We start from the raw sequence: 72089 nt of genomic DNA on the forward strand, positions 1-72089 counted from the left end.
GGATTACGGCCGGAAAGGCAATTTTGCTCCTCATCTGGATACCTAGGCCTCCACACATCTGGATCACATGAGTCTTCTCATCATTCGGATTAGCTTTTTTCGCCGACTAAGAGTGACAGGTGAAGATATGCTTGAAGAGACCCCAATGCGGTCGACATCCCAAGAAGTTTTTGCACATAGAAACAAACGCAGCAAGATAGGAGATGGTGTTGGGGGAAAAGTGACGAAGTTGGGCATCGAAGAAATTCAGAAAACCCCAGAAGAGGGGATGGGTGCTACCTCTTGAGCACTGCGTTGGTTTTCCCTTGAAGAGGAAAGGGTGATGTAGTAAAGCAGCATAAGTATTTCCCTCAGTTTTTGAGAACCAAGGTATCAATCCAGTAGGAGATCACGCTCGAGTCCCATGCACCTACACAAACAAATAAGAACCTCGCAACCAACGCGATAAAGGGGTTGTCAATCCCTTCACAGTCACTTACGAGAGTGAGATCTGATAGATATGATAAGATAATATTTTTTTTATTTTTGTGATAAAGAGGAATAAAGATGCAAAGTAAAATAAACGGCAATAGAAATAACTAAGTATTGGAAGATTAATATGATGGAAGATAGACCCAGGGGCCATAGGTTTCACTAGTGGCTTCTCTCAAGAGCATAAGTATTACGGTGGGTAAACGAATTACTGTCGAGCAATTGATAGAATTGAGCATAGTTATGAGAATATCTAGGTATGATCATGTATATAGGCATCACGTCCGGGACAAGTAGACCGAAATGATTCTGCATCTACTACTATTACTCCACACATCGACCGCTATCCAACATGCATCTAGAGTATTAAGTTCATAAGAACAGAGTAACGCCTTGAGCAAGATGACATGATGTAGAGGGATAAACTCATGCAATATGATATAAACCCCATTTTTTTATCCTCGATGGCAACAATACAATACGTGCCTTGCTTCCCTACTGTCACTGGAAAAGGACACCGCAAGATTGAACCCAAAGCTAAGCACTTCTCCCATTGCAAGAAAGATCAATCAAGTAGGCCAAACCAAACCGATAATTCGAAGAGACTTGCAAAGATAAACCAATCATACATAAAAGAATTCAGAGAAGATTCAAATATTGTTCATATATAAACTTGATCATAAACCCACAATTCATCGGATCTCGACAAACACACCGCAAAAGAAGATTACATCGAATGGATCTCCAAGAAGATCAAGGAGAACTTTGTATTGAGATCCAAGGAGAGAGAAGAAGCCATCTAGCTAATAACTATGGACCCGAAGGTTTGAAGTAAACTACTCACACATCACCGGAGAGGCCATGGAGTTGATGTAGAGGCCCTCTGTGATCAATGCCCCCTCCGGCGGAGCTTTGGAAAAGGCCCCAAGATGGGATCTCTTGGGTACAGAAGGTAGCGGCGGTGGAATTAGGTTTTCATGGTGCTCCTAGATGTTTGGGGGTACGTGGACTTATATAGGAGGAAGAAGTAGGTTGGTGGAGCAACGAGGGGCCCACGAGGGTGGAGGGCGCGCCCAGGGGGTGTAGACGCGCCCCTTGCCTCGTGACCTCCTCAATTGTTTCTTGACGCCCACTCCAAGTCTCCTGGATCACGTTTGTTGAGAAAATCACGTTTCCGAAGGTTTCATTCCGTTTGGACTTCGTTTGATATTCCTTTTCTGTGAAACACTAAAATAGGCAAAAAAAACAGCAATTTGGGTTCGGCCTCCGGTTAATAGGTTAGTCCCAAAAAAAATATAAAAGTGTAAAATAAAGCCCATTAACATCCAAAACAGATAATATAATAGCATGGAGCAATCAAAAATTATAGATACGTTGGAGACGTATCAAGCATCCCCAAGCTTAATTCCTGCTCGTCCTCGAGTAGGTAAATGATAAAAACAGAATTTTTGATGTGGAATGCTTCCTAAACTATTTCTCAATGTATTTTTTCTTTATTGTGGCATGAATGTTCAGATCCGAAAGATTCAAGATAAAAGTTTAATATTGACATAAAAATAATAATACTTCAAGCATACTAACTAAGCAATCATGTCTTCTCAAAATAACATGGCCAAAGAAAGTTCATCCCTACAAAATCATATAGTTTGGTCATGCTCCATTTTTGTCACACAAGAATTCTCTCATCATGCACAACCCCGATGACAAGCCAAGCAATTGTTTCACACTTTAGTAATCTCAAACTTTTTTCAACTTTCACGCAATACATGAGCGTGAGCCATGGATATAGCACTATGGGTGGAATAGAACATAATGAAGGGGGTTATGTGGAGAAGACAAAAAGGGAGAAAGTCTCAAATCGACGCGGCTAATCGATGGCCTAGGGAGATGCCCATCAATTGATGTCAATGCAAGGAGTAGGGATTGCCATGCAACGGATGCACTAGAGCTATAAATGTATGAAAGCTCAACAAAAGAAACTAAGTGGGTGTGCATCCAACTTGCTTGCTCACGAAGACCTAGGGCACTTGATGAGGCCCATTGTTGGAATATACAAGCCAAGTTCTATAATGAAAAGTTCCCACTAGTATATGAAAATGACAAAACAAGAGACTCTCTATCATAAAGATCATGGTGCTACTTTGAAGCACAAGTGTGTAAAAAGGATAGTAGCATTGTCCCTTTTTATTCTCTTTTTTGGGGCCTTCTTTTTTTTATTTGGTACAATGCTCTATTAATGATGATCATCACACTTCTATTTATTTACAACTCAATGATTACAACTCGATACTAGAACAAGATATGACTCTATATGAATGCCTCCGGCGGTGTACCGGGATGTGCAATGACTCATGAGTGACATTCATGAAAAAAAATATGAACGGTGGCTTTGCCACAAATACGATGTCAACTTCATGATCATGGAAGGCAATATGACAATGATGATGCATGTCATAATAAACGGAACGGTGGAAAGTTGCATGGCAATATATCTCGGAATGGCTATGGAAATGCCATAATAGGTAGGTATGGTGGCTGTTTTGAGGAAGATATAAGGAGGTTTATGTGTGATAGAGCATATCGTATCACGGGATTTGGATGCACCGGCGAAGTTTGCACCAACTCTCAAGGAGAGAAAGGGCAATGCACGGTACCGAAGTGGCTAGCAATGATGGAAGGGTGAGAGTGCGTATAATCCATGGACTCAACATTAGTCATAAAGAAATCACATACTTATTGCAAAAATCTACAAGTCGTCAAAACCAAGTATTACGCGCATGCTCCTAGGGGGATAGATTGGTAGGAAAAGACCATCGCTCGTCCCCGACCTCCACTCATAAGGACGACAATCAAATAACACCTCATGTTTCAAATTTGTTACACAATGTTTACCATACGTGCATGCTACGGGACTTGCAAACTTCAACACAATTATTTCTCAAATTCACAACTACTCAACTACCACAACTTTGATATCACTATCTCCATATCTCAAAACAATCATCAAGTATCAAACTTCTCTTAGAATTCAATGCACTTATATGAAAGTTTTTATTATGCCTCAAAGCAAATTGCCATGTTGTTCTAAAGGACTCTCAAAAATAATATAAGTGAAGCATGAGAGATCAATTATTTCTATAAAATAAAACCACCAACGTGCTCTAAAAGATATAAGTGAAGCACTAGAGCAAAAACTATATAGCTCAAAAGATATAAGTGAAGCACATAGAGTATTCTAATAAATTTCAAATCATGTGAGTCTCCCTCAAAAGGTGTGTACATCAAGAATGATTGTGGTAAACTAAAAAGCAAAGACTCAAATCATACAATACGCTCCAAGCAAAACACATATCATGTGGCGAATAAAAATATAGCTCCAAGTAAAGTTACCGATAGACGAAGACGAAAGAGGGGATGCCTTCCGGGGCATCCCCAAGCTTAGGCTTTTTGGTGTCCTTGAATTTTACCTTGGGGTGCCATGGGCATACCCAAGCTTAGGCTCTTGCCACTCCTTGTTCCATAATCCATCAAATCTTTACCCAAAACTTGAAAACTTCACAACACAAAACTTGAATAGAAAATCTCGTGAGCTCCGTTAGCGAAAGAAAACAAAACACCACTTCAAGTTACTGTAATGAACTCATTATTTATTTATATTGGTGTTAAACATACTGTATTCCAACTTCTCTATGGTTTACAAACTCTTTTACTAGCCATAGATTCATCAAAATAAGCAAACAATACACGAAAAACAGAATCTATCAAAAACAGAACAGTCTGTAGTAATCTGTAACTAACGCAAACTTCTGGAACCCCAAAAATTCTAAAATAAATTTCTGGACGTGAGTAATTTATCTATTAATCATCTGCAAAAATAATTAACTAAATAGAACTTTCCAAATAAAAATGGCAGCAATTCTCGTGAGCGCTAAAGTTTCTGTTTTTTACAGCAAGATCAAAAAGACTTTCCCCAAGTCTTCCCAACGGTTCTACTTGGCACAAATACTAATTAAACACAAAAAACACAATCAAAACAGAGGATAGATAAATTATTTATTACTAAACAGGATCAAAAAGCAAGGAATAAAAATAAAATTGGGTTGCCTCCCAACAAGCGCTATCGTTTAACGCCCCTAGCTAGGCATAAAAGCAAGGATAGATCTAGGTATTGCCATCTTTGGTAGGCAATCCATAAGTGACTCTCATAATAGATTCATATGGTAATTTAATTTTATTTCTAGGGAAGTGTTCCATGCCTTTCCTTTGCGGAAATTGGAATATAATATTCCCTTCCTTCATATCAATAATTGCACCAATCGTTCTAAGGAAAGGTCTACCAAGAATAATAGGACATGAAGGATTGCAATCTATATCAAGAACAATGAAATCTACGGGCACATAGTTCCTATTTGCAACAATAATAACACCATTAATTCTTCTCATAGGTTTCTTAATAGTGGAATCGCAAGGTGCAAGTTTAAAGAACAATCATCAAAATCACGGAAACCTAGCAAATCACATAAAGTTTTCGGAATCGTGGAAACACTAGCACCCAAATCACACAAAGCATAACACTCATGATTTTTAATTTTAATTTTTATTGTAGGTTCCCACTCATCATAAAGTTTCCTAGGGATAGAAACTTCCAACTCAAGTTTTTCTTCATAAGATTTCATCAAAGCATCAAAGATATGTTTAGTAAAAGCTTTATTTTGACTATAAGCATGAGGAGAATTTAGCACGGATTGCAACAAGGAAATACAATCTATCAAAGAGCAATTATCATAATTAAATTCCATGAAATCCAAAATAGTGGGTTCATTGATATCTAAATTTTTGACTTCTTCAATCCCACTTTTACCAATTTTTGCATCAAGATCTAAAAACTCTGAATTTTTGGAACGCCTTCTAGGTAAAGGTGGCTCATCTTCAGTCCCATCATTATCAAGATTCATATTGCAAAACACAGATTTAATAGGAGACACATCAATAACTTTTAGATCTTCATCTTTGTTTTCATAAAAAAAAATCTGGCTTAGCGGCCATGTTATTAACTAAGGTGGCCTGCTTATCCGAAACTTCAGCAATTAATTTTTTGAGATGAGCAATCTGAGATTTCAAACCATAAAATTATTTAGACATATCATTGAGCTCTTTATTCATATAACCCATAAAGGTTTTTTGTTCCTTAAGCTCATTCCTAAAGAAATTATTATGCTCAAATTGTAAAGTCATAAAACTCCTGACGTTGCTTTCGATCTCTTCTAACCTTTTAAGGTGAAGATCACCAAATCTAGGTAGAGCCATCGTGACAAGCAAGCAATCCAACACACAAGCAAACAAGTAGCGAGCGAAAAAGAGGTGAACGTAAAAAGAGAGGGCGAATAAAACGGCAAGGGTGAAGTGGGGGAGAGGAAAACGAGAGGCAAATGGAAAATAATGTAATGCGAGGGATAAGAGTTTGTGATGGGTACTTGGTATGTCTTGACTTGTGCGTAGACTCCGGCAACGGCGCCAGAAATGGCTCATTGTCGGGAGTCAAATCTTGACTTGACTTGGCGCGAATCTCCCCGACAACGGTGCCAGAAATCCTTCTTGCTACCTCTTGAGCACTGCGTTGGTTTTTCCTTAAAGAGGAAAGGGTGATGTAGTAAAGTAGCCTAAGTATTTCCCTAAGTTTTTGAGAACCAAGGTATCAATCCAGTAGGATATCACGCTCGAGTCCCACGCACCTACACAAACAAATAAGAACCTCGCAACCAACGCGATAAAGGGGTTGTCAATCCCTTCACGGTCACTTACGAGAGTGAGATCTAATAGATATGATAAGATAATATTTTTGGTATTTTTATGATAAAGAGAAATAAAGATGCAAAGTAAAATAAATGGCAATAGAAATAACTAAGTGTTGGAAGATTAATATGATGGAAGATAGACCCGGGGGCCATAGGTTTCACCAGTGGCTTCTCTCAAGAGCATAAGTATTACGGTGGGTAAATGAATTACTGTCGAGCAATTGATAGAATTGAGCATAGTTATGAGAATATCTAGGTATGATCATGTATATAGGCATCACATCCGAGACAAGTAGACCGAAACGATTCTGCATCTACTACTATTACTCCACACATCGACCGCTATCCAGCATGCATCTAGAGTATTAAGTTCATAAGAACAGAGTAACGCCTTAAGCAAGATGACATGATGTAGAGGGATAAACTCATGCAATATGATATAAACCCCATCTTTTTATCCTCGATGGCAACAATACAATACGTGCCTTGCTGCCCCTACTGTCACTGGGAAAGGACACCACAAGATTGAACCCAAAGCTAAGCACTTCTCCCATTGCAAGAAAGATCAATCTAGTAGGCCAAACCAAACTGATAATTCAAAGAGACTTGCAAAGATAAACCAATCATACATAAAAGAATTCACGGAATATTCAAATATTGTTCATAGATAAACTTGATCATAAACCCACAATTCATCGGATCTCGACAAACACACCGCAAAAGAAGATTACATCGAATAGATCTCCAAGAAGATCAAGGAGAACTTTGTATTGAGATCCAAGGAGAGAGAAGAAGCCATCTAGCTAATAACTATGGACCCGAAGGTCTGGAAGTAAACTACTCACACATCACCGGAGAGGCCATGGAATTGATGTAGAGGCCCTCCGTTATCAATGCCCCCTCCGGCGGAGCTCCGGAAAAGGCCCCAAGATGGGATCTCTCGGGTACAAAAGGTTGCGGCGGTGGAATTAGGTTTTCGTGGTGCTCCTGGATGTTTGGGGGGTACGTGGACTTATATAGGAGGAAGAAGTAGGTAGGTGGAGCAACGAGGGGCCCACGAGGGTGGAGGGCGCGCCCCCTGCCTCGTGGCCTCCTCGATTGTTTCTTGACGCCTACTCCAAGTCTCCTAGATCATGTTTGTTGAGAAAATCACATAACCGAAGGTTTCATTCCGTTTGTACTTCGTTTGATATTCGTTTTCTGCGAAACACTGAAATAAGCAAAAAACAACAATTTGGGTTGGGTCTCCGGTTAATAGGTTAGTCCCAAAAACAATATAAAATTGTAAAATAAAGCCCATTAACATCTAAAACAGATAATATAATAGCATGGAGCAATCAAAAATTATAGATACATTGGAGACGTATCAATGGGGTGGCAGAGAGAATCCTCGGTCGACGTGAGTCGCACGGAGGATGCACTCACCCTCCTGCGGCTGCGGCTCAGTCTCGTTGCCGGGAAGCCTCCAAGATTCGTGGGCAATCAAACCTCCCGAGGCCAGATCCTCCACGTCCTCCAGCTGGATCATGGAGCAGATCTAGTCGCCCTGGATCCGGCCGGGCGGCAGGCCAGACCTCGAGGAGGATCCCCCCCGACTCGTCTTCTTCCCTTTTGGCTTCGCCGCCGTTGTCGCCGTCGCCTTCTTGGCAAGATCCAAAGCTGCTGTCTTGTCCTTCCGCATCGCCGCCGACTGCTCACAAGTGGTGCGGTGGTCTCGAGAGTGGGGAAGGGCGATATGTGGAAACAGAGGGAGGAGAAGGAGAATGGGGAGCGATGTGCAGACGCACCGGCCGCGGAGTCTTTTATTTGCCCATTTCCAAGTGACTGACATGCGGGCCCAAGAAATCCTGTTAAATCATGCAACTGCCACGCGCTCGGTATGTGGCGAAAAAGTCAGCACGGAAATCAAGGCGCCCTTGCCTAATCCACCCCGACTACTGTGGCGCACTCCGTCTCGCGCGCTTCCCAAAATTTCGAATCCCATGAGATCCGGAGACGACAGCACAGTCAATCACGCCAAAGATTTCGTTTCACTTCAACACTCGAGACATCCCAGAATGAGTTCACTCGACAAATTCTGAATGGATCAAGGCGAGTGAAAATAAGTTTGAAGTTTCAAAGTAATTCGCCTTTCCAAGCAAAGTGCTCCTGAAGCATAAAAATCGAGTCAGAAATATCTCCAACCTTTTCTTCCTTCAGACCTCAATCCATTCAGGGGCTAATGACGATGACATGTACCTAGGGTAGGGTAATAGGCCTGACCTAGACACCCTCCCCAAGGACACTACTCAAAGGTCAACAGCATCCAAGGCACAGTAATGCCCACTGACTGGAATCTCCTCAGCGTGCAATACACTCGACCATCAACTCCACTCGGATAACCCAATTCCATTTGACCAATATATCACCATTCGACCATACAAGAAACCACTCAGAAGATAGAAGACCTAAAGTCACTCAGGATAGCAACGGTCAGGCGTTCACTCTGTAGTGTTAATGATCCTTTATATGACTTTATTGCTGGCATTACCAGTAACGTCTCACCTTTATGTACATTGAACCCTATATAACTGAGGGCGGGAGGGGTCTGGCGCACTCTATATAAGCCACCCCCCTCCTCAGGTACAAGGGTTCGCACCCCCTGTAATTTCACGCATAATCCAGTTGACCGCCTCAGGGCACCGAGACGTAGGGCTATTACTTCCACCGCGAAGGGCATGAACTCGTAAATCTTGCGTGCACAACCTCATCGTAGCTAGGATCTTGCCTCCTCTTACGTACCCCCTCATCTACTGTCAGACTTAGAACCACGACAGGCTCCGCCATCGCAAACGTTTTGCACCTTTTTGACTGGTTTTTGACACCACCGTTTGTGATTATGGCATCGCACACAGTTTCGTCGAAGGGTCTTTGATCGTAGTGTCATGTTAGCAGCATCCTGCAGTAGTGGAATGACATACTCAGACTAGAATGGATGATGTGGACTACCTTGTTGAAGACAACGCAATGGATGATTTTTGCTTGTCATCGGAAATGGATGGGACCCATGGTAAGTCCACTTTTGAAGATGATCTTGGACAGCAACTGCTGAGAAGGGCAGCCCATGGGAAATTGGCACAATGGCGGTGCAAGCTGGGAACAAAATGCAAATGTTGGGAATGTTCCAACCATCATATCTGCCTGAGATTCAGATCTGATCGGTGATAGGATACTTCAAACTCAGCATGTCTGAAAGGAAAAGTTGCAACACCAATCGACGAGATGTTGTTGCGAGATTCTCTGGAATTGAACTATGATAGCAATCTCAAAAACATGAGCTGGTTCTGCTACAGTGAACATGTTGTCCAAGACAAGCATGACCACATAGAAGTCTTACAACAAAACACTACCGAGTTCTAGTTGGGAACCATCATCGAGGATAACGAAGTCCTAACATAAGTCATGATTCTTAAGAAGGAACTTCTTCTTGAACAAATCAACCAGTGGCTTGGTGTGCTAGGGATACATATAGAATGAAGGTTGCAAGTCTCCAAACCACATAATACTTCTCTCATGTGCATGACTGACTTGAGATGATTCCAGAGGAAGCGAAACAAACTTTCTCAAATTCACGGCGACAACTTGCATCATATGCACGTGAATTAGAGGAAGTCACTTCTTCTATCAAACATAAACTTCATGAGCTAGCACAAAGAAAATGCTTTCAAAAGTTTCCAACATTAACTTAGATGTTCAACATGAATCATGGACAAGATGAAAATGTTGTCAATGGGCTCAACAACAAACCATCCAGTCTTCCATATAGATGGAATTCCACAATTAAGTGAACATGGTGATAGCATTGGCTAGACCAAAGGATGTAATGGTGTATGCTCGAGGGATCAACCACGAGTAAGACAACATTACGAACATCATTGGTTCTGATTTGATTTTAGGATATCCCACACTCAAATCAAAGTTTGGATAAGATAATAGATCCAACAGCTGATCACGAGGACCAATCGATGAAGATATCATCTTTATTCAACACACACACACAAAATATATCCCCTAGAGATGAACTAAGTCAGATAAAGCTTTATCTTCCAACTCTCCAAGTTGTTGTTTAGCTTATCCAACTAGCTCAGGGGAATCCAACACAGATTCTTGGAGAAGGGGTGGTTTATAAGATAACCAACTTGATCGCGAGCTCAACATAACGGTCAGGGGACAACCTGGTGATACTTCCGAGAAGATATTCAGAAAATCACGAACCACCGATATGTTATTAAGCTCGGGAACAATCTTGCTTCTCAGGGCAAGACGATATGATCAAAAGAGCGAGGGATTGATACCATCCTAACTCATTGATCAAAGAGTGCACCAGGAAAATGGACTAGGTAGCACGACTAATCCCAGGATGGTGATTCAGTAACCAACACTCTAAGAATGAAATTGTTGTCCTTTAACAACCAAGCAACAAGGTTGCTAGGAGTATTGATTTCACACATCACAGTTCACTTGTCGGCATTCCGGTTACAACAACACGGGACCGAGGAATGAATAATGATGGTGAGAAGTATCATTGCGTCAAGAATTCATAAGAGGTGGTGCAATTCTCATGACAATCCTGACATAAAGGGGTAATACTTCAGGGTAGAATAGACCAGAAGCTGGATTGGCATTTTGATCTGCAGAATACAACTACTTTAACCCAATCCTGGATATGGATGAGGTACTGGAGTATGTTTCTCCTAGTCATTCCGGAATAGAATGGCTTGACGAACCACAAGAGTAAAAAGGCATCGATAACACGAATGCACAACTACCCTGGACTATCAACTGATAGAGATGGTCGGGATACAACTGAAGTGGGACAACTCAAAGGAGCATATGATTTTTCTAAGTTGTGGATGCATAGATTAACATGTCAAACAAAGCTCAACATTTCTTCCGGATAACCCATGCCGAAGAGGAGGACTGGCAGATTCACAATGCAGAATGGAGAACTCATCAGGAGCACTCTAGTTGTGATCTTTTGGTTCAAAAGAACTTCTGCCATAATGGTTCATGGTATTGGAAGAACGATATACCATGGACCTCAAAGACTATCAGAAAGGTTACTAATATCCTAAAGGTACGAGCAACACTATCAACATGAAGTAAGTAGAGTGAATCTTGGGTTCAAGGACCCGGAAATAGAATACCTACTAACTAAATAACATCACGAGATGCCTTCAAGAATGATGGCCAAAATCATCACACTAGGAATACAAAGCATTGCTAGACTACTGGGCAGTTCTCTAGGATGCCTAGGGTCATAATACTAGCTCCAACATATATGTCAAGGCAATGGAGTACCTCAACAGACAATTTAGTGTGCTTAATCTGCCCCAAAAGGACATCGGAAACGGGAAGAAGGGATTTGCAAATGCATCGGACTATTTAGAACCCTGGGATGACTCGGACAATATAACAGCTGTAAATGCTCAAAAATATTTGAGACATCCTGCAAAATGGTGGCATAACCGCTCAACATCACAACATCAAGGTTCCGAGACCAACTGTTAACACATGGAAGTACTAGAAACTGAACTGATACTTGAATCCATCATTCCTATAAGTCTACGGATTAGTAACACATGATCCTGGTAGAAAGAAGAGAAAGCCTAGTTTCTTAACCCCGTAGGAAAGATAGGATGACTCAGATCAGAAGGACATAAGGTATAAGGAGTAAAAAGAGCCTTACATTCCCTTCCAGAATCAATTCCCTTATATAACTAAAGAATTTCTAGACTCAACTTCGGCCAGTTTGGCTTGGTAATCCTACATGCAGTTAGTCTCTGATACCAAAGCTGTCAGGACCCTGATCCTAAGTCACACCGATCTAGCATGTAACACATCATATCACTTTGCGGCCTCACGCATGGTATTCCCACGGGTGCCACCTTACCTGGCCCGGGACCATTTGCGCCTTTTGGCTCACGTATATGATAGTGCCCCTAGCATCCATATGATAGAGAACCCGGGCCGACATGACTAGTCATGAATCCAAAGTGGCACTAACTTACAGGGACAGGCATACATGACCCAACAAAGAACGTGTCGGTCATCAACGTATGAACCCAAGTCGTAGCAAGCTACAAGGACTTAAAGGAACAATGCGTGACATTTCCCCGAAGGGACAGACACAGGAACGAAGAAGGACACATGCCGGCCAGCCTAAGTGTTCCGGAGTAGTAGCAAGCTACCATGCTCAGTGGAAGCACTAGGAGACATTTACCGGTAAGAGAGGCTACCAAGAATAAACAACTAGGATGTCGAATCCCACACATACCAAGTATTTCATTAACATACACACAATATGCTCGATGTGTCCAAATACAACATGGCATCACAACAAAACTCTATGACTCAAAGTATTTATTCATTAGGCTCCGAGGAGCCAGATATTACAAACATGGGTCTGATGACCCAGCATTCAAGTCATACAAGCAATAAGCACATGCAGAAGCTTAACTTTTCTGAGTACAGACAACTACAAATAAAAAGGCTGAGAAGCCTGACTATCTACAAGACCCTGCCGAGGGCACAAGATCGTAGCTGAGGTAACAGGCTAAATGTAGAAGTCCACGTGGAACTACTAGTGAGACTGAAGTCTCTCTGCAAAAATGTAAACTAAGCAAACATGAGTACAAATGTATCTAGCAAGACTTACATCAGAACTAGCTACATATGCATCAGTATCAACAAAGGGGGTGGTGGAGTTTAAATGCACCAAGCCAGCTTTGACTCAGTGGCTACCCTGAACTACATCTACAAGTAACTCTTTTGAGGTGGCGCACATGAGTTCACATATTCACCAATCAATACACCACTATGGATCCGCTTCCGTCTCCCTACGAGAAGGCCATCGATAGCACTCATGCTGTAGCGACCTGACCCGAATGGATCAAGTCTCTGTGCTTAAGTGTCATCCCTGGATCGGTATGCTGACACACACAGTACTCGAAGGATTTATAACAGAGGTAAATCACATGTATAAAGTAACGTAAATACTATTACCTCAATCCATATAGCGGAAGCAACAAGGTTGTGGATTCCCATCAACACCAACGGCAAAGTTGAGTGTAGAAATCGTAACCCTAACGTATCACTTACTCGTCGTAAGATAATCCTGCAACATGAGACGTTGCAGCCCGAAACGGGTCAGTACATTGAATGTACTGGCAAATTCACACCATAGAGAAAATGATGAACAATGGCTATCACTATATGCATATATGGCTGGTGGAAAAGCTCTATGGTTATAAGGTTTTTGCGAAAAGCCAATTTTTCCCTACTGCAAAGGAATAAATTTATTTAACTATCATGGTGGTTGTTGAACATTGAGAATGGTTGACAGCATTCTCAATCCCAATTAAGTAACATCATTAAAACCCAACAATATTTATTTAAAGTAACGTGATGAGATCAACAGGATAATCCAAGAACTAGATACTCAAGATGTCCATAACCGGGGACACGGCTAATCATGATTAGTTTATACACTCTGCAGAGGTTTGCGCACTTTTCCCACAAGACTCGATCGCCTCCGTTGGATTTCTCGCACTACATGGTGTTTGAGAAACGGATGACCGAGACATAGTCTTTCGGAAGCGCTAGCACCTTACGATCGGGTAGACCGTACCACCTACATCCCCTACATCTGCTAGTCTACCACTGTAAGAGTTCGCACAACTTAATCAACTATGCCAGAGCCCATAATGGCTTGTGGCTGCACACGGAAGTTTCTAGTATGAATAATCTCATGATCCCTTTGAGCCTGGGTGGCGGTCCAAAATAAAAAGAGGCAAGTCCTGATAGACATCAGGTGCCTCAATCCACCCAGATGTGTGTTTAAGTTGCCACCTTAGGTAAACCATTAAATTATCAATCTCACATCTGTCATGGATATCACTCACCCAATCCACGTCTACTAGCATATCATGGCATAATAAGCAAACGTAGAAGTAACTCCCAAAGGTTTCATAATAATACAGGTAATAGGTACTACCTCATCTACTTCCCATCCCATAATTTAATTAGATCCTAATCATGCAATGTGTGAAGATTGATCTAATGCAATAAAACTGGGTAGTAGGAAAAAGTATGATCAAAGTGTGAACTTGCCTGCAATGTTGATGAAGATGGTTCGCACTCAAAACTCTTGATAGATCTACTCGTCACACTCCGGTCAATCTATCGTAATCAAGCAATAGTAACCACACATAAGCAATCACTCAAAAGATTAGAAAGAATGAAGAAGACGATTCGGAAACATCAAAACCAAGAAAATAACTCTTGCAACATAAAACAATTTCTAACAGTACCAAAATTATGTGAATTTGGCCTTATTAGAATGTTTAGGTCCAGAGCTTCGATTTGCAAAAAGAATCAACTCAAACGGAGTTACGGATAAAAAGATATGATCAAAAGAAGGTTGACTTCAAATATGATCTAATTCAAATTTTAAACTTTTCAAAAACATGTTTAAGTTGTTTATCCGGATAGAGGGGATCATAACGAAGACGTGAGCGTTGGTTTCGTTGGATTTGGGCAAACGAGTAAAAAGTTGTGCTTGTTTGAAGTATAGGGACTATTCTGTAAATAAAGTATTCACATCTAGGTCCCTGGCCGAAAATACAGAAAAATAAGAAGACTAAATTACGAACGTTCGTTACCGAACGCTAACGGACGAAAACTGTTCGCTACAAACCCTAAACTAGCGAGCGTTCGCTATATAACTAAACCTAAAAAAACAGATCTAGGTTTTCTGAATAAAACCGAAAACGAATAATAATAAAAAAATAAACCGGAGAGGTTCACGGTTTATACCGGTTGGGTTTTCGTCGAAAACCGGCGGTTTTCGGCGGCGGAACGAGTCCGGCGAGCCGGCGTGGCTCCGGCGAGGGCAGCGCGCTCCGGCGCGGCGGCGGCAGCGGCGCAGGGGCGGCGGAGGCAGCAGCTACGCGGGGCGGCGAGGGGCTAGGCGAGGCGCGGCTGCGGCGGAGGGGCAGAGTGCGGCGCACGGGCAGCAGCAGCGGGCGGCGGCGGCGCGAGATGCGGCGCGGGGCGGCGTGGAGAGAGGGGCGGCGGCGGCGGCCTATTTATTGGGGCGGGGCGGAGTGCCATGGGCGAGGGGGCAGAGGTGCCCGACCTTGGCACGGACGCCGAGGTCGGTGGCGGCGTCGTGGCGGCGGCGGTCTCCCGCTCGGGTGGAGGGAGGCGGTGCGGCTGGCTGGGCCGTGGCCTGGCCTGGGGCTGGGCCGGCCCAGTTGGTGAGGGGATTTTTTTTAAAATAAACACAGACAAAGAAAGAGAGAAAAACAAAATAAAATAAAATATTATATAGGCATATAATATATCAAAATTTTCAGAAAAAGATTTTCTACACGGTGAACATTTTTCTAGCATTAAATAAAATACACACAAATACTAATAATTCAAAGAGTGCTACTGGTCTATTAAAATCCAACTAAAATCATTTTAAAAATACCAAAATGATTTCAAATTAATTTTTCTCCAATTTTCTATTGTAGGGAATCATGTTACCCTAATTTCCATATATTTTATTTTTGGAGAAAAATAATTTGAATAAAACTCAAATAAATCCAAATTGAAAATTAAATCCAAAAGGACTTGAAATTGATCCTTTGAAACTCCCAACTCATATTCCATAATTTGAAGAAGTCATTTTATCTTCTCTCGTGAAAATCATTGAGTTGCATAAAGTTTCTGAAGTGGAAAATATTTCCCAATGGAATTCAAATATTTTTCAAACACCCTTTTCATTTTAAATGGAAGAAGTCATGTCATCTTCTCTCTAGGGTTTTGCATTTGAAAATAATTTGAATTCATGGAGATCAGAAAGCAAATATGGAAGTTTGGGAAAGTCCTTTTATTCCCTCTCATTTAACTTTCAAAGAGTTTCGAATTCACTCACTTTCAGTCAATCAATCAAACAATCAATCAAATCTATCTATTTATTATAACATTCCAAAATTTAGAATTTTGGGATGTTACACATGCTTATCTTGCGCATTTTAGAGTATCCACTTTCACTTGTCTATGAATTGTATAGGCAACCCAGAAGTCCTTTACCACGGACGCGGCTATCCGAATAGATCATTTATAACCCTGCAGGGGTGTACTTCTTCACACATGTTTCCACCAATTAACGTCTGCACACGACATGTGGTCGGCAGACTTCAAGCGAAAGCCGACGTGGGTGTAGACCACGACCTGACTAACCACACAAGTCCCTAGTCCAGGTTTATCGCCTATTCAGGTTCCATCCGCAGGGAGTCCAGCCGAGGTTTCCACTACGGCCCCGAACGATGTGTGCAGGGTTCCCGAGGCACCAAATGGGCGTCCCGGTACACCGTGCCATGTGCCTACCGCATCACAGCCCACTCCTCGGGTCAGCGCTGCACACGGCCTCCAGCTTACTACAAACACCAGAAACTACTTGCAACTCCTGGACAGAGGACAAGGGGGGTTAATAAGTCGAGCGGGGTCATATTTTAGGGCCCAACGTGTGGTAGTAGCTGTTCATGGATCACAAACACAAAACTCAGTTCCTGAGGATGGTTTCAATGAGACAACCCACCATGTACTCCTACATGGCCCCTCACCGCTACCTTTACCAAATCGTGTTCACACACTTAGCTCTCAACAGTAGGACATGTTCACCACATACCAATTCATCCCCGATGAATCAGACCTGACTCAACTCTAAGCAGTAGCAGGCATGACAACAAGCATGAATGAGTAGGCACATTAGGGCTCAAACAACTCCTACTCATGCTAGTGGGTTTCATCTATTTACTGTGGCAATGATAGGTCATGCAGAGAAAAAGGGTTCAACTACCGCATCATGTAACAGTTGAATCGTTGTTGTCCTAATGCAGTAAAAGAGAGGAGAAGCGAGAGAGTGGGATTGTATCAGAATGAACAAGGGGGTTTGCTTGCCTGGCACTTCTGAAGATAGTATAGTTCTTCATCGGTGTCATCGATCTCATCGTCGGAACCACGTCTACTGAGAGGGGAAAAATACCAGCAACAGAGAAGAAACACAATCAATGCAATGCAACAATATGATGCATGATCATGACATGGCAATATGTTGTGGTTTGAGCTAATGCAACTAGCAACAATTTAAATGAAGTTGGTTTGAATCCAAGATTCAAATTCAAACTCCATATGTGGATATGCAAATGCCATTTTTTTGATTTGTCCTAAACAGAAGCCATAAGTTGTTCTAACATGCATGGAAAAGGTACAGATGGATAGATTGGATTTTTCTGATAATTTTTCATATATAAATTATTTCATTTGGAGTTACAGTTGAATTTCTATGAGTTTTAGAAGTTTTAACTATTTTCTGGAATAAATAAATCATTTCTGATTTATTTAAATCTACAGAAAACATTTACTGTGTCGGCACTACGTCACTGTGACGTCAGCAGGTCAACGGGGTGGTCCAGGTCAAACCTGACCGGTGGGCCCCGCGTGTCGGTGTCACAGCTAGCTAACAGTGGTTGTTAGTGCTAATTTGGTGGTTAACTTGATTAACCTGGGGGTGCCTGGCCCACACGTCAGTGACTCTGGGGGGTCAAATTCGGTCAATCGAGGTCAAACTCGCCGGAGTTGACCCGCGGCTCGTCGCCAGCGACGCCAGAGACGGCGAAGGGTGTCGAAAACGCACCTCTGGTGACCAAATCGACGGCTGAGAGGCTCTACGTGATGCTGGAGCTCGTCCGAGTCTTGTGGTGCGCGCAGCAGCAGCTCAGGTGACCTAAATCGACGGCGGCGACAACTTGCACGGTGGCCGGAGTTCGGGTGTGCTTAGAGGCAGCGCTACAGGGCACGGCAGGGCGAACCCGCGAGTGCTACGGGTTCCTGGAGATGCTCTAAGCACAAAGACGCGCTCATACGCAAGCTCCAGTGGTTGCAGCGGCGGCGGTGATATGGCCGGCGGTGATGATCCCTCGGGCTCGGTGGTGGAGCTAGCTAGGGCGCATGAACGGCAGAGGAAAGAGAGGGGGAGGACGCAACAGCTCACAGGGAGGACGGAGAGAGGATTAGTGGGCTCGGGGAAGACTTGACGGCGTCGGAATCCCGGCGGCAATCTCCTGTGGCCGAGGAAGAAGATGAGGTCGAGGACGACGCGTCGGGGCTCTTCCGATCGCGTGAGCTGACGAAGAGGACGAGGGAGGCACGGCGGAGCTCAAGGGCGCGTCGGAGAGGCGAGGGGTGGCGGTGGACGCAGCAACAGCAAGCGGCGGCAATGGCGTGTTCGGGTGTGCGTGAGAGAGTGAGACAGAGGAGGGGAACGAGGGAGAGGAAGAGAGTGAGGGGTTCCAGGGGTTGCATGGCGCTCGGGGCCGACTCCAGCAGTGGCAAGCAGGCAGGAGGTGGCCAAGCGTGTGCTCGCGCCTTTCGTCCTCCTGGCGAGAGGAGGGAGATGACCGGCAGTTGGGCTCGAGTGGGCTGCACAGGAGCTGGGCCGACTAAAGTAGCAGGCCACCAGGTACATTTCTGTTCTTTCCTTTTCTCTCTGTTTCAATTCCGTTTTGTGTTTTTATTTAATATTTGCCACTGTTTGCAAATTCACATGAACTAAAACAGTGCTAAACTACTCTGAATGTTTTTATGAAGATACTTTGGACTAGCATAAAATAACTCAGGGTTATTTGAAAATATATTCCATATATTATGAATATAATTCCAAATTCAAATACAATATGATTTAAATTCAATGCCCAAAATTATTCTTTAAAAATGTTCATTATTTTTGGTTTGGGTCTAAGCCCTTGCCAAAAATACGAGACATCAATGAAGAGCATTTTTGGTTCATTGAATGAAATTTTTAGGGTTCTTGCCCCTTATTTCATTTTGAGGCTTTGAGAATTCCCTCAATTCCAAATTCAAAAATTTAAACATCATGCATGAATGCACACTGATGCAAATAATTATAAGCAGAAACTAGGGATGTGACAATAGGAGTCCTCCCAGGCGTCCCCCAACATGCCGGGTTCGGCTTGGGTCCTCCGGCATCAGTTTTGGCCCTAACCAGCGAAATTTGGACTCCTGAGGACGTGACTCGGCCAATTTCTACGATATTTGCCTTCGTAGCCCCATTTCTATGATATTTGCCTTCGTAGTTTTTTCAAAACTATGACATATTTTATAGCAAATTCAGAATGTAGCAAAGAGTGGAAAAAAATCAAAACTAGCACCCCATTGGCCACGCGTGGGCCGAAAAGGGTGTTTTCGGCCTCCCTTTGGCCGAAATGGACTTTTCGGTCTTGCCTTGGCCGAAGAGGTGCGTACCTGGGCCGAAAAGACCTTTTTGGTCAGGAGTAGGCCGAAAAGTACTTTTTGGTCAGGAGTAGGCCGAAAAATCCCTTGGGCCCACCTTTTCACATTAATGGTTGACCGAAGTTGCATGGCTCCACTCTTCGGCTTACGTTAGGCTGAAGCGTTTTTTTTAATTTTGGTACATAAATACTGTGCAACCACTATCCATCTTAGACACTGAAAAATATATTTCCGCGCAACCCTTTCCCCTTAATATTTCCCCGTCAACTCTTTCCCGCCATCCGTTTCCCGCCAACCCCTTCCCGCCATCCGTTTCCCGCCAACCCCTTCCCGCCATATGTTCCTGCCATCCGTTTTCCACCAACCCTTTCCCGCCATACCACAGTATAACATTAAATAAATTCTTCATATTTAAAAAATGGGATAAAAGCGCAAGCGATAGAGTCAAAAACCTGACCTCACGCTGGGTATATGTGTTACCAGCCAAATAGGATAGCATCTGGCTAATGTATTTATATAAAAAGAAATTAATTTTTTATATACATTTAAAAAAAGGGGAAAGATTTTGATAAACATGATTTAAATATGAAGAATTTATTTAATGGTATACTGTGGTATGGCGGGAAAGGGTTGGCGGGAACATATGGCGGGAAGGGGTTGGCGGGAAACGGGTGGCAGGAACATATGACGGGAAGGGGTTGGCGGGAAAATTGTGACGCCCGGGTAATCAAGCTACAGTAACCCTCTGGTAATGATGCCACGTCACCTCGATTATTGTTGATAATCTCGTGGTAGCTCGGAACCGAACCAAATTCAAATTTGAATTAAAGTCAAAACAATTAAAGTTTTCAAAAGTCAAAACTAAATTGTCCCTAATGTGTCTAATAATCCATAATAAATGCTGGTGAAGAGATCATCTCTTAATAAAATACTTAAATGCACTAAATAAACTAACACAGTAGCAAAAATGATTGTTTAAATGCTTTAAAATGATAAACAATTACAAACTAATATATTTAGGTGCCAAGTTAATTGTGGCAGTGGTATAATTCCTATTACCAATTTAGGGATCATTTTTGTACTTCACAAAACTAAATTACAATGAGGAATAAAATAAAACAGAAAAGGAAATAAATAAAAGAAAAGGAAATACAAAACAAAAAAATAAAATAAGACAGACCCCCCCCCGTACTGGGCCAAGCGGCCCAGCCGCTAGCCAGGCCAGGCCCAGGCCGCCCCCCCCACTCCCCCATAACCCCCTGGGCGACCGAACCCTAGCCCACGTCCCCACTCTCCCCCACTCCCCGCTCTCCCTCCCCGATCCAGATCGGGATCGGGGGCGCTCGACCTCGCGCCTCGCCCGCTCGCCGGTGCTTTTCGCCGCGCCGGCCGCGTCGGCCATTGACCTGGACCTCACCGGACGCCTCCTCATCTCCTCCCCGACGGCCTCCTCCTCGCCACGACGCCGACGCCGCGTCGCCGCCGCCCGGGACCCCGCCGCAGGAGCCACCTCACCGGAATGCACCCTCGTCTCTCCCCCGAGCAGCCGCCTCGAGCCTCGCCGCTTGTTCCCCTGCAACGTGGGGTGAGGAAACCCCCTCCTCCTCTCTCTCTCTCCCCTCTCTGACCCCGCGCCCGTGGCGTCCTCGCCGGCGCTGACTGCGCCCAGCATCCGCCGACGCCCAGCCACGCCGCCCGCCGCGACCTGCCCCGCTCCGCTCGCGGCCCCCCTCGACGGCGCCGCCCGCTGCACCCCCTGGCCGCGCGCTCCTGCTCCCCACCGCCCGCAGCCACGCTCGCCGTTGGCCTCTGCCTCCGGAGCTCGCCCCGCACGGCCTCGCTCGCCTGCTGCCGCGCCCGGGGCCCATCCCCGCTCGCTACCGCCGCCGCCTCCCACTGCTTGCTGCCTGCCCCCACCTCACCGGCGTTGCTGCTGCCTCGCCGCCGGTGGCCGGACTGGCCCCGCCGCGCCGCTGGTCTCGCCCGAGGCCAGCGCCCGGGTTGGCCCCTGTCGGGCGCCCCCGCGCCCGTTACCAGTAGCGCCCTACCCTGTTTGGCCCCCTTGGGCCTATGACGAATGGGGCCCACGCCCAGAACGAAAATAAAAAAATAAATTAAATAAATAGATAAATAATGAAATTAATTAATTAATTAACCAATTAATTAACTTAATTAATTCTGATTAAATTAACCAAATAAGATTAATTAACCTGATGATTAGTTAACCTAATTAACTACTGTTAATTAGCTAATTAATTAGTATGACAGTGGGGCCCACCCACTAATTAATTTTGATTAGGTTAATTAAACTGTTTAATTAAAATGTGTCACTGACCAGTGGGACCCACTGGTCAGGTTGACCAAGTCAACTCTATTGACTGCTGATGTCAGCATGACATCATGCTGATGTCATTAATTCATTTTCGAATTAATTAATTAATTAATTAAATTCCAGAAATTAATAAAATCTTTAGAAAATCATATCTTTTAATCCGTAACTCGGATGAAAATAATTTCTACATGAAAGTTGCTCAGAACGACGAGACGAATTCGGATACGCAGCCCGTTCGTCCGCCACGCGTCCCTAGCATAGTGAACCTGCAACATTTCACCTCCGGCTCCTCTGCCCGAAAACGCGAAACACCGGGATACTTTCCCGGATGTTTCCCCCCTTCGCCGGTATCACCTATCCCTGCGTTAGATCACCTCTAGCACCACGTTTGTCATGTTATGATTTGATTGCTCTGTTATTTATTGTGTTCCCCCTCTGTTACTTCTTTCCGGTAGACTACGAGACCGACGCCGCTGATGCCCCGGTCGACTACGGTGTTGACGGCCCCTCATTCTTGTCTGAGCAACCAGGCAAGCCCCCCCCCTTTGATCACCAGATATCGCCTACTCTTCTCTATGCTGCTTGCATTAGAGTAGTGTAGCATGTTACTGCTTTCCGTTATTCCTATCCTGATGCATAGCCTGTCCTTGCTACTACTGATGTTACCATTACCTGCTATCCTACTGCTTAGTATAGGATGCTAGTGTTCCATCAGTGGCCCTACACTCTTGTCCGTCTGCCATGCTATACTACTGGGCCGTGATCACTTCGGGAGGTGATCACGGGCATATACAATATACTTTACACAGTCACGTTACCTGTGATACTGTTCGGAGATGGGGGCTGAAGGGGCAGGTGGCTCCATCCCGGTAGAGGTGGGCTTGGGTTCCCGACGGCCCCCGACTGTTACTTTGAGGCGAAGCGACAGGGCAGGTTGAGACCACCTAGGAGAGAGGTGGGCCTGGCCCTGATCGGCGTTCGCGGATACTTAACACGCTTAACGAGATCTGGGTATTTGATCTGAGTCTGGCCATTTGGTCTATACGCACTAACCATCTACGCGGGAACAGTTATGGGCACTCGACGTCGTGGTATCAGCCGAAGCCTTCGTGACATCAGCAACGGAGCGGCGCGCGCTGGATTGGACTGGAACGCCTACTAGGCTAGGTCTGCTTCCGGCCGCCCACGCAACGTGCAGGTGTGCTAAGGGCGATGGGCCCAGACCCCTGGGCGCTTAGGTTTAGACCAGCGTGCTGACCTCTCTGTTGGTCTAGGTGGGGCTGCGACGTGTTGATCTTCCGAGGCCGGGCATGACCCAGAAAAGTGTGTCCGGCCAAATGGGATCGAGCGTGTTGGGTTATGTGGTGCACCCCTGCAGGGAAGTTAATCTATTCGAATAGCCGTGATCTTCGGTAACAGGACGACTTGGAGTTGTATCTTGACCTTATGACAACTAGAACCAGATACTTAATAAAACACACCCTTCCAAGTGCCAGATACAACCGGTGGTCGCTCTCTCACAGGGCGACGAGGGGAGGATCATCGGTTAGGGTTATGCTATGCGATGATACTTGGAGGACTTCAGTCTACTCCCTTCTACATGTTGCAAGACGGAGGCTGCCAGAAGCGTAGTCTTCGAAAGGATTAGCTATCCCCCCTCTTAATCTGTCTTTCTGCAGTTCAGTCCACCGATATGGCCCTTTACACATTTACCCATGCATATGTAGTGTAGCTTCTTGCTTGCGAGTACTTTGGATGAGTACTCACGGTTGCTTTCTCCTTCTTTCCCTCTATCCCTTCTATCTAGTTGTCGCAACCAGATGTTGGAGCCCAGGAGCCAGACGCCACCGTCGACGACGACCCCTACTACACCGGAGGTGCCTACTACTACGTGATGCCCGCTGACGACGACCAGGAGTAGTTTAGGAGGATCCCAGGCAGGAGGCCTGCGCCTCTTTCGATCTGTATCCCAGTTTGTGCTAGCCTTCTTAAGGCAAACTTGTTTAACTTATGTCTGTACCCAGATATTGTTGCTTCCGCTGACTCGTCTGCGATCGAGCTCTTGTATTCGAGCCCTCGAGGCCCCTGGCTTGTAATATGATGCTTGTATGACTTATTTTATTGGTAGAGTTGTGTTGTGATATCTTCCCGTGAGTCCCTGATCTTGATCGTACACATTTGCGTGTATGATTAGTGTACGGTCAAAACGGGGGCGTCACAAAAATATTAAGGGAAAAGGGTTGCGCGAAAATATTTTTTTTTAATGTGTAAGATGGGCAATGGTTGCATAGTATTTATATACCAAAATTTAAAAAAAAAATCGCTTCGGCCTAACGTAAGCCGAAGAGTGGAGCCATGCTACTTCGGTCAACCATTAACGTGAAAAGGTGAACCCAAGGGACTTTTCGGCCTACTCCTGACAAAAAGGACTTTTCGGCCTACTCCTGACCAAAAATGTCTTTTTGGCCGAAGTACGCACCTTTTCGGTCAAGGCAAGGCCGAAAAGTCCATTTCGACCAAAGGGAGGCCGAAAACACCCTTTTCGGGCCATGCGTGGCCGACGGGGTGCTAGTTTTGATTTTTCTCCATTCTTTGCTATAGTTCCGAATTTGCTATAAAATGCATCATAGTTTTGAAAAAATATCCCCAAACTAGGCCCATCATCTTGCGAGGATAAGCTGCGCAGTGAGACTGAGCCAGTGAATGACGCGCCACTCCCCCCCTCCCGCCCCGCAGTCCGTCGCGGCCTCCCACATGTCCGCCGCAGTGCTCCCCTCCGTCGCCCCAGCCAGGGACTCCGGCGGCCACCATGTCGCCCTCACCGCCGATCGCGCCGCGTCGCTCCTTGCCGCCTGCTCGACCGCCCGCCGCGCCTCCGAGCTTCACGCGGCCGTGGTCCGCACGGGCCTCGACAGCGACCGGGCCGTCGCCTTCCGCCTGCAGCGCGCCTACGCCGCGTCCGGCCGCCTCGGCCTCTCGCTAACCCTCCTCCGCCGCACCCAGGACCCCACCGCCATCTTCTACACCTCCGCCATCCATGCCCACTCCTCCCGCGGCCTCCACCTCGCCGCGCTCGCGCTCCTCTCCGACATGCTGTCCGAGGGTCTCCTGCCCACCGCCCACACCCTCTCCGCATCCCTCCCCGCTTGCCGCGGACTCGCCCTGGGGCGCGCCCTGCACGCGTACGCTTTCAAGCTGGCCCTCTCCGGCGACTCCTACGTCGCCACCGCGCTGCTCAGCATGTACGCGCGGGCGGGGGACTCCGCCGCCGCTCGTGCTCTTTTCGACGAGATGCCAGATCCGCACGTCGTGTCTGTCACGGCGATGCTCACCTGCTACGCGAACATGGGGGCGCTGGACGACGCGCGCAGGCTGTTCGACGGGTTGCCCAGGAAGGACTTCATCTGTTGGAACGCGATGATTGACGGGTACACGCAGCACGGGAAGCCTAATGAAGCGCTCCAATTGTTCCGGCGGATGCTGAGATCGAGCGTTGAGCCTGACGAGGTGACAGTTGTGCTGGTGCTGTCTGCGGTTGCACAGCTTGGTACGGTGGAGTCAGGGAAGTGGCTTCATTCCTATGTCAAGAACAGTCGGCGTGTTCAACTCAATGTCAGAGTGGGCACGGCACTCATTGACATGTACTGCAAGTGCGGAAGCTTGGAGGACGCGGTTGCCGTATTCCACAGCATTGGTGACAAAGATATTGTTGTGTGGAACGCCATGATCAATGGTTATGCAATGCACGGAGATAGCAGAAAGGCACTGGAGATGTTTGTGCAATTGCGGGAGCAGGGCCTGTGGCCGACAGATATCACCTTCATTGGTTTGCTCAATGCGTGCAGTCATTCTGGGCTGGTTGAGGAGGGCCGCAGGTTCTTCCAGTCAATGGGGCATGAGTACGGCATTGATCCCAAGATCGAGCACTTTGGTTGCATGGTGGACCTTCTGGGTCGTGCGGGACTCATAGAAGAAGCATTCCATCTTGTGCAGAACATGACAATAACACCTGACGCTGTCATGTGGGTGTCACTACTTGCTGCATGCCGGCTTCACAAGAACATGGCGTTAGGCCAGCGGATTGCGGACTTCCTTGTTGCCAAGGGGTTAGCCAACTCAGGGATGTATATCCTCCTTTCCAACATCTATGCAGCTGTCGGTAAATGGGAAGAAGTGGCGCGGGTGCGGTCGATGATGAAGGCTAGTGGTATCCAGAAAGAGCCTGGGTGTAGTGCTATTGAGATAGACCGCAAGGTATACGAGTTCATTGCGGGGGATATGAGCCACCCCTGCACCAATGAAATATATGCCATGTTAGACAAGATGAATGGCCTTGTGAAGGAGCATGGACATGTTCCGCAAACAGAGCTGGTTCTGCATGACCTGGACGAGGCCACGAAGGAGAAGGCCCTTGCGGTCCACAGCGAGAAGCTTGCCGTTGCATTTGGACTGATAAGCACGCAGCCTGGGGCAACGATCAAGATTGTCAAGAACCTACGGGCGTGCTCTGACTGCCATGCAGTGCTGAAGCTGATATCCAAGATCACTAACAGGAAGATCGTGTTCAGAGACAGAAACAGATTCCACCATTTTGTCGACGGGTCCTGCACTTGTGGAGATTACTGGTGATGCCGTTATGGCATCTCAAACTTTATGCACGGTAAATAGGGCTACTAACATTTCTGCTCTGCTGCTTGTGAACTGATGTACGATGTGCCTATGTGTTGTGGAGTTAATCTTAAAGAGAGAGAAAATGGAGAAGACAAATCGGTAGTTGAGATATGATGCTGATGTGTGAACTGCGTTGGGAGCAGCCAAGAATTTCATCTTTCACACTCTTCAAATTTACCCTTAATACACTGTTAGCCATAAAGTGGTGGACAAGTATAAATGTCACTTGCAAAAATAGGAAGATTTTTGTAAAGAACCTTTATCTTGTCTGTATATCAGCCATAGTTTTGTGTTAGGTTGTGGCTCTGCAGGGACATGAAATGCTTTTAATTTGAATTCTTTCTTCCTTCCCATCAAAACAAAAATATACCTCCCCTAATTCTCTGGTACATACAAGTTATCTTGTTTTCTGTGATTGCACTCTAGATTGTGAACTGATACTTTGCCACGCTCTTGCTCATGCATCTAGGATTATTTCTTGTTACTGTTATACCTACAGGTACTGGATTACTCTTTCAGTGAACTGCATGAGTGGGAAAGCTGATTTATGACAAATTGGAGCAAGTTTCTGTCAGTTCACAGCTTTTAGAATTTCGGATAGCCCGCAGATTATGAATTCAGCCAAGATTATTTTTACTCAATTATGATTTTATGTTTGTGGCTAAGTTATTTCTTGACAGTATATTCAGTGCAGTACCCAACATTTTCCGTGTCACTTGACATATTTGGCAGGTTTCAATTAAGCTGATGAGTTTTTTTTCTGATGCACATGCACACTGATTTGAGAAACTTTTTGCTGTTTCCCAGCTAGCAATTTTGTCTTTGTGATGTTCCACAGCATACCTTTTGCAGCTTGCTGAATTTCAAACATTCTTAATTTGAGTGTATATGATGTAGCTGTAGCTCCTGTGGGAGTAATTTTAGTTGGTTCTAAATCTTGATTTAAACAAAAGAATGCAGATAGGTGAAACGGGGAAGAGGACCGGACAAAGGAAAAGACCGAACTGAAGTTCTACATAATTCGACATTTCAACGGCATGGCATGCTCCAATTGGTGACATAGGTTAACGAAACTTGTACATTTGCAGTTGAGAACACAGCTTTATAGAAGCATATCTTCACGCCACAAGATATTAGCTTGTGTCCTGACATGAAACATGATATAACGGCAAGTTGGCAACAAATATCCAGTTCCTCTATAGTTTGCAACAAGGGATGGTGAGAATGCAAGGATCTTCTTTCAGAAAGGAAAAAATATTTGCAAGGTATGCAACTAATTCACATCAAGATACCGCATCAAGAGCATCAGGGCCCGAGACTAAACTGCACAATGAGCAGTGCTAGGCGGACGACAAAACTTGGACGACCAGCGCATGACGATAAAATCCAGCCAGGGAATCTTGTCCACAACCGTGCAATGTCCGCTCGATTGTTTGGTCGTGCATAGATCGGCCACACTCTGTCGTGTGTGGAGCAATTTCACCGCACAATTACTATTCACAACAGTCATCCGGAGTCTTTGGGAAAAGGCTGTCGGGCGGTGCATTCGACACCTTGCTCGTATTATAATTTATTTCGAAACAGGTCCCCAGGTTGCCCAAGCTGCAGAGCTCCTCACTTGGACTGGCCAGATGATGGAGTGTTATCGTCATCTTCTTTATTGCCGTGGACACACCAAACAGCATATCCACAAAGGCAAAATCATGTTTCAATCCTCTGAAGTTACGGATTTCCACTTCGTCAAGGACATCCAAGGTGTAAGATGTACTCCAGTTCTGTTGCTGACCACAAGCACAAACCGATGTGCATGGTGTATCCACCTGAAATAAACAGACAGTATGCTCAAGACTAACTGAAGACAACAGAGGAATGGTACCAAAAGGTCGAGATGTATCATCAGCAATAGCTATCAAAGAAATAGATCCTTGGTGCAAACATAGTGCTATGAGAAAAACATATTTTTGTACAATAGCACCAAACCTAAGTATATATATGTACCACCAGTTGCCAGTTATCCATATTTAAAAAATTGCTTGAAATTGATCTGAGGCCAAGGCCTCTAACAGCATCTGTTGGTGCTCATTGCTCGCATAGACACCATCAGTTGGGCTCGCATAGGCACCAATCTTTGTGACATGTGTATCCGGTCTTCGAAGTATCTTTCGAATGTGTGAGGCCTAACTTGACATCCATTTGAACTGCTCCATCTCAACATAGCAGTGGAGCTTCCATCAAAAAAGAAAAACATAACACTGGAACTAAATGGTAGAGGATCATTTCACAATAGTTTTACTGGAGACTAAACTAAAGAAAATATAGAAATGTAAAATATATAATGGCAGAAAAAAGAAAATACCAAAGTGGGTTGAAGTAGAACTTAAACAGCCTAGACTACTGAATCAGCTACAAGATCAAAACTGGGGTCTGGACATGCATGAGGAATTGACTGCATGACTGAAATCGGGTCAATTTCATAGTTTCATGGCGTTCATGTATTTCTAATCATAAAATTTAGAGCAAACCAACGATATTAAATCAACAGAATATGCTGTTAGCAGATTAAGCCTCAGTGTGAGAATGGCGTAAATGCTTTTCAATCAATTAACATCACTCCAGCAATAACCAAAGTACCCCCTCTGTATAGAGATCTAAACGCTCTTGTATTTCTTTACAGAGGGAGTACTACATAAGAGAAGTTCTCATAACTTTACCTCTAAGTTATCAAGTAATGTCAGCTTCAGCTCTCTAACACCAGGACATTTGCTCAGCAGATGGAACACAGAAGGCCCAATTGCATGTCCTTTTGTGTGTAACCACAGAGACAAAATCTTAATGTTGGGAAGCTTGGTTATGATACCCATCAAGTATTCATACTGACTTAAATCCTGCAAAAGCAAAGGAAGACAGCCCAAAACTGAACAATGTAGTTTCGAAAGCGAACTGTCTATTCATTAAGACTACTTTTTTTACAAGCCAACAGATAACACAATGAACTTGTTTGAAATTATGTTTGCCACTGAAGATTTCCACGGTATAAGAATGAACAATTGCAATGCTAATTCTCTAGAAATATATTCTGAGTTTTAGCCTCAACTCTGAAGTTTGACATGATAATATGATCTAAGCAGTTTAAATAATAGTTGTTCCTGTTGTTCCAATTGTTGAGTAAGTCATAACAAGCAAGTATACAAAAATAATCTATTGAACTCTAAAGGTAATTTTGTGGCATCAGATTGTAGCTTCTTACTAAGTACAGTAGTAGTGTATTTCCACATTAAAGAGAAGGTGTACTCACACGTTGATAGTTCAGTTTGAGGTCAAGGCAGGAGACAGTTGGAAAGTGCTGTAAGAGCATCACATAATCCTGAAGGAGTGCGTAATCAAAGCGCCCATAAACATGAATGTCGAAGGTGGTCAGCTGCTGGAGATTCTGCACGTCGCTGAACAGTACGAAGCTCGGATCAAATGCATCACTCCACCAGAGAACCTCCAGCCTCGATGCATAAATGGCAGCGACTGGCTTCCTCCAAGCAAAGCAAGCGTGCACATTCAACGCTCTGAGCATTGGCGCAACAACAGTGAGCTCCTCAAGTCCATGCAGAATATCCAATTCAAGACGCTCAAGTGTCTGCGAGATGATGCAGAGGCTGGCCACTCCCCGGGCCCTTGCAATGCAGAGCTCCCGCAGCGCCGGGCACCGTGGCGACGAGACCATGTCGCCGAGCTGGAAACCACACTCCAAATTCACGTGTTCCAAGCGCAGCTCAGTGAGCCTGAAGAACACGCCGGTCGGTGGGAGCCCCAGGTCGACGAACCCTAGGCGGAGCCATACCTTGGCAGCCGTCTCGAAGCAGGGCAGCTCGAAGGTGCGGCACTGCCAGGACAGCGCCTCCGCCTGCCCCTTCTCCTCCCCCGGCGTCCTGTTGTAGAAGTAAATCTCTCCGCCTGCGATGAGGCGGCTCGCGGCGGTGCGGAGCCAAGCGTTCGCGCCGGTGTCGTCGCGGCACGCAACGTGGAGGAGGCGGAGGGCCGGGCCAGCGGCGAGCGCGGGGCCGACGGCGGCCGGGTCGTAGGGGAAGGGGAATCGGATCTCCGGGAGCTGGGCCCAGATGCCGCGCCAGCGGCGTGAGAGGACGCAGGTCCGGGCGGCGGCGGGGGTGGAAGGGAGGCGCAAGAGGATGGAATGGAGGATATCGTCGGGGAGCGCGCTGAGACGGTCCCCTAGACCGCCCGTGGAACCCAAGGAGAGCTCCTCGATCTCGGCGGCGAGCTGAACGGTGCCGCAGTCGCCGTCGCCGCCGTGGTTGCCCACAGGAAGAAGCATTTCGGGGAGGCGAAACCGCTAACGGGCAGTATAGAGGCCCAAAGTTATGGTGGAGCCAAATAAGGAAGGTAGGTCGGTAGGTCTTAACTGGGACGTAAAGCCTCGTCATATTGGGCTTCCCTGGGCCCTTTTTATGTGGTAGCTACTGGCCCAAACTTGACAGCTATTGCAGGAAGATTCACCGATTCTTGGACTTCCATGTACCCCTCTGTCCCAAAATAAGACACTTAGGCCTGTTCGGCAATCCACCTGCTCCGTGAATTCAAGGATCTGCGGAGCACCCGTTCCCCCGCTCCGTAATTTTTAACTTCAACTCCGCCAGCTCTGGGAGCGAGAGTGTGGAGCGGTGGGATGCCGAATAGGTATTTATTTAGTATAAAGTTGAGACACTTATTTTAAGACGAAGTGAGTATGTTTTCTTACCGAAAATGATAAGTACTACACACAGAAACTTTAAAAAAAAATATGGCAAGTTTAGCAACGCAAGGATGTAAAGTTAGTTGGCAAGCACGACATTTTTCTCTCAAAAAAACTGAAGCACGAAAGTTATCATCCTCGCGTCACTAAACTTGCCTCGTGTCACTAAATTTGCCCTCGGAAAACTCAAAAAAGAAAAAATTGCCCTTGAAAATGTTCGAAGTTGCCATGTGCTCGTAGGTGGCGTTCAATACTTATCGGGTTTTTTTTTCTTTTTGGGTGTTACTAGGAGCTACTGCATGCTAATCTTTTCTTCTTGCGGGGGTAAAGGAGGTAAATGGAGATTGTATTAATTTAGGGTGGCATGTTATTCATACAAAGGCTTAAAGCAACTCTAGTAGATCCCGTGAATCCCCTCCCCATAAAATAATCGCCATTTCACAGAACCAAGACAAAAAATCGTCTCGACCAGACCCCATAAAACGGTCAGTCTTGTAAAAAAAATTGCGGGGACATGCATATTTCGACCTACACTTGCCAAATCTTCAGTTGTTCCCCTATTTTGCCGCTCCCTCTATCCCATGCGCGACTTTGTGGGAGGGAAACTTCCGCCCCTCCACACCACCATCACCCTCAATCTCTTCGGACCCGCGTCGTCCCTCTTCACCGCGCCTCTAATCGCCGGTATGGAGTTCCCGCAACCACTGGCCATCGCATTTCATGCGCTACCGGCTCCATCAGTGCCGGCTCGTCCTCTCGCGCCTCTTGCAGCCATGCTCCCCGCAGCTACTCCAACTCCTTCCACCACCGACATCAAGCAAAAGTGTCAAGGGAACCACGCCGTCCATGGATCCATGCCCGCCGTAGGAATGCTCCCTCCCATCGCAATCTTCGGCTCGAGGATGACCGCCTTCTCCACCCCCTCCGGCAGACGACCGAAGTCGCAATTGAAGGGGCCAAGAAAGAAGGCAGCCACGGCGTGAGGGTGGGTGCCTCCTCCACCCCCTTCCGCAGGCCATGTGCTTCGCAATCCCGTCGACTCCACTAGCGCCCACAACATGTTCGATTAAACATCGCAGAGGTAAAAAAAATTCCCTTTGCTCCAATGAGCTTTACTTCATTTCCTTAGTGTTTTGGTCGTCGAATTTTGTAGCTACAACATGGATACATCATATGCCGACTTGTTGGAGGAGAACGAGGTGGACTTGAGTGCTCCACTTGACGCTTTCGATTCGGGCATGCAACCAGAGGTCGAAGCTGAGGTGGACGAGAGGGGTGACGACTATAATGAAGTAGAGATGGTGGGGGGGTTGGAGGTGATTTTTCTTTCGGCCATGGTAGTGGGGGTGGAGGTGGTGTTGGTTTCGGGAATGGTGGCGGCGGAGGTTTTGTCAAGGGAGGTGGTGGTTGTGAAGCTTTCGGCAATGCAGGTGGTGTTGGAAGTATGCCCTAGAGGCAATAATATTTGTATTATTATATTTCCATATTCATAATTATAGACTTTAAATTCTATGATATAACTGCAATGATCCTAGAATATGCAATTCAGTGGAAAACTTATATGCACATGTGGAATGATAAACGGTCAAATAAAAGGTTCCTAGTCTTGCATCTAGGACTAGCTCAAGTGTTGTTGGTGATCATGTTTTCCGGATTTTAGGGTATCCTTAAGTGTAACGATGATCCTAAAACAACATTGAGATTATGATGTTAGAAGAACGGTTATATTGAATCGACCCAATATTGTCTGTTATGAATTGAGTTAATATCGTCTGTAATCAGCTGTAATAACATGGAGTGTCAACATGTGATTTTGCTCCTTAGACCACGGGAGTATCGTGGTCACTTCTTACTGTACGGTGGGTTGTGGGGTTGCTCAAATGTCACATGTAACACAGTGATCATAACGACAACTTACAGGTTCATCGGAAAGTTTGACAAGTGGCCAGATAGATCAAGAGTGGGGTTTGCTCCTCCGACGATGGCGAGATATTCTTAGGGCCCTCTCAGTGTGACGACATCCATCATTGTCTTGCCAGACACAGGTGATTACTTCATGTGGATGCCAGAACACAATAATGAGAAAGAAGAACAAAACTGGTAATGAGGATTTTGATATAGTGAGCATAGTGATGACTCAGGAGGATACTGATGTATCCGAGTTTCATGAAGTATAGTGAAGCAAAGGGAACATCATATGATAACCATAGGTTCACTGGAATATTCGTTCATGTGCTCATAGGGATCGATATGGACGTCCACGGTCCACACTCTCGGTCATTAAACAGACGGTTTCATTCATGTCTATGGGTTACCAAACCTACGGGGTTCAAGCTTAAGGCAGTCACGATCTACTGAGTGTTAGTAGGACGGGAGCGATGAGAATATATTTGAGGAATTGTTTCATCAATATTCAGAATAGTTCCGATAGGATCTAGAAGCATTTTGGGGTCACCCGAAGGGTTTCGGTGAATTTTGGGTAATACCGGGTATTACTGATAAATATATATATATAGGTGGAAAATGTTTCTGGGGATGTTAAATTACATACATACATACATACATACATACATACATACATACATACATACATACATATATAATGGTTTGAAAATACTTAGGACTATTTTACGTTTAATTTAATATCAACGGGCCTTAAAAGGTCAAGATGTGGAAGTCATCTTGGGCCACAAGGGCCCAAGAGGGGAGTGATACATCTCCAATGTATCTATAATTTTTGATTGTTTCGTGCTATTATATTATCAATCTTGGATGATTTATATGAAATTTTCTGGTACTTTATATCATTTTTGGGACTAACCTATTAACCCAGTGCCCAGCGCTAGTTCCTGTTCTTCTGCTTGTTTTTGGCTTTTCAGAAAATCAATACCAAACAAAGTCCAAACATGATGAGACTTTATGGTGTTTTTTTGGACCAGAAGGGACACTAGAAGGTCCGGGAGGCGGCCAGAAGACCTACGGGAGAGCCACCAACTCAGAAGGCGCGGCCTAGTGGGTAGGCGCACCCCTGAGCTCATGGGTCTCACATAGCTCCGCTTGACCTAATTCCACCTCTATAAATTTACAAATATTCCCAAACCAACAGAGAGCAACCCAAAACACTTCTCCACTGCCGCAACCTTCTGTTCTTCCGAGATCCCATCTAGAGGCCTTTTCTGGTACTTTGTCGGAGGGCGAATCAATCACGGAGGGCATCTATAACATCCTTGCTGCCTTCTGATGATGCGTGAGTAGTTTACCACAGACATGTGGGTCCATAGCTAGTAGCTACATGGCTTCTTCTCTCTCTTTGATCGTCAATACAATGTTCTCCTCAATTTTCCTAGATTTCTATCCGATGTAATCTTCTTTTGCGATGTGTTTGTTGGGATTCGATGAATTGTGGGTTTATGATCTAATTATTCCTTGAAAGTAATTGAGTCTTTTCTGAACTTTATTATACATGATTGTTATAACTTTGTATTTCTCTCCGATCTATCCGTTTGGTTTGGCAAACTATATTGATTATCTTCATTGGGAGAGGTGCTTTGTAATGGGTTCAATCTCGCGGTGTCCTCACCCAGTGATAGAAGGGGTAGCGAGGCACATACTGTATTGTTGCTATTAAGGGTAAAACGACGGGGTTTAATCATATTGCTTGAGTTTACTTTGTCTATGTCATGTCATCTTGCTTAAGGCATTACTCTGTTTGTCATGAACTTCATACCATAGATGCATGCTAGATAGCGGTCAATTGGTGGAGTAATAGTAGTAGCTGCAGGAAGGAGTAGGTCTACTTGTCATGGACATGATGCCTATATAAATGACCATTGCCATGAATACGGCATAACTATGTGCTTTTCTATCAATTGCCCAACAATAATTTGTTTACCCATCGTATGCTATTGTTTCGAGAGAGACGCCTCTAGTGAAAACTATTTCCCCTGGGTCTACTTTAATCATATTATAAAACCAAGAATACCTTGCTACAATTTATTTACTTCTATTTTGTTCTGCAAATTATCCATCTACCTATACAAGATTTGATCAAGTAATGAGTTCAAGGGGATTGACAATCCTCTTGCCTACGTTGGTGCAAGTATTTGCTTTTGTGTGTGTAGGTAGCGTTCACTAGGATTTGGTTGGTGCTCCTTCTGTTTCAATAAACCTTAGTTCTCAACGGATGGAAATACTGATCGCTACTATATTGCTTCACCCTTCCTCTTCGGAGAAAATCCCAACGCAGCTCACAAGTATGTAACACCCCAGATGTAACTTTCCTTATTTGTAAACTCTTGCCATTTCCGGCTATGTGATGTGATATTTCTTCGTGGTTGGTTTTTTGTCTTTGTTTTGCATTTTGTTCATGTCATGCATTTCATCTCATGTCATCATGTGCATCTCATTTGCATTCGTGTTCGTCTCATGCATCCGATCATTTTCCCCGTTGTCCGTTTCACAATCCGACACTCCCACATGCACCCGTGGCACCCCTCTATCTTGTTTCGTGAGCAGGATAAAAACATTCTCGGAATGGGTCGAGATTTGTCGAGTGGCCGTGGTACATCACCAGTAGGCCACCTGTCAAATTTCGTTCCATTTGGAGGTCGTTTGATGCCCCAACGGTTAACCGGGTAACCGTAAAAGCCTCTCTTTTGTTGCAGCCCAACACCCTTCTAAAACAGCCCACTAACCCATCTAAACCCCCTCCATGCTCTCCGTCGTTGGATCACGATCGTGTGGGCAAAAACCGCACCTCATTTGGACTCTCCTAGCTCCCTCTACCTATAAATATGCACCCCCCTCCTCTAAATCCGGGCGAAGCCCTAGCAAAATCCCCCCCCGCCGCCACCGGACATGTCTGCACGTCGCCGGACGCTACACGCCGCCGTCCTCGGCCACTAGCATCGTGCCACGTGGAACCCGGGAGCTGCCGCCGCCGGCCCGCGCGCCGCCGGCCCGCGCGCCGCCGGCCCGCGCGCCGCCCGCCGTCGCCCGAGCGCTCGCCTCGCCTCCCGCGCCCTTCTCCGCCCGCCGCCGCCGTCAGCGCCACCGCACGTCGCTCCTCGCCGGCATCGCCAACCTCCGGCACCGCCATGCCTCGGTTCCGACACCGCCGTCGCCATTCGTCGCCGCCCTCGCGCCGCCCGGATCCCACCGGCCCCCTCGCCGGAGTCCTCTTCCCCGCCGTCTCCGTCCATCTCCGGCGAAGCTCCAGCCATCCTCTTTATCCGTGCCACCGGAACCCTAGATCCAGATCCGGAGGGTAAAAATCGCCAAAGTCCTTATCCATGTGATATTGTTATGCCCTCTTTGACATTCCATAACTCCATGCTCGGTGCTCCATTTCATGCATATGATATATTAAAATGTTCGTCTCGTGATGCTCTTCATGTTAGTGTCATTCACATGCATGATACTATCCATATTTATGCCATTATCCTTGTTGAAAAAGTGCGATATGATGTTAGTTGCTGTCTGTTAACAGAACTTGATGATTTGTCATTTTCGTTGTATTTTGTGTGTGCATCCTATGATCATGATGTCTACATGTTTTATGAGATCCATCATGCCATATTTACAGTGGTTCAAGTCTTGCATTTTTTTGATCTATGTGGTGACTAGCACAAGCAGGAAAAGTAGGCTTCATAATGTTGCTGATTTCAAACACTTAGTTATTTTGCAAAGTCCTTTTCCTGTTACATTTTAATGCCATGTAAACATGTTGCTACCATGATATCCATGCATATTTTGAGATAGTTCATTAAGCATATTTTGTACATGTGGTGTTTCTCTATCCATTCATGCCTCTGGTTGAAATTATAGAGTAGTGTAGCATGTCATTTCCTTGCTCTACTTTTGCTAAATAGCATTCCTGGCAGATTGTTAACATGATATTCAACTTTGCCATGGTTGTTGCTAGTGATGCATGTACCCTATGAACTTGCTCTTGCCATGTTTAGATTCTTTAACATGTCTTGGTCATGTTGGTTACCTTTTTATGCCATGAAATGCCTTGTGGTGACTGATTTGAGCTTGCAAAGTTGCTATCATGAATCTGTTCCTGGCATGCTCTGTTTTTCTACTAAGTCTGAAACTGTTCATATAACTTGCCATGTTGGCATGGGTGCCACATCATTGTCCATGCCTCTTGGGTTAAAGTTCAGTAAGGGAGTTTTGTTCTATGTCTTTCGTACTAGCATGGAATGCCTTTATTTGCCATGATATGTTCCTATAGCATGTTGTTTGCTAGCAATAAACATTGCTATATGCTGCTGTTTTGACATGTTAGTATTTTCTCTAAGTCTGTGAATCTGTTATCATTTGCATTTTTGTCATGCTATTTTGAGCTTGTTCCAGTGAGAACTAGCAAGAGCTTAGTGTTCATGATTTGTATAGCTTCATGTGTACTTTAATTCCAAGTGCTTTGTTGCTATGTTGGAGTGTTGTAGCATAGTTTCTTGTTGCATTCTAAGTGCTATGATGTTGTTAATCGCAGATTTTTGCATCATTCTTGTTTTGCTTGTCATTTGCAAACTGTGCATCCGTTTCCGGTGATCCTTATATCATTTTTGACCGAAATCACCTCATCTTTCCAGCGGCATACTTGTTTTGACAAGTTGATGCCTTGATCATTTTTTCCTTCCGGAGTACCCATATGCATTGCACATCATATCTTGCATTCCATGCCATGTGTTGCATTATGTTGCTTGTGCATTACACCATGATTGATTGTTATTCCGTTGCTTGTGTTCTTGCTTTGGGTAGAGCCGGGAGACAAGTACGTGAACGAGGAGCCTGTTGAGTACGTTTACGAGGAGCAAGCTTTCGACAACTCTGAGAACATTGTAGGCAAGATGACCACTACCCTCGATATCACTTCTATCTTTGCTTGCTAGTTGTTCGTTCTATCTCTATGTCGCGCTACCTACCACTTGTTATATCATGCCTCCCATATTGCCATGTCAAGCCTCTAACCCACCTTCCTAGCAAATCGTTGTTTGACTAAGTTATCGCTTTTGCTTAGCCCCTCTTATAGCGTTGCTAGTTGCAGGTGCATTGCAGGGTGTTCCATGTTGGAACATGGATATGTTGGGTTATCACATTATCTCTTATTTAATTAATGCATCTATATACTTGGCAAAGGGTGGAAGGCTCGGCCTTATGCCTGGTGTTTTGTTCCACTCTTGCCGCCTTAGTTTCCGTCATACCGGTGTTATGTTCCTTGATTTTGCGTTCCTTACGTGGTTGGGGTTATGGGACCCCCTTGAAAGTTCGCCTTGAATAAAACTCCTCCAGCAAGGCCCAACCTTGGTTTTACATTTGCCTAACAACCTATAACTTTCTCTTGGGTTCTGCAGACCCGAGGGTCATCTTTATTTTAACCCCCCGGGCCAGTGCTCCTCTGAGTGTTGGTCTGTGTAAGTGCATATAGTGCCCCTTAGTGATTTTGGTGTATTGAAGACTTATAGGTTGAGGGACTAATGTGTTTTTGAGTGTACACAGGTCTATAAGTCTATGAGGAGTTTGATATTTACAGAGAAAGTCGACCCCTAAAAATGAAGTTCTTCGACTGAAGACTTTGGACTTCTGAAGACCTTCTGAAGACTTTGAAAGTGAAGAAATTGGTGCAAATCCTGAAGACTTGGTATTCATTCGAGGAACATGAAGCATGAAGACTTTTGTTTTTATAGTTTCATTTTCTCTTTCTTGAGTCATAGGAAACACCGTACTATTAAAGGGGGTCGAGGAAATACTAAGGAAAAATTTCCATGTGATGCTCAACTCAAAATCCTACACCTACCAATCCCTTCGAGTGAAGCCATTGGAAATCTCATACAGTTCAGTCATATTCTTCAGTGACAGAGACGAAGTTCTTCTGATCTCTGAGGAATTTGTTCTGACTGAGGAGTTAGGAATTCTCCAGTGCGGATTGCCTACATAGTGAGGAACATGATAGCCCTGAGGATTTTGCTACTCAAAATTCCGACCATTGCTGTGCTATGCGCTAGTTGTCCCAAAATATCTACCCACCTAACGGTCATATCATTGAAGGGATTTTATGTCTTATCATGTCGGGTTGCTCCCTAGGCTATAAATAGCCGCCCCTACAACCACTAGCTGGTTGGCTGCTCCGAGAGAAACTGACACTTGTCATTTGAGAGCATCCCATCCCCCGAGGACTTTGAGCGAAAATCATCAAGTGAGGAAAACCCAAACCCAAACACCTACAAACCCCAAGTGATTGAGCATCATTGAAGAGATTGATCCTGCGTGGATCCGACGCTTGTTACCTTTGAAGACTGTGCTTCTTCCAGACGGTTAGGCATCAAGGTCTAGAGCATCCAAGAGGAATTGTGGATCGCCGAGTGACCAAGTTTGTGAAGGTTCGGAAGTCACCTGAAGACTTACCACGAGTGATTGGGCGAGGTCTGTGTGACCTTAGCTCAAGGAGAATACGGTGAGGGCTGTGTGCCCGGGACTGTGTGTCCTCAGGTTTAAATACCTAGCTGCTCCAACCAGATGTACAACTGAGACAGCAGTTGGAACTGGTCTACCAAATCATTATCTTCACCAAGCTCACTGGTTCTATTTCCTCAACTCTTTCATTTCCTCATAAGTGTGTTGAGTGCTTGTTCATATCTGTGTTTGAAGACTTCGACTGAAGACTTTCTCATACTCCTCAATTCAATTTCTTCAGTCTGTTTGTCTTCATCCCGTGTTATCCTGTGCTTACGCTTTCTGTACTTTGTGCTTGTCTTCATTTCATCATGATGACTAAGCATGTGTTCTGTTATGTTTACTTTTGAGTACTTATTCCGCTGCTAGTAGTTCTTCGCTAAGGAATTTCCTCACCTGCAAATTCCTCAGTGAAGAATTCATAAAAATCGTCTATTCACCCCCCTCTAGTCGATATGACGCACTTTCAATTGGTATAAGAGCAAGGTACTCCCTTGTTCTGTGTGATTTTGGTTTAACCGCCTGGAGTTTAGTTATGTCGACCGCAGGTATGAAGAAAGTGCGTTACTGATGAACATGAAGATTTGGACGACACTGCGGCAGGCCCTACATCAACCAACGACCCCAACAACGCTGGCGCTCCTTCATCAACATGATTATCTTCAGGGGCGTTAGTCCTCATTTTCGATCCTTTTGGTCATTCGATGACAAAGGGGGAGAAATATGAGTTAGTCTTCAAGCGGGTCTACTATATGGGTGTTTTCTTTGCTAAGTTACAACTCTCGTTCTTCTGAAACTTTATTGGATCGAGTTGTAATCTTAAACCCGATGGTGCTCTGATACTTTTGATGCACTGTGCTCTGATACTCTTGATGCACTATTCTGCATGCTTATTCCTCGTTAATATTATTGCACGCATGCTGAATTTCGTCACTGACAGGAATGCCATGAACGATGTTGAATACCAGATTCTTCATGATGCCAACAATTTTGTCGGATTTCGGGTTCCGGCAGACCCTTGAGGTTCGTACACTGGGGTGCGCGCGGAGATTTCGCCTCCTACCTACCTGCACCCCTCCGCCTCGCTAAGATCTAAGCTATGGAAAGAACAGCACAAGAGACACAGGGTTTATACTGGTTCGGGCCACCGTTGTGGTGTAATACCCTACTCCAGTGTGTGGTGTGGTGGATTGCCTCTTGGGCTGATGATGATGAGCAATACAAGGAAGAACAACCTCGCGAGGGTCTGTTCTTGGTTGGGGGGGGGACGAACTGCTAGGAGGAGTTCAGTCACCCTTCTCTCTCTCTCTCTTCTTGATTCTCTCTCTGATTTCGATCTCCAACCGATCGATCGAACCCCCTACCCTGTGGGTGGCTGGTCCTATTTATAGGCAAAGGCCCTAGGCCTCTTCCCAAATATTGAGCGGGAAGGGCGCCAACAATTGGCCATTTTGAAGGGGAACATCTGGTACACTTATCCTGACTAAAGTTGGTCCTCGCCTGCCAAAGACTCTGGTGGTGACGCTGGCTTGGGCTCCACAATGACTTCCTCCCTGCTGTTGGACTGGTCTTGGTCTCGTTGCACCGAAACGGGTGCCTTTGCTTGATGCTCCCGCCTGCGCTTGCTCCTTTTGCACCAAAGAGGAAAGGCGGACACTGCGCGGCTGGCGCCCGCCTGGCGCCTTTGGTCGTCACGGCTTGCGTCACGGGCACCTCGAGAGGTACCCCGCCTTGATCTCTCCGCCTCCTCGTGAGCTAGCCTGATGAGGCCGTGCCTGAGGAAGCTCCGTGTCGTCCGCCCCGCGAGGCTTGGCCCCTCGCGAGGGTCTTGGGTCTGCGTTGATGAAGATGGGCCGTGCTGGGCCCCCCTTTGAGCCACGCCGCAGGCCGCAGGCAGGCAAGTCTGGGGACCCCCGTTCCCAGAACGCCGACAGTAGCCCCCGGGCCCAAGGCGCGCCCGGACTTGGCCGTGCAGGGAGGCGGAAGGGCAAGAGCAAAGCGCCGCGGGCCCTAACAGCCTGCAGCCTTGGGCGCCGCGTGGCGGTTGATTGGATGTGGGCGTCTCCACTTCCCCATGGCGCCTCGGCAACTGCACGGATTGGACAAGTCCCTGCTTGCAAAGCGGGTCATGATTACCTGCGATCGTGGAGGTCGGCGGTTGGCCTTCGCCGGCCATAAGTACGGAACGGCGCGCGCCCTTCCAGTCCATCCCTTCTTGCTTCTCCTTCTCCCCGGTCTTTGCTCCGTCTTGCTGCGATGGCTTCGATCCGCCGGTTCTCGATGGCAGAGAAGGGAAAGGCTCCCCGAGAGGAACCAGACCCGCTCCCGCCGAAGAAACGACTCGTCCTCCGCGGCTGGGACGAGGGGGCCCATCAGGTGGTGTCGAGGCCCTGGTGTGAGCGGCCACCGTCGGGGTTCCCGCTTCCCTTGTACGCCCACATCGAGGGCCCTGAAGGAGCTGATGCTGATCGCCACGGGCGGCGCCGCCGTCGGCGCCGACGGGTCACAACGGTGTGGGTCGTCCCCCCTGGGGTCCACACCGAGGGCTCCTCCCGAGAGTTCGTGTTCCACGCCGCCATGCCTCCTCAGTCTTGGATTTGCCTTCCTCCCTTCTTCGCCTCCATCATCCCGTAGGGAGAACTCCTGGAGCTTTGGCTGCAGCACGCCAGCTACAGCACCCTCGCGACCGAGGCAGAGGTCGCAGTCGTTGCCCCGGGCGAGGTCTTCATGACTCGAGGCTGGAGCGAAATCGCCGGCGCCGCTCCTGGAGCAGGGCGGGCTCGTCAGGCCGTCGCCGACTCTGATCTGGATGGGGTTGGCGCCCTTGACGGCTCACTGTTGATGATGGCGTCTTTTGCAGGGGCGCGTGTAGTTAGTGTCCTTTTAGGATCTGTTCCCTGCGAGGAATCAAAGATGCGTCCCGTGGGGGCTTGTAAGGTGCCTGTGATCCTGTTTTGTTAATATAACCCTTATCGTAGAATTGTGCGAGTTGCTCATTCCGTCTTAGCTCAGTTCTCCCTTTCGAACCTCACAAGGGATTGGTGCTCTGCGCCGACAGGTCCCAGTCCCAAGGCGGCTTCAGCCGTCGCTGGTATGCCAGGTCGCGATGTCGTGGTCAAGGCCAGGAGGTGAGCGACCCGGGGTCCGGTAAGAGCCCCTGAGTCATGATGCTCAGGAGGTCCCCTTTGGCGCTCAAGCAGCCGTCGTTCGGTGAGAAAGGAGAGCGGCATCGCTAACACGGGATTGCATTAGGTGCGGGGATAGTGCCACGGTAGCTGGTGCTTCCCGGTGGTGACTTATCTCGAGAATCAGGGGCCGCTCTCTGGTGTGTCGCCGGGTCCGTGCATCGGCAGGCGTGAGGTTGCTCGGCGAGGTCCTCGCGTGTCCCTACCCTCTCACCTTTGCTCCCCTTTCTGCTCTACGTCCTCGGGTCCCGGCCCTCGAGCGAGTCTCAACCGTCGTTGGTATGCCAGGTCGCGATGCCGTGGACAAGGCCAGAGGGTGAGGGCTAGGGAGCCAGTAGGAGCCCTGAGTCGCTATGCTCAGGCACCCCCCTTTAACGTGCAAGCGGTTCGCACGAATGAGAGCGAAGGAGACACCGCAAGGGCCTCGCCTGACGCAGCTCCTTTAGGAGATCCTGTAGACCCATCATAGAAAGAACAAGGGGTCGCCATGACAATTGACAGTAAGCCGTTGGTTGCTTCTGAGGGGCGATGAGGCACTGAAGGCTTGACGAGGTGGCGCCATGCGGGGCTGCCACGGCCAGAGCTCAGCCATTCAGGTTTGTTGGCGTTGCAGGGACGGACCCATGCGCAAGCGTCGTACCGTTTGGGAGCAGTTCCGTCAGTTGGCGTCAGTTGAGCGGGCAACTAGGTCAAACACATTATCCGCGAAGGAGTGGATTCATTCAAATAGATGCTGGGAAGGTGGGCATCACTGGGTCAGGCCCGAGCGACTTGGGGATGATGCAGCCCGAGGGGCGCCCCCAACAAAGTAAGCTAACAACATGAAATAAAAGGGATACATGCCGCAGGGACGGACCCACGCGGCCTGGGAATAATGCAGCCCTGGGGGGGCGCTCCCAGCTGGAAATGAAACTTGAAAGATGTCACCTGATGATGTTGAGGACGAAGGAGTGTTGGTGTAGCAGACTTGGTGGGCTGCGGAAGCCGATCCTCACGAGCCCCCAGGCCCAGGGGCCTCGGGAGGCCCCGGAGGCGCTGGTGGCTCCTCGCGGACCATCTCCATCTCCACCAGGGCTGCGGAACGCCTGGCCTCTTGAGCCTCCACGGTGTCCCTCATGAGGCGCTGGTACGTGGCAGCCGCGTTTGGCAAGTCGTAAGGCATGCGAACGTAGCTGTGGGGTGGACCTTCGCAGCGCCCCACTCGCGAGGGCCAAAGACGCTCCAGAGAGGCGACTCGGTTGAGCCCTGGTATGTCGATGCAGACGCGTAGCCCACCATCCTTGCCTGGATGGGGAGCCACTGCTGGTAGGCGGCGGCCGCCTTTCATGACTCTTGACTCCTGTAGCTCTTGAATGGCCTTGCTGACGAACTCCTGAGGGTCTGGCTCTCCTTGCCTTACTCCTTCTTGAGGGAAATGTGCTTCGAAACACGCCTCCATGTGGTGCCCAAGCGCCTCCCTCGTGACCTTAGCCAGGTCGGTGGCCCTCCAGGGGAGAGCCCCTGAGCCCTGCCTAAGGAGGGTGCCGGGCGCGCTTTCCTATGCAATGGAAGGAGGTTCCCCCTGGGCAGGCGCGGGCCCAGAGGGGCCTGCCTCCTGAGGGGCCGGGCCGGACGATGTCTTCTTCTTCTTGGGGGCGGTCTCGGGAAGCCTCCTGCTTCCGTGATCCGGGTCTTCCAGTGATGCGGCCTGAAAGGCTCGTTCCAGGGAACACACCGCGTCCTTCTCTTCACAGGGCACCATGATGACTCCGCCACTTCCTGACATCTTGAGGACGTTGTAGCCGTGGTGAGTTACGGCCATGAACTTGGCCAGCGCTGGGTACCCAAGGATGGCGTTGTACGGCAGGCGAATGTGAGCGACGTCGAAGTCGATGAGCTCGGTGCGGTAGTTGTCGCGTGCCCCGAAGGTGATAGGGAGGCGGACCTGCCCAATCGGGACCGTGGAGCCGTCGGTGACTCTGGAGAAAGGCTTGGTTGGCTGAAGCTGGCTGTAGGGCACTTGGAGATTGTTGAATGTCTCCACAGACAGGACGTTGAGCCCTGCCCCGCCGTCGATGAGGGTCCTGGTGACCACCATGTTGCTGATGATTGGGGAACAAAGCATCGGGAGGACTCCGGCTGTAGCCGCACACTTGAGCTGATCTGCTGAGCTGAACGTGATGGCGCACGCCGACAACCTGAGAGGGCGCGTGGCTTCGAGCTTGGGGAGGACTGCATTCACTTCGCGGGTGAACTACTTGAAGATGTGTTGAGAGGCTGGGGCTTGAGCCCCGCCCAGGATGCAGGCGATCGCGCGTGGCTCCTGGAAGCCCCCAGCCCCCTCGTCCTGATGGCGGTCCTCGTTTCTCCTTGGCTGCGGCAGCAGCGGAGGGAGGCCTGCGTTGCCTTGCGGGCGATCCTCGTGAGGCTGATCCCTCCAGTCTCCCTCACGAGGCGGGTCTTGCCAGCGATCCTCGCGAGGTTGATCGCGCCACCCTTGGCGCGGGCCGCGGTCTTCCCAGCGTCCTGTGTTCCTTCCTCCTCCTCGACCGTAGCCCCGGTCACCGCGGTCGGGGCGACGGCCGATCCTTCCTTCTCGCACGGCTCGGAGCTCTTGACATTCATTGGTGTTGTGGGTGTGGAGGTCATGGTACACACAGTACCGACTGCCCTTGGAAGGTTCGGGCTGATCTCTGCCCCGCTTGGTGTTTGGTTCTGCCGCGAGCATGGCAGCCCCCTTGCGCTTCACATCCTTGGCCTTGGGCTTCTTCTCTTCTGGGTCTGCGGCAGGCAGCTCGAGGAGGGAGAGACGCCCTTCCTCATCCCTGGCGCACTTGGTTGCCAAGTTGAACAACTCCAAGGAAGTGCACAGGTCTTCATGCATCGCCAGCTCCTCCTTCATCTTGACATCGCGCACACCGTCGGAGAAGGCTGAGATGATGGCCTCCTCAGTCACCTTGGGAATCTTGAGGCGTGCGTTGTTGAAGCGCTGGATGTACTTCTGCAGGGTCTCTCCGGGTTGTTGCTTGGTGCGGCGCATGTCGCTCACGGCGTGTGGCCGGTCGCGAGTACCTTGGAAGTTGGCGATGAAGCGGGTGCGCATCTCGTCCCAGGAGGAGATCGTGCCTGGAGCCAGGTTCAGGAGCCAGGTGCGGGCCCCGTCCTTGAGCGCCATGGGAAACCAGTTCGCCATGACCTTCTCGTCTCCGTTGGCAGCTTCGATGCCTAGCTCATAGAGCTGGAGGAACTCCGCAGGGTCGGCCATGCCGTCGTAACGAGGAGGCAGGTCTGGCTTGAACTTGCCGGGCCACGCGACGCTGCATAGCTCGGTGGTGAAGGCACGGCAGCCTGCTATGGCCACGGGAGGCCTTGGGTGACAGAGAGCTTGGTCTTGCATGTCCCCACGCGCTGCAGCCGGGAGCAGCACGGGGTCTTGACATGCGGGAGCAGGAGCATGGTCGCGACGTGCTGGAGCAGGGAGCGCCCGAGCAGCTTCTTGCGGGCGAGGGACTTCTTGGCAGCTCTGCTCTTGCCGCGCTGGCACCTAACGGAGCGGGTTCCGCCCAGGGGCCACGCGCCTTGGAGCCATGGCGCCTTCTTAAGGAGGAGGCGGCCGGGGCGCCGCCGGAGCTTCGTCGCCCGCGCGGGGCGGGGTGCAGTGCAGCGGAACGGACAGTGCAGGAGAGCCCCCTGCGGCGCGGACGAGCTCGGCGACGCGGTCGAGCCATTCTTCGTAGACGTCGTCGACGAGACGGTAGCGCAGGAGCTCGTTTGCCGCGATGAGCGCAGCTCGAGCCTCCATGGGTGCGCGGAGCGCGCGGGACGAAGAACCAGCTGGGATGAGCGAGGGAGTAGCGGTGCGGCCGTCTAGCTGCACGGACGGATGCTGAGACGACGCTTGCTGCTCGTCCCCCGCCGGGCCGGTGGCGGCGTTGACGGCAGGTGACGGGGAACGGCGAGGACGCCTGCCGACAGGAGCCGTCTGGGCGACGCGGGAAGCGAGAGCGGCCCGGCGCTCGGCGCGGGCCCGACAAGCATCAGACATGGACGCGATGGTCGGAGGAGAACGGGGTGGTGGAAGACGAATTCCGGCACACCCCTACCTGGCGCGCCAAATGTCGGATTTCGGGTTCCGGCAGACCCTTGAGGTTCGAACACCGGGATGCGCGCGGAGATTTCGCCTCCTACCTACCTGCACCCCTCCGCCTCGCTAAGATCTAAGCTATGGAAAGAACAGCACAAGATACACAGGGTTTATACTGGTTCGGGCCACCGTTGTGGTGTAATACCCTACTCCAGTGTGTGGTGTGGTGGATTGCCTCTTGGGCTGATGATGATGAGCAATACAAGGAAGAACAGCCTCGCGAGGGTCTGTTCTTGGCTGGGGGGGACGAACTGCCAGGAGGAGTTCAGTCACCCTTCTCTCTCTCTCTCTCTTCTTGCTTCTCTCTCTGATTTTGATCTCCAACCGATCGATCGAACCCCCCTACCCTGTGTGTGGCTGGTCCTATTTATACGCAAAGGCCCTGGGCCTCTTCCCAAATATTGAGCGGGAAGGGCGCCAACAATTGGCCATTTTGAAGGGGAACATCTGGTACACTTATCCTGACTAAAGTTGGTCCTCGCCTGCCAAAGACTCTGGTGGTGACGCTGGCTTGGGCTCCACAATGACTTCCTCCCTGCCGTTGGACTGGTCTTGGTCTCGTTGCACCGAAACGGGTGCCTTTGCTTGATGCTCCCGCCTGCGCTTGCTCCCTTTGCACCAAAGAGGAAAGGAGGACACTGCGCGGCTGGCGCCCGCCTGGCGCCTTTGGTCGTCATGGCTTGCGTCACGGGCACCTCATGAGGTACCCCGCCTTGATCTCTCCGCCTCCTCGCGAGCCAGCCTGATGAGGCCGTGCCTGAGGAAGCTCCGTGTCGTCCGCCCCGCGAGGCTTGGCCCCTCGCGAGGGTCTTGGGTCTGCGTTGATGAAGATGGGCCGTGCTGGGCCCCCCTTTGAGCCACGCCGTAGGCCGCAGGCAGGCAAGTCTGGGGACCCCCGTTCCCAGAACGCCGACAAATTTCCTCATCAGATGAGTCGTGGCCTTTGATAGGACTGATTGTCCTCGTAAGAATACGATAGACAGTTCTGGGCACATAAAGCAATTCCTTCACAAGGAATTTGGTTCTTGGTGCTTGACCTGGCTTCAAAGGTTTCATCAGCAGTGAGGGGCCAGCTGAGGAACTTGGTGCAGCTGAGGAACTAGCTGAGACACCTAAGGCAATGGAGATGCAGGCAGTCCTTTGGCACGAAGCGAGATGCACATGTGCTGAGGATTTGGTCGCTACAGCTGAAGGCTTTGGCGGAGGAGCTGAGGACTTTGGAGGAACAGGAGCAGCATGAGGGATTTGCCGTGAGGGCTTTGAGGATTCTGGCCGTGAGGGCATTGTTGAGGAACTTGGCCTTAAGGGCATTGTTGGTGAAGCACTTGGCTTGCGCACAGGCTTCTTTGACATAGCCTTCTTTGGCTTGACAGCAAAGGCCTCAGCAGAGGCAGCAGCAGCAGCAGAGTCTTCATTAAATTTCCTCACTGCTTCTCTGGCTTGCTTAGCCAACTTGGCTTGGCGCTTGGCCCATTCATCAGGATAGTCCTCACCGCGCTTAAGGCTGGTGGGATCAACAATTTGGCCAGGTGCCAGTGGTGCTCTTGGGCATGGAGGATTGAGTGCGAATTTCTTCATGTACTTAGGAGTGACATATCTGTACTCCCTCCATTCTCTTGCCCATCTCCTCTCTATCTTTTGAATGCGCACTTTGCGCTCATTCTTGGTTTCCTCAGTAGGTGTGTAGTACTCAGCATATATGTCATCAGGGGTTTCAAACACTGTATTTACCTCAGGCCTCTTTCCTCCCTTCTATGGCCTTTTACCATCAGCCATTTTCTTCAGTTGAGGAATTTGAACAATTGAATTCTCTGAAGAAGTATGCAACTTTTCTTCGAGGAACGCTGCAAATGAGTTAAGTTGATGAGAACCTAGTGATTCAGCAGCTGACATGTGTACCTGTGAACAGAGTATAGTTGCGAGGAATTTGGAGAGGTCATATGTGTTCTCAGAGGGTTTTTCAAAAAGAATAAGTTTGAGGAATTTGACCAGATGAGTCTTGAAGATTTTCACTAAGCGTTCTTTGTCTTAGGTTCCAGAGTTGTATAGATCGAAGATCCACACAATTGAGGAATCTTGAAGAAAAATGATGCTTAGAGAAACGAATCAAGAACAAATGACTTTGTGAGGTGTTCAGTGTGTGAAGATGTGAAGAAAAACATTTTTGAAGATTTTGTAGATAATCATTTGAATCAATGAGGGCAGTAAAAGTAACTTTTATTTACCCTGGACCAAGAACACGACGAACTGGAGTGAGGAGATGTGAAGTTCGTCTATGCAGATCTTCCACGCCCTAACTTGGCAGAGGAAGACGGCTACAGTGGCGGCGGAGTGAAGATGTCCGTGGTCAGCGCGAGTACGTCGGCGACGAGGTCGAGGTAGTGAAGCTCTTCCTCACCGGCGGCGATGAAGTAGCGGCGGCGCTAGGGTTTGAGAAGCTCGAGCTGGAGAGAGAGGTCGAGCGGAGTAAAAGAAGTGAGGAAGGGAAGGAGGGGTATTTATAGCCACGTTGAAAAACTGCTCGCCCGAAGAAATTGGACGAACGTGCCCCTGACCCTTCTCATTCGCATGACATGTGTCACCCATGTAGTGAGAGGTGGAGATCGTGTTAGATCGTGGGTGAGTGGATAAGTGTATCGTGGGATGCAGAACGGTTTGAGCGGCAAGACCGAAAATTTTGATGAGATAGGTTTTAAAGTTCCGTTCGCAATTTCTTCAGCTGACAAGGACACAGTGAAGATTTTGAACGAGTTTCAAATAGAATGCACATGAAGAATTTGTGAACAGATTGGGTTGAGTATAGCATAGAGGGGAAGGGTCCGATCACATTCACTTAGCAGAAAACCAACTTGAAGAAATAGCAATAAGTGAATGCTGTAGAGGACATAAACTCATATATATATATATAGCCAATGAAGAAAAATGACGGAACCAGTGAAGACTATGCAAAGTTGAAGAATATGAATAAATTGAGGAATTTCAACTTTTGGTGGTGGCATGACCCACCGTATAAGAATGATGATTTCAGACACCGCGTACAATTATCGTAGGGTTCTGAGAATCAAATTCTTCGTTAATTTCTTCACACTAAGAGTGTTATTCTTCATTGATTGAAGTAAAACGTTTCTTCATGTGTTGCACATCTAAGTCATCAATTTTGCATAAGTGTTAGGATGAGTGTCTTTTTCACAGAACATTCGAAGATTCTAGGATATTTAGCTCACACCGCAACTTGCTAAATGTCTTCTCATCCAAGGGCTTTGGAAGATATCGGCTAGCTGTTCTTCAGTCTTCACATGCTCAATAGAAATGTCGCCCTTCAACACATGATCACGAAGAAAATGATGACGAATCTGAATGTGCTTTGTCTTCGAGTGCTGAACTGGGTTGTGAGCAATCTTGATGGCACTCTCATTGTCACAGAAGAGAGGCACATTCTTCATGTTGACGCCGTAGTCCTTGAGAGTTTGCTTCATCCATAGCAATTGGGCACAGCAAGAACCAGCGGCAATGTACTCAGCTTCAGCAGTAGATAGTGATACACAGTTCTGTTTCTTCGAGGACCAACAGACCAAAGATCGTCCGAGGAAATGACATGTACCAGATGTTGACTTGCGATCCACACGATCACCAGCATAGTCAGAGTCAGAATATCCAACAAGATCAAAAGCCGAGCCCTTGGGGTACCATAATCCAAGTGTTGGTGTGTGAGCTAGATATCGAAGAATATGCTTCACAGCCTTATGGTGTGATTCCTTCGGTGCAGCTTGAAATCGGGCACACATGCAAACACTAAGCATTATATCTGGCCTAGATGCACATAAGTATAATAAGTAACCTATCATGGAGCGGTACACCTTATGATCGAAGTCAATACCATTTTCATCAGTGCATAGATGGCCATTTGTGGGCATAGGAATTTTGACGCCTTTGCAATCTTGCATGCCGAATTTCCTCAGTACGTCCTTGAGGTATTTCTCCCGAGATATGAACATGCCATTGTGTTGTTGACGAATTTGAAGACCTAAGAAGAATTTCAACTCTCCCATACTAGACATTTGATATTCTTCACTCATCATATAGGCAAATTCATCAGTATAACATTGGTCAATACAGCCAAAGATAATATCGTCAACATATACTTGGCACACAAACAATTCACCATCATAAGATTTAGTGAAAAGAGTAGGGTCGGGTGAACCGGATTTGAAGCCTTTCTTCATGAAGAGTTCCTTCAAGGTATCATACCAAGCCCGTGGGGCCAGCTTGAGGCCATAGAGGGCCTTGTTGAGTCTGAAGACTTTGTCAGGATTCTTTGGATCTTGAAAACCTGGGGGTTGAGCAACATATACTTCTTCCTCAAGCTTACCATTGAGGAATGCACTTTTCACGTCCATTTGATATAGAGTGATATCATGATGGTTAGCATAAGCAAGTAATATGCGAATAGCCTCAAGTCTAGCAACAGGTGCAAAAGTTTCATCAAAATCAATTCCTTCAACCTGTGTGTAGCCTTGAGCTACTAGCCGTGCCTTATTCCTCACCACAAGGCCATTTTCATCTTGCTTTTTGTGGTATATCCACTTTGTGCCGATGATATTGTGCTTGCGAGGATCTGGACGTTTGACCAGTTCCCAGACATTGTTGAGCTCGAACTGATGTAATTCTTCTTGCATGGCCTGAATCCACTCAGGCTCCAGAAATGCTTCATCTACCTTAGTGGGCTTTGTAATAGATACAAAAGCATACTGCCCACAAAAGTTAGACAAATGTGAAGCTTTTGAGTGTGTGAGAGGACCTGGCGCTTTGATGTCATTAATGATCTTTTCAACTTGCACTTCTTTTGCAATGCGAGGATGAGCTGGTTGTCGTTGAAGAATTTGATCAGCGTTTTCTTCAGCACCATTTTCTTCAGCATTTTCTTCAGGTGCATTAGCTCGACGTTCTTCATGTTCTGGAATGAATTCTTCAGCAGATTCTTCAGTAGGAATGACATCCTCAGTAGCCTTGAACATGATAGTTTCCTCAGGTGTTGGTTCATCTATCGCAGTAGGTAGGTGCTCTCTTTGTGAGCCGTTAGTTTCATCGAACCGCACATCTACAGTTTCAACAACTTTGTGAAGAACGTTGTTGAAGACTCTGTAGGTGTGCGAGTCCTTTCCGTAACCAAGCATAAAACCTTCATGTGCTTTCGGTGCAAATTTTGAGTTGTGATGAGGATCTCTAATCCAACATTTAGCACCGAAGACTTTGAAATAATTTACATTGGGTTTCTTATCAGTGATGAGTTCATAGGCAGTCTTTTTGAAGAATTTGTGAAGATATACTCTGTTGATGATGTGGCACGCAGTATCAATTGCCTCAGTCCAGAAACGACGAGGCGTTTTGTATTCATCAAGCATAGTGCGAGCCATCTCAGCAAGAGTCTTGTTCTTGCGCTCCACGACGCCATTCTGCTGAGGAGTGTAAGGAGCAGATAACTCATGAGTGATACCAAGTTCATCAAGATAGTCATCGAGACCAGAATTCTTGAACTGAGTGCCATTGTCACTTCTGATGTGCTTGATCTTCACACCAAAGTTGGTTGAAGCCCTCGAGGAAAATCGTTTGAAGACTTCCTGCACTTCACGTTTGTAAGTAACAAGGTGTACCCATGTGTAACGAGAATAATCATCAACAATAACGAAGCCATATTGAGGTGCTTCATTTGAGATAGCAGAATAATGATTAGGACCAAAGAGATCCATGTGAAGCAATTCAAATGGGCGAGTGGTGGTCATGATAGTCTTCGCTGGATGCTTGGCCTTGGTCATCTTCCCAGCTTCACAGGCTCCGCATAGGTGATCCTTGAGGAATTTGACATTCTCGATGCCAATGACATGCTTTTTCTTCGCAAGCGTGTGTAAATTCCTCATGCCTGCATGACCAAGTCGTCGATGCCAGAGGCAGCCTTCTGAAGCTTTTGCAAGTAAGCACACGGCTGGTTGTGGACCTGTAGAGAAATCAACAATATAAAGGTCTCCTCTCCTAAAGCCTTCGAAGACTTTGGAATTGTCAGCTTCCATAACCACAACATAATGGTACTTGCCAAAGACAACAACCATATCAAGATCACAAAGCATTGAGACAGACATAAGGTTGTATCCTAAGGACTCAACAAGCATGACTTTGTCCATGTGTCGATCCTTTGTAATCGCAACCTCACCTAGACCCAATACCTGACTTTTGCCTTTGTCAGCAAAGATGATATGCTTCAGATGCGACGGAGATAATGGAGCATCCATCAATAGATTCTTGTCACCAGTCATGTGGTTTGTACATCCACTATCGAGGACCCACTCAGTGGCTTTGGGTTGATCATCCTGCAGATGAATTAGTGCAGCTTACAAACTCATATACTTCATCAGTGAAGAATATGACATCAATTCATCAGATCAATCTCATCAAGTAAGAGAACTGACAAAGCAATATGAGGACGTGCGAAATGAAAGTTCATTTCTTCATGATTAGCCTGCGTCCTATGAGGCATGCTCAGGTCTCCAGCAAATTCTTCAGACAATTATGTGCGTCTGGAGACCTGACCCTGCAGAAGAGATTAGTTCTTTTTCTTCACCACCCACATCTGAATGGGTGGCAAAGAGTTCATCATTCTGCGAGCTCCATACGAGAAGGATGGCATAGAAGCCAGTCCATTTCGTTTCACATAAGAGGGGTTAGAGTAAGCATAAGAGTATGCAGAGAAATTCTTCGAGGACTTATGGACATAATGATTTGAAGAATAATGCACATATCCATAATCCTTAGATCTTCCCTGTGAAATAGATGGATTAGCATGATGATGTTCAAATGAGGACTTTGATCCATATGAGGAATTTGGTCCATATGAAGAATTTGATCTGGGGTTCCTATTCTTCACAGGTGGCGTCATGATGACATTCACCTAAAGATTATCAAGACATCTTTTGAGAACCCAGATTTTCTTCATAGGGGAGCCGTTCCTGCAGTTAGTGCCATTATATCTAGCAAATACTTCACCATTCTGATTTTTGAATAGCTTATAGTTGGAGTCAATTGACTCATCATCAGAATGAGGAGATTCACATGCAAATCCAGATAAGTTAGATGGATCAACTGGAGGTCCCTTTGCAGCAACCCATGTAGTTTTGGGGTACTGCTCAGGCTTCCAATATGTACCATCAGCATTGAGTTTCCTCTCAAAGGCGATACCCCCTTTCCTAGGGTTCCTGTTGAGGATCTTCTTTTTAAGCACATCACAAAGAGCCTGATGCCCTTTGAGGCTTTTGTACATACCTGTCGTGTATAATTCCTTCAGCCCTGCATCGTCAGTGATACTAGCAATGTCCTCAGATGAGGAATTAGTGATAGCAGAGGCATGTGAAGAATTTGAAACATTAGCAGGATTTGAACATTCAGGTGAAGAATTAGCAGATTCACATTCAATGCACTTCAAGCATGGAGGAACAAAATCTTCCTGAGATGCGCTGATTTGTTGAGCAAGTAATGAATCGCGCTGCTTCTGAAGATCTTCATAACTCACTCTTAGCTTCTCAAGGTCTTGCTTTCTTTGAAGAAATTCATAAGAAAGCTTCTCATGATCTGATAAGAGAGTGTTATGTTGATCTTGAAGGGTGTCATACTTAGTATGAAGTCTCTGAAGACTTTCAGCCAAAGCTTTTGACTAATCCATTTCCTCACCCAACATATCATCGCTCTTGTTTAGCATATAGTGAGCTTTTTCCAAAGCTCTTTGTTGTTTAGTAGCAAGGGAAGCAAGTTTGACATAGCTGGGTCCAAATTCATCACCAGATTCATCATCACTGGACTCGGATAGGTAGCCTTCAGTTACCTCAGCATCTTTTGCCATAAGGCATGATGCAGAAGATGATGATTCTGGTTCGAATGTCATCGTTTTGAGAGATTCCTTAAAGTCCTCAAACCAAGGATCATAACAAGTTCGATGACCTTCATAGACCTCAGAGAGACGGTCCCAGATGAGCTTCGCATGATTGAGATGCATGATATTCCTGAACTGATTTTGTGATAGGGTGGAGCAGATGACATCCTTCACCGTGAGGTTGAGAAGAGTATACTTGCGAATGTCATCAGCATCCGCCATCTTGCACAGATCAGTCAGGCCAATCTCAGTGACGGTCCACAACTTGCTGTTCATCGCCATGAGGCGTTTCTTAATCATGGCCTTCCACTTGGGATACTCGTGACCGTCAAAGATGTGGCATGTCACCTTCGTCATACCTGCGGTCGACATAACTAAAACTCCAGGCGGTTAAACCAAAATCACACAGAACAAGGGAGTACCTCGCTCTGATACCAATTAAAAGTGCATTATATCGACTAGAGGGGGGGTGAATAGGCGATTTTTATGAAATTCTTCACTGAGGAATTTGCTGGTGAGGAAATTCCTTAGCGAAGAACTACTAGCAGCGGAATAAGTACTCAAAGGTAAACACAACAGAATACAAGCATAGTCATCATGATGAAATGAAGATAGGCACAGAGTACAGGAAGCATAATCACAGGATAACACAGGATGAAGACAAACAGACTGAAGAAATTGAACTGAGGAAATTTGAAAGTCTTCAGTTAAAGTCTTCAAACACAGATATGAACAAACATACAGCACAGTTATGAGGAAATGAAAGAGTTGAGGAAATAGAACCAGTAAGCTTGGTGAAGACAATGATTTGGTAGATCAGTTCCAACTGCTGTCTCAGTTGTACGTCTGGTTGGAGCGGCTGAGTATTTAAACTCAAGGACACACAGTCCCGGACACCCAGTCAAGGACACTTAGTCGAAGACACCCAGTCCTCACCGTATTCTCCTTGAACTAAGGTCACACAGACCTCGTCCAATCACTCGTGGTAAGTCTTCAGGCGACTTCCAAACCTTCACAAACTTGGTCACTCAGCGATCCACAATTCCTCTTGGATGCTCTAGACCATGACGCCTAACTGTCTGGAAGAAGCATAGTCTTCAAAGGTAACAAGCGTTGGATCCACTCAGGATCAATCTCTTCAGTGATGCTCAATCACTTGGGGTTTGTAGGTGTTTGGGTTTTGGGTTTTTCGTTTTTCCTCACTTGATGATTTTCGCTCAAAGTCCTCGGAGGATGGGTTGCTCTCAAATGACAAGTGTCAGTTTCTCTCGGAGCAGCCAACCAGCTAGTGGTTGTAGGGGGCGGCTATTTATAGCCTAGGGAGCAGCCCGACATGATAAGACATAAATGCCCTTCAATGATATGACCGTTAGGTGGATAGATATTTTGGGACAGCTGGCGCATAGCACAGCAACGGTCGGAATTTTGAGTAGCAAAATCCTCAGGGCTATCATGTTCCTCACTGTGTAGGCAATCCGCACTGGCGAATTCCTAACTCCTCAGTCAGGACAAATTCCTCAGAGACCAGAAGAACTTCGTCTCTGTCACTGAAGAAATTGACTGAACTGTATGAGATTTCCAATGGCTTCACTCGAAGGGTTGGTAGGTGTAGGATTTTGAGTTGAGCATCACATGGAAAATTTTCCTTAGTATTTACTCGACCCCCTTTAACAGTACGGTGTTTCCTATGACTCAAGAAAGAGAAAAACAAAACTATGAAAACAAAAGTCTTCAAGCTTCATATTCCTCGCATGAATATCAAGTCTTCATGGACACACCAATTTCTTCACTTTCAAAGTCTTCATGAAAGTCTTTAGAAATACCAAGATCTTCACTCGAAGATATTCATTTTTAGGGGTCGACTTTTCCTGTAAATATCAAACTCCTCATAGACTTATAGACCTGTGTACACTCACACACGCATTAGTCCCTTAACCTATAAGTCTTCAATACACCAAAATCACTAAGGGGCACTAGATGCACTTACAAAGTGACATGCCCCATCTTTGACGGTCACGAGTATCCCAAGTGGAAGGCCATGATGAAGAAGCACCTCATGGCGATGAACAGCGAGCTGTGGACCGTCACTGAGATTGGTCTGGCCGATCTGTGCAAGATGGTGGAAGCTGACGACATTCGCAAGTACACTCTTCTCAACCTCATGGCGAAGGACGTCATCTGCTCCTGTCTGTCTCAAAATCAGTTCAGGAATATCATGCATCTCGATCATGCAAAGCTTATCTGGGACCGTCTCTCTGAGGTCTATGAAGGTTATCGAACCTGTCATGATCCTTGGTTTGAGGACTTTAAGGAATCTCTCAAAACGATGACATTCGAACCAGAATCATCATCTTCTTTATCATGCCTTATGGCAAAAGATGCTGAGGTAACTGAAGGCTACCTATCCGAGTCCAGTGATGATGAATCTCGTGATGAATTTGGACCCAGCTATGTCAAACTTGCTTCCCTTGCTGATGGTACATATTGGAAGCGTGAGCAGTGCCCCAAAACCTCATGGGTTGCTGCAAAGGGACCTCCAGTTGATCCATCTAACTTATCTGGCTTTGCATGTGAATCTTCTCGTTCTGATGATGAGTCATTTGACTCCAACTATAAACTGTTCAAAAATCAGAATGGTGAAATATTTGCTAGATATGCTGGCACTAACTGCAGGAACGGTCCTCCTATAAAGAAAATCTGGGTTCCCAAAAGGTGCCTTGAAAGTCTTCAGGTGAATGTCCTCAGGAAACCACCTGTGAAAATAGGAACCCCAGATCAAATTCTTCATATGGACTAAATTCCTTAAAAGGATCAAAGTCCTTATATGAATATCATCATGCTAACAACTCTATTTCGCAGGGAAGAGCTAAGGGCTATGAATATGAGCATTATTCTTCTAATCATTATGTTCATAAGTCCTCAAAGAATTTCTCTGCTTATTCATATTCTTATCCTAACCCCTCTTATGTGAAACAAAATGGACTGGCTTCTATGCCACCTTTCTCGTATGGAGCTCGTAGAGTGATGAACTCTTTGCCACCCCTTCAGATGTGGGTGGTGAAGAAAAAGAACTAATCTCTTCTGCAGGGTCAGGTCTCCAGATGTACGTAACCGTCTGAAGAATTTGCTGGAGACCTGAATGTGCCTGAAAGGACGCAGGCTAATCATGAAGAAATGAACTTTCATTTCTCACGTCCTCATACTGCTTTATCTATTCTGTTGCTTGATGAAATTGATCTGATGAATTGATGTCATATTCTTCACTGATGAAGTATATGAGTTTGTAAGTTGCACTAATTCATCTGTAGGATGATCAACCCAAAGCCACTGAGTGGGTCCTCAATAGTGGATGTACAAATCACATGACTGGTGACAAGAATCTATTGATGGATGCTCCCTTATCACCATCGCATCTGAAGCATATCATCTTCGCTGACAAAGGAAAAAGTCAGGTATTGGGTCTAGGTAAGGTTGCAATCACTAAGGATCGACATATGGACAAAGTCATGCTTGTCGATTCCTTAGGATACAACCTCATGTCTGTCTCAATGCTTTGCGATCTTGATATGGTTGTTGTTTTTGGCAAGTACCGTTGTGTTGTGGTTACGGAAGCTGACAATTCCAAAGTCTTCGAAGGCTTTAGGAGAGGAGACCTGTATATTGTTGATTTCTCTGCAGGACCGCAACCAGCCGTGTGTTTACTTGCAAAAGCTTCAGAAGGCTGGCTCTGGCATCGACGACTTGGTCATGCATGCATGAGGAGTTTGCACACGCTTGCAAAGAAGAAGCATGTCATTGGCATCGAGAATGTCAAATTCCTCAAGGATCACTTATGCGAAGCCTGTGAAGCTGGGAAGATGACAAAGGCTAAGCATCCAGCGAAGACTATCATGACCACCACCCGTCCATTTGAATTGCTTCACATGGATCTCTTTGGTCCTAACCATTATTCTGCAGTCTCAAATGATGCATCTCAATATGGCTTTGTTATTGTTGATGATTACTCTCGATACACATGGGTACACATTGTCACTTACAAACATGAAGTGCAGGAAGTCTTCAAACAATTTTCCTCGAGGGATTCAACCAACTTTGGTGTGAAGATCAAGCACATCAGAAGTGACAATTAAACTAAGTTCAAGAATTCTGGTCTTGATGACTATCTTGATGAACTTGGTATTACTCATGAGTTATCTGCTCCTTATACTCCTCAGCAGAATAACGTCGTGGAGCGCAAGAACATGACTCTTGCTGAGATGGCTCGCACTATGCTTGATGAATACAAAACGCCTCATCATTTCTGGATTGAGGCAATTGATACTGCGTGCCACATCATCAACATAGTATATCTTCACAAATTCTTCAAGAATACTGCCTATGAACTCCTCACTAATAAGAAACCCAATGTAAGTTATTTCAAAGTCTTCGGTGCTAAATGTTGGATTAGATATCCTCATCACAACTCAAAATTTGCACCGAAAGCACATGAAGGTTTTATGCTTGGTTACGGAAAGGACTCGCACACCTACAGAGTTTTCAACAACGTTCTTCACAAGGTTGTTGAAACTGTAGATGTGCGGTTCGATGAAACTAATGGCTCTCAAAGAGATCACCTACCTACTATGATAGATGAACCAGAACTTGAGGAAACTATCAAGTTCAAGGCTACTGAGGATGTCATTCCCACTAAAGAATCTGCTGAAGAATTCATTCCAAAACATGAAGAATGTCGAGCTAATGCCCCTGAAGAAAATACTGAAGAAAATGGTGCTGAAGAAAATGCTGATCAAATTCCTCAACGACAACCAGCTCATCCTCACGTTGCAAAAGAAGTGCAAGTTGAAAAGATCATCAATGACATTAAAGCGCCAGGTCCTCTCACACGCTCAAAAGCTTCACATTTATCTAACTTTTGTGGGCACTATGCTTTTGTCTCTAGCACAGAACCCACTAAGGAAGATGAAGCATTTCTGGAGCCTGAGTGGATTCAGGCCATGCAAGAAGAATTACATCAGTTCGAGCTGAACAACGTCTGGGAACTGGTCAAACGTCCAGATCCTCACAAGCACAATATCATTGGCACAAAATGGATCTATCGCAACAAGCAAGACGAAAATGGCCTTGTGGTAAGGAATAAGGCATGGCTTGTAGCTCAAGGCTACACACAGGTTGAAGGAATTGATTTCGATGAAACTTTTGCACCTGTTGCTAGACTTGAGGCTATTCGCATATTACTTGCTTATGCTAACCATGATGATATCACTCTGTATCAAATGGATGTGAAAAGTGCATTCCTCAATGGTAAGCTTGAGGAATAAGTATATGTTGCTCAACCCCCAGGTTTTGAAGATCCAAAGCATCCTGACAAAGTCTTCAGACTCAATAAGGCCCTCTATGGCCTCAAGCAGGCCCCATGGGCGTGGTATGATACTTTGAAGGAATTCCTTATGAAGAAAGGCTTCAAACCCAGTTCACTCGACCCTACTCTTTTCACTAAATCTTATGATGGTGAATTGTTTGTGTGCCAAATATATGTTGATGATATTATCTTTGGCTGTACTGACCAACGTTATAGTGATGAATTTGCCTATATGATGAGTGAAGAATATCAAGTGTCTATGATGGGAGAATTGAAATTCTTCTTAGGTCTTCAAATTCGTCAACAACGCAATGGCATACTCATATCTCAGGAGAAATACCTCAAGGATGTACTGAGGAAATTCGGCATGCAAGATTTCAAAGGCGTCAAAATTCCTATGCCCACAAATGGCCATCTGTGCACTGATGAAAATGGTATCGACTTCGATCATAAGGTATACCATTCCATGATTGGTTCTTTATTGTACTTATGTGCATCTAGGCCAGATATTATGCTTAGTGTTTGCATGTGTGCCCGATTTCAAGCTACACCGAAGGAATCACACCATAAGGCTGTGAAGCATATTCTTCGATATCTAGCTCACACACCAACACTTGGATTATGGTACCCCAAGGGCTCGGCTTTTGATCTTGATGGATATTCTGACTCTGACTATGCTGGTAATCGTGTGGATCGCAAGTCAACATCTGGTACATGTCATTTCCTCGGATGATCCTTGGTCTGTTGGTCCTCGAAGAAACAGAACTGCGTATCACTATCTACTGCTGAAGCTGAGTACATTGCCGCTGGTTCTTGCTATGCCCAATTGCTGTGGATGAAGCAAACTCTCAAGGACTACGGCGTCAACATGAAGAATGTACCTCTCTTCTATGACAATGAGAGTGCCATCAAGATTGCTCACAACCCAGTTCAGCACTCGAAGACAAAGCACATTCAGATTCGTCATCATTTTCTTCATGATCATGTGTTGAAGGGCGAAATTTCTATTGAGCATGTGAAGACTGAAGAACAGCTAGCCGATATCTTCACAAAGCCCTTGGATGAGAAGACATTTAGCAAGTTGCGGTGTGAGCTAAATATCGTAGATTCTTCGAATGTTCTTTGAAAAGGACACTCATCCTAACACTTATGCAAAATTGATGACTTAGATGTGCAACACATGACGAAACGTTTTTCTTCAATCAATGAAGAATAACACTCTAAGTGTGAAGAAATTAACGAAGAATTTGATTCTCAGAACCCTACGACAATTGTACGCGGTGTCTGAAATCATCATTCTTGTACGGTGGGTCATGCCACCACCAAAAGTTGAAATTCCTCAGTTGTTCAAATTCTTCAACTTTGCATTGTCTTCACTGTTTCCGCCATTTTTCTTCATTGGCTTTATATATAAATATAGCAGTTTATGTCCTCTACATCATTCACTTATGGCTATTTCTTCAAGTTGTTTTTTTTGCTAAGTGAATGTGATCGGACCCTTCCCCTCTATGCTATACTCAACCCAATCTGTTCACAAATTCTTCATGTGCGTTCTATTTGAAACTCGTTCAAAATCTTCACTGTGTCCTTGTCACCTGAAGAAATTTCGAATGGAACATTAAAACCTATCTTATCTAAATTTTTGGCTTTGCCGCTCAAACCGTTCCGCATCCCACGATATACTTATCTATTCACCCATGATCGCACACGATCTCCACTTCTTAGTACGTGGGTGGCACATGTCAAGCGAATGAGAAGGGTCAGGGGCACGTTCGTCCAAATTCTTCGGGCATATAGTTTTTCACAGTGGCTATAAATACCCCTCCCCCTTCCTCACTTCCTTTACTCCGCTCGACCTCTCTCCAGCTCAAGGTTCTCAAACCCTAGCGCTACCGCTACATCATCGTCGCCGGTGAGGAAAATCTTCACTGTCTCAACCTCATCGCCATCGTACTTGCGCCGACCGCGGAAATCTTCACTCCCTCGCCGCCGTAGTTGTCTTCCTCTGCCAAGTTAGGGCGTGGAAGATCTGCACTGACGAACTTCACATCTCCACATACCAGTTCGTCGTGTTCTTCGTCCAAGGTAATTAAAAGTTACTTTTACTGCCCTCGTTGATTCAAATGGTTTCTTCAAAATCCTCAAAGGTGTTTTTCTTCATATCTTCACACACTAAAACACCTCACATGTCATCTGTTCTTGATTCGTTTCTCTAAGCTATGTTTCTCTTCAAGATTCCTCAAATGTGTGGATTTTTGATCTATACATCGCTGGAACCTAAGACAAAGAACGCTTAGTGAAATTCTTCAAGACTCATTTGGTCAAATTCCTCAAACTTGTTCTTTATAAAAACCTTCTGAGAATGCATATGACCTCTCCAAATTCCTCGCAACTATACTTTGTTCACAGGTACTCATGTCAGCTGCTGAATGACTAGGTCTCATCAACTTAACTCATTTGCAGCGTTCCTCGGAGAAAAGTTGCATACCTCTTCAGAGAATTCAATTGTTCAAATTCCTCAACTAAAGAAAATGGCTGATGGTAAGAAGCCACAGAAAGGAGGAAAGAGGCATGAGGTCAACACTGCCTTTGAAATACCCGAGGACATCTATGCTGGGTACTGCACACCCCCTGAGGAAGATAAAAATCAGCGCAAGGTGCGCATTCAAAAGATTGAGAGGAGATGGGCAAGAGAGTGGAGGGAGTACAGATATTTCACTCCCAAATATATGAAGAAATTTGCACTAAATCCTCCATGCCCAAGACCTCCATTGGCACATGGCCAAATAGCTGATCCCACCAGCCTCAAGCGCGGTGAGGACTATCCTGATGAATGGGCCAAGCGCCAGGCCAAGTTGGCCAAACAAGCAAAAGATGCAGTGAGGAAATTCAACAAAGACTCTGCTGCCGCTGCTGCGGTTGAGGCCTCTATAAAGCCGAAGAAGGCCATGCCAAAGAAGCCTGCTCACAAGCTCAGTGCTTCATCAGCAATGCCCTCACGGCCAAGTTCCTCAGCTATGACCTCATGGCCAGATTCCTCAAAGCTCTCACGGCCAATTCCTAACGCTGCTCCCTCTCTTCTGAAGAAGAAGACCACTGTTGAACGAGGTCCTCGACCAAGTCCTCACAAGAAACAAGTTGCTTTCCAAGTGCCCTCTGATTATGATGAGGCTGATGATGAAGAACTAGCAGAAATCATCAGAGACAGGCAAGTCAGGGCTGCTAGAGCCAAGGGTACAAGTGTGCCTCTACTTTTGGATCCAAACTTGATCCTCGAGTACATTGATGTTTGGCATAAGGACCCCAACACTCCCATGCCTGACTTCAAGCTGACTCCTGGACAAAGTCATATGTTGACTCACTTCATACAGGAAGAGAAATGGAAGTTTGAGAAGGCCAGGCATATCAAGAAAGCGCAGTACAAGAAGGAACGCTTTCTGAAGAAAAACATTGTCTCTATGACAACTGAAGAACTTGTCACTATTCAAACTGAGATCAAGAAACTCAGTGATGAATTTGATGCATACCGCGCTGACTGTCTTGGAGCCAAGGTTCATTTTGTGAAACTTGTTGACAACTTCACCTCAAATGTTGTAGCCCCAACGCAACAGGAAATTCCTCAGGCTGAAGCATCTGCTCAGCCAACTGAAGAACATGCCAGCACCGCTGATGAAAATCAGGCTGCTGAAGAAAATATGAGTTCCAGGGCTGATGACTGCATTCCAGCCGCTGATGAAATTGCCAGGGCATCCACTAGTGGTGCGCCTGAACAAAATGAAGAAGTCAGGGCAACTGCATCAGTTGTACTTGAAGAAATTCAACCCAATTCCTCTGCTCCTCCTGCACCTACACCAACTCCAATCCTTCCATCTGCATCAGATGTGAATAAGACTAAGGCTGCAGAGCGTGTATCAGTGAAGAAAAGGAAGGCATCAACTTCATCAGACTCTTCAGCCCCGAAGAAGATGAAGCCACTGACAAGCTCGTTTGCAAACCCAATTGATGCTGTTCCTATCTCAACCATGCCGTCAAAGTACCTTGTTCCTTTTGAAGAAATTGAAGTGGATACAATCCCTTCAACACCAGTTGTCTCCTCGCCTATGCCTCAGTTTACTGCTGAAGAGGCCGACGTTGAAGAAATGGAAGATGAAGATGTGGACATTGGTTGTACCACACCTATGCTAAGTGATGAATTTTGGAAAAGTCAGCACCCCAACTCTCCACTCTTCACACCTTTGCAAAAAATTCCTCAGTCCCCAGAAACTACTGTACAAATGGGATCTGATGAACCACATGCCACACCGTCTGTCCATGAAGAAATTCCAGCCACTAGTGCTGAAGATCATGCAAATGAAGAATTGAAGTCCCAGGCTGCCACTGAAGCAGCACCTGAAATTCCCCAGCCTGTGGAACCTGAGATGGAGATCCCAGAGGTTGTGATGCAATTGACTGACACTCCTCACCCCAAGCCAAAGGATCCATTCTCAAAGAAGCAGAAATTCAAGGCTGATGATTTCTTCGGCGAGCACGTGTTCTTCACTGACTACAATCCTTATGACTCTGCTCGTCTAAGGAGGAAGCGTTTCTGGACTGCAAGCCAGGCCAACTTCTATTCTTCACTGCTTTTCAACAAACACAAAATCTTCTACCATGAGCATATTCCTCACGTGGACATGGAATCATTACCTTGCTTCTCTCCTGTGCTCAGTGTTCTTCATGATGTAGGCCTCCTGAACTTTTGCTCTGTCATTGTTGATTGGATGAAGAGCTTATTCTTCAGTTCTACGCTACATTGCATATCACAGGTGATCCTGAAGATATCAACACCTGGGTCTTGGACTGGATGACCGAAAACACTCACTATAAGGCACCGGATTCTGAATTGCTTCACGCCCTGCCCATCAGTCCACCCAGTGAAGGAGCTCGCTGCCTATATCATGAACCGGAACTCACAGCTCATTACATGCAAGTGTTAATGAAGCCTTTGAAGCCCGGTCAAGCCCCAAGGACCAAATTCCTCGTGAAGGATTTACTCTATGTGCCCAGAACCATCCATCGCATTCTGACGAGGATAATGAGTCCCATCAAAGGCCACGACTCATGTGATGAGGAAATAGTGGGCATCATGAAGAATCTGCTATTCAACATTATTCATAGCATTCCTATCAACTATCACGATTTCTTCATGAGGACTCTGGCAAATGCTGCACTTTCTCCGTTTGAGCTGAAACCTTATGCACCTTGGATTATGAGATTCCTCAGGACAAGGTCTTCACATAACTACAAGGCTGATTTTCAGAATCACCTTAGCTATCTGCCCCCGATTGAAGTCCTCAAGCAGGCCTTTACTTCCATTGATGAAAAGGGTAAGGCTCTTGCAGTCATTGATGAAGGCATTCATCCATTGGATGGTCAGTTTCGCAAAGCTGCATCTTATTCCACCAATGATGACTCTGCCACACATGACTCTGCTGCCAATGCACCCAAGTCTACTCCTCAAGTCAGTGCTCCTCGTGTGATGACTAACCGTGAGCTTCTGCTTAGTCTTCACCAAAAGGTGGATCGAAACCATAAATGGGTTAAGCGTCAGTTTGGTTCATTTCTTCACAACATGACTGCTACACACAATGTAGTGAAGAAAAACCATTACTACCTCCATGAGGTTTTCGGTCGCACCCGGGCTATTCTATCACATCTGTATGGTGAAGAAGATCTCAAGGCAATGGGTCTCAAGGAAGATTTTGACTGGTCTGCGCCTCCACCAAAGAAATACAAGAAGGTCAAGGTTCCTCCTTTGGTGTCCAGCTCATATTCTTCACCGCGCGACACCGATGAGCATGAAGACTTGGACGACACTACGGCAGGCCCTTCCATGACAAACGACCCCAACAACGCTGGCGCTCCTTCATCATCTTGATATTCTTTAGGGGCGTTAGTCCTCATTTTTGATCCTTTTGGTCATGCGATGACAAAGGGGGAGAATTTTGAGTTAGTCTTCAAGCGGGTCTGTCTATATGGGCGTTTTTTGCACAGTTACAACTCTCGCTCTTCTGAAACTTTATTGGATCGAGTTGTAAACTTAAACTTGATGGTGCTCTGATACTTTTGATGTGTCTTTCCGCATGCTTATTCCTCATATATGTTAATGCACACATGCTGAATTACATCAGTCACCATATTTCATCATGCATTTCAAATTCCTCATTATGATATGTCAAATGCGTGTATGAATTACAAGATATAGGGGGAGATCTCCATGATTCTACTCTTCAAGTGTGCAATGCTTCAAAAGCAAATTCCTCATCATGCACATCTTCAGGGGGAGTTCTTCTATATCTTGTAATCAAATTCCCCAATATCAGTATTTACACTTCATATGTTTATCCCCATTGAAAACTTAACCTATATTGTCATCAATCACCAAAAAGGGCAAGATTGTAAGTGCATCTAGTGCCCCTTAGTGATTTTGGTGTATTGAAGACTTATAGGTTAAGGGACTAATGTGTTTTTGAGTGTACACAGTTCTATAAGTCTATGAGGAGTTTGATATTTACAGAGAAAGTCGCCCCCTAAAAATGAAGTTCTTCGACTGAAGACTTTGGACTTCTGAAGACCTTCTGAAGACTTTGAAAGTGAAGAAATTGGTGCAAATCCTGAAGACTTGGTATTCATTTGAGGAACATGAAGCATGAAGACTTTTGCTTTTATAGTTTCATTTTCTCTTTCTTGAGTCGTAGGAAACACTGTACTGTTAAAGGGGGTCGAGGAAATACTAAGGAAAAATTTCCATGTGATGCTCAACTCAAAATCCTACACCTACCAATCCCTTCGAGTGAAGCCATTGGAAATCTCATACAGTTCAGTCATATTCTTCAGTGAAAGAGACGAAGTTCTTCTGATCTCTAAGGAATTTGTTCTGACTGAGGAGTTAGGAATTCGCCAGTGCGGATTGCCTACATAGTGAGGAACATGATAGCCCTGAGGATTTTGCTACTCAAAATTCCGACCATTGTTGTGCTATGCGCCAGTTGTCCCAAAATATCTATCCACCTAACGGTCATATCATTGAAGGGCTTTTATGTCTTATCATGTCGGGCTGCTCCCTAGGCTATAAATAGCCGCCCCCTACAACCACTAGCTGGTTGGCTGCTCCGAGAGAAACTGACACTTGTCATTTGAGAGCATCCCATCCTCTGAGGACTTTGAGCGAAAATCATCAAGTGAGGAAAACCCAAACCCAAATACCTACAAACCCCAAGTGATTGAGCATCACTGAAGTGATTGATCCTACGTGGATCGGACACTTGTTACGTTTGAAGACCTTGCTTCTTCCAGACGGTTAGGCGTCAAGGTCTAGAGCATCCAAGAGGAATTGTGGATCGCCGAGTGACCAAGTTTGTGAAGGTTCGGAAGTCACCTGAAGACTTACCACGAGTGATTGGGTGAGGTCTGTGTGACCTTAGCTCAAGGAGAATATGGTGAGGACCGTGTGTCCGGGACTATGTGTCCTCAGGTTTAAATACCTAGCCGCTCCAACCAGATGTACAACTGAGACAACAGTTGGAACTGGTCTACCAAATCATTGTCTTCACCAAGCTCACTGGTTCTATTTCCTCAATTCTTTCATTTCCTCATAACTGTGTTGAGTGCTTGTTCATATCTGTGTTTGAAGACTTCGACTGAAGACTTTCTCAAATTCCTCAGTTCAATTTCTTCAGTCTGTTTGTCTTCATCATGTGTTATCATGTGCTTACGCTTTCTGTACTCTGTGCTTGTCTTCATTTCATCATGATGACTAAGCATGTGTTCTGTTATGTTTACTTTTGAGTACTTATTCTGTGGCTAGTAGTTCTTCGCTAAGGAATTTCCTCACCTGCAAATTCCTCAGTGAAGAATTCATAAAAATCGCCAATTCACCCCCCTCTAGTCGATATAACGCACTTTCAGTTTGAACCGAGTAGACTGCGGGGCCACCTCAGGGAAACTTGAGGGTTGGTTTTACTCGTAGGATGTCTCATCTGGTGTGCCCTGAGAACGAGATATGTGCAGCTCCTATTGGGATTTGTTGACACATTCGGGCGGTCTTGCTGGTCTTGTTTTACCATTGTCGAAAAGTCTTGTAACCAGGATTCCGAGACTGATCGGGTCTTTCCGGGAGAAGGAATATCCTTCGTTGATCATGAGAGCTTGTGATGGGCTAAGTTGGGACACCCCTGCAGGGTATAAACTTTCGAGAGCCGTGCCCATTGTCATGTGGCAGATGAGAATTTGTTAATATCCGGTTGTAGAGAACTTGACACTTGACTTAATTAAAATGAATCAACTACATGTGTAGCCATGACGGTCTCTTTTCGGCGGAGTCCGGGAAGTGAACACAGCTTGGGTTATGTTTGAATGTAAGTAGCTTCAGGATCACTTCTTGATCACTTTTAGCTTCACGATCATTGCATAGATTCTCACCTTACTCTTATTTGCGTATGTTAGCCACCATATTTGCTTAGAGTTTGCTGCAGCTCCACCTCATTACCTTGTCCTACCCATAAGCTTAAATAGTCTTGATCTTGCGGGTGTGAGATTGCTGAGTCCTCATGACTCACGATACTTCCGAACAGTTGCAGGTGCCGATGGTACCAGTGCAGGTGATGCTACCGAACTCAAGTGGAAGTTCGACGAGGACCTTGGTCGTTACTACGTGTCATTTCCTGATGATCAGTAGTGGTGCCCAGTTGGGACGATCGGGGATCTAGCAGTTGGGTTATGTTCTTTTCATTTGATTGTCCGTAGATGGACTATGAGTGTACTCTAATGATGTATGAATTATTTGTGTATTGTGTGACGTGGCGAGTGTAAGCCAATTCTATTTATCCCTGTCTTGTTCATTACATGGGATGTTGTGAAGATGACCCTTCTTGTGACAAAACCGCTATGCGGTTATGCCTCTAAGTCGCGCCTCGACACGTGGGAGCTATAGCCGCATCGTGGGTATTACAAATTAGCAGAAAGAATTTCTGCCACCATTGTCGGGGAGCTATATGATATGTCTCCAACGTATCTACTTTTCCAAACACTTTTGACCTTGTTTTGGACTCTAACTTGCATGATTTGAATGGAACTAACCCGGACTGACATTGTTTTCAGAAGAATTGCCATGGTGTTATTTTTGTGCAGAAATAAAAGTTCTCGGAATGACTAGAAAATTCATGAAGACACGTTTTGGGATTTATAAAAAATACTGGCCAAAGAATCAGCGTAAGGGGGCCCACACCCTGTCCACGAGGGTGAAGGGCGTGCCCCCTGCCTCGTGGGCTCCCTTAGGCTCCACCGACGTCAACTCCAACTCTATATATTCATGTTCGGGGAGAAAAAAATCAGAGAGAAGGATTCATCGCGTTTTACAATACGGAGCCACCGCCAAGCCCTAATCTTCATCGGGAGGGCTGATCTGGAGTCCGTTCGGGGCTTCGGAGAGGGGAATCCGTCGCCATCGTCATCATCAACCTTCCTCCATCACCAATTTCATGATTCTCACCACCGTGCGTGAGTAATTCCATCGTAGGCTTGCTGGACAGTGATGGGTTGGATGAGATTTATCATGTAATCGAGTTAGTTTTGTTAGGGTTTGGTCCCTAGTATCCATTATGTTCTAAGATTGATATTGCTATGACTTTTCTATGCTTAATGCTTGTCACTAGGGCCCGAGTGCCATGATTTCAGATGTGAACCTATTATGTTTTCATGAATATATGTGAGTTCTTGATCCTATTTTGCAAGTCAATAGTCACCTACTATCTGTTATGATCCGGTAACCCCAAAGTGACAATAATCAGGACCACTCTCGGTGATGACCGTAGTTTGAGGAGTTCATGTATTCACTAAGTGTTAATGCTTTGGTCCGGTACTCTATTAAAAGGAGGCCTTAATATCCCTTAGTTTCCAATAGGACCCCGCTGCCACGGGAGGGTAGGACAAAAGATGTCATGCAAGTTCTTTCCATAAGCACGTATGACTATATTCGGAATACATGCCTACATTACATTGATGAACTGGAGCTAGTTCTGTGTCACCCTATGTTATAACTGTTGCATGAGGAATCACATCCAACATAATTATCCATCATTGATCCATTGCCTACAAGATTTTCACATATGGATCTTTGCTTAGTTACTTTTCCGTTGCCACTGTTACAATTGCTACAAAAACTACTACTGTTACTTTTTCCACCGTTACCATTACTTCCATATTACTTTGCTACTAAATACTGTGCTGCAGATATTAAGTCTTTTAGGTGTGGTTGAATTGAAAACTCAACTGCTAATACTTGAGAATATTCTTTGGCTCCCCTTGTGTCAAATCAATAAATATGGGTTGAATACTCTACCCTCGAAAACTGTTGTGATCCCCTATACTTGTGGGTTATCAAGACTATTTTTTGGCGCCGTTGCCGGGGAGCATAGCTCTATTCTTTGAGTCACTTGGGATTTATATCTATCGATCACTATGAGGAACTTGAAAGATGAAAGAACCAAGATTTTTCCCTCAACTACGAGGGGAGGTAAGGAACTGCCATCTAGCTCTGCACTTGATTCTCCTTGTGTTTTGAGTAAACTTGCGACACCTACTCCTGCTATTGATTCTGATATGTCGCATGTTATTGATGATGCCACTTCTTCTATGCATTATGCTTATGATGAAACTATTTCTATGCTTGATAATACTGCGCCATTAGGTGAATTTCTTGATGAACAACTTGCTAGGGTTAGAGAGAACGAAATTATTGAAACTGATAACATTGATGAAAGTGATGATGAAGATTCTCCCCTAGATATGAATTGCCTGATGTGCCTGAGGGTTATGTTATGGATGAATAAACTGCTAGAGATCTTTTAGCTTACAAAGATAGATATGATCTTAAGAAACTGTTAGCTAAGCTGAAAGAAAAGTCTTTGAATGCTAGAATGAAATATGACCCTGCTTTTGCTAATTCACCTATCTGTATTTCTAATAAGGATTATGATTTCTTTGTTTATCCTGAGTTAATTACTTTGGTTGAATCTGATCCTTTTTATGGCTATGAATTCAAAACTGTTGTGGCACATCTTACTAAATTGAATGATATAGCTACCCTATTCACTCATGAGGAAACAATCGTTAGTACTACATCCTTAAGTTATTTCCGTTCTCATTAAAGGGTGATGCTAAAACATGGTTTAATTCTCTTGCTCCTGATTGTGTGCGTAGTCCCCAGGACATGATTTATTACTTCTCTGCTAAATATTTCCCCACTCATAAGAAACAAGCTGCCTTAAGGGAAATATATATTTTTTGCAAATTGAAGAAGAGAGTCTCCCACAAGCTTGGGGGAGGCTTCTCCGACTACTTAATGCTTTGCCTGATCATCCTCTCAAGAAAAATGAAATACTTGACATCTTTTATAATGGACTAACTGATGCTTCCAGAGACCACCTGGATAGTTGTGCTAGTTGTGTTTTCAAGGAAAGAACAGTTGAGCAAGCTGAATTGCTATTGAATAATATATTGAGTAATGAAAATGATTGGACACTTCCTGAACCAAATCCTAAGCCAACTCCGAAGAAAAGGGGTATTCTATTTCTTAGTCCTGAAGATATGCAAGAGGCAAAGAAATCTATGAAAGAAGAGGGTATCAAAGCTGAAGATGTTAAGAATTTACCTCC

General features: G+C 46.1%; 2 protein-coding genes across 2 annotated transcripts; one reads left to right on the top strand and one right to left on the bottom strand.

Moving 5' to 3' along the window:
- Nucleotides 1-24625: 24625 nt before the first annotated feature.
- LOC125537537 (pentatricopeptide repeat-containing protein ELI1, chloroplastic) lies at nucleotides 24626-27002 on the top strand. The gene has a single exon (XM_048700854.1). The coding sequence runs from the start codon at nucleotides 24646-24648 to the stop codon at nucleotides 26569-26571; it is 1926 nt and encodes a 641-aa protein (XP_048556811.1). The 5' UTR covers nucleotides 24626-24645; the 3' UTR covers nucleotides 26572-27002.
- Nucleotides 27003-27694: 692 nt separating this feature from the next.
- On the bottom strand, nucleotides 27695-30997 carry LOC125537538 (F-box/LRR-repeat protein At5g02910-like). The gene is made up of 3 exons (XM_048700855.1): nucleotides 29909-30997; nucleotides 29325-29498; nucleotides 27695-28433 (listed from the first exon to the last, which is right to left on the bottom strand). The coding sequence occupies exons 1-3, from the start codon at nucleotides 30935-30937 to the stop codon at nucleotides 28107-28109; spliced, it is 1530 nt and encodes a 509-aa protein (XP_048556812.1). The 5' UTR covers nucleotides 30938-30997; the 3' UTR covers nucleotides 27695-28106.
- Between the last annotated feature and the right edge of the window lie 41092 nt (nucleotides 30998-72089).

Source organism: Triticum urartu, chromosome 2, assembly GCF_003073215.2.
Source record: "Triticum urartu cultivar G1812 chromosome 2, Tu2.1, whole genome shotgun sequence".
NCBI classification, from domain to species: domain Eukaryota; kingdom Viridiplantae; phylum Streptophyta; class Magnoliopsida; order Poales; family Poaceae; genus Triticum; species Triticum urartu.

Bases quoted from the DNA above. Each gene is read 5' to 3' on its own strand.
- LOC125537537 (XM_048700854.1), top strand. From the start codon at position 24,646: ATGACGCGCCACTCCCCCCCTCCCGCCCCGCAGTCCGTCGCGGCCTCC.
- LOC125537538 (XM_048700855.1), bottom strand. From the start codon at position 30,937: ATGCTTCTTCCTGTGGGCAACCACGGCGGCGACGGCGACTGCGGCACC. The intron at 29,499-29,908 runs GTGAGTACACCT...TTGCTTTTGCAG, and splicing joins TCAAACTGAACTATCAACGT to GATTTAAGTCAGTATGAATA. The intron at 28,434-29,324 runs GTAAAGTTATGA...TGTTTATTTCAG, and splicing joins CATTACTTGATAACTTAGAG to GTGGATACACCATGCACATC.